At 34.9% G+C, this 72,089-nt stretch overlaps 1 protein-coding gene across 2 annotated transcripts; it reads right to left on the bottom strand.

The window, feature by feature from the left end:
* Positions 1–22,182: 22,182 nt before the first annotated feature.
* LOC127117715 (septum-promoting GTP-binding protein 1) lies at positions 22,183–34,692 on the bottom strand. Of its 2 annotated transcripts, XR_007802026.1 has the most exons (7): positions 34,044–34,692; positions 33,591–33,711; positions 33,389–33,485; positions 33,245–33,284; positions 32,845–32,928; positions 31,962–32,267; positions 22,183–22,244 (listed from the first exon to the last, which is right to left on the bottom strand). XR_007802026.1 is itself a non-coding variant. In XM_051047810.1 (6 exons), the coding sequence occupies exons 1-6, from the start codon at positions 34,389–34,391 to the stop codon at positions 32,103–32,105; spliced, it is 855 nt and encodes a 284-aa protein (XP_050903767.1). In that variant the 5' UTR covers positions 34,392–34,692; the 3' UTR covers positions 31,835–32,102. The 2 variants fall into 2 exon arrangements, 1 of the variants encoding a protein (XP_050903767.1); XM_051047810.1 differs by lacking the exon at positions 22,183–22,244 and having other exon boundaries at positions 31,835–32,267.
* Positions 34,693–72,089: the final 37,397 nt, after the last annotated feature.

The following is a 72,089-nucleotide window of genomic DNA, read 5'->3' as shown; positions in this document are numbered from 1 at the left end:
TAGAGAATGTCAGATAGGAAAATAGACCACGATATCACACAAGAAGGTCCAATATCTTACCACCTCTAGATTTCTTGAGTTACTTCACGTGGATCTCATGGGACCCGTGCAAGTTGAAATCCTAGGAGGAATGGTGATATGTCTTTGTGTATGTAGATGACTTCTTAAGGTACACATTAGTTAATTTTCTTCGAGAAAAATAAGATATATTTAATTTATTTGAAATTTTATGTCAATGTTTACAACGGGAGAAGATAGAAGAGAATGGTAAGATTGTTAAAATTCAGAGTGATCATGGAAGAGAATTAAGAACTCAAGAATCTTAGAATTATGTACATTTGAAGGTATAACTCATAAGTTTTTAGACTCCATGACCCCTGAACAAAATGGGGTCGTTGAACGTAAGAATCAAACTCTTTAATAAATGGCTAGGGTTATGCTTCATGCTAAGAATATACCCTTTCACTTTTGGGAAGAAGCAATGAACACTGCTTTCAATATTCATAATCGTGTAACCATTCAACCAGACAAAAGCTACTCATTATGAGATGTTGAGAGGAAGAAAGCCAAGTGTGAAATATTTGCACGTCTTTAGTAGAAAATTGTATATCCTTAATTATAGAGAGAAAATATACAAGTTGGATCCCAAAATTGGTGAAGAAATTTTATTGGGATACTCTACAAATAATAAGGCATATGAAATTTTCAATAATTGTACAAGACACATGATGAAGTCTATAAATGTTATTATTGACGACATACAACACGAAGTTGTCACTAAAGAAGAGGATGAGTCTAGTGTTCCTAACTAGCATGTAAGACAAGATGTTTTAAACAAAGGTACCAACATCACTCTTCCACGTGAAGATGAGAACTGAGAAGTTGAAAAAGATAGTGTTCCTGTAAGCAAATGGACATCCATAGGATTTTATAAAAACCATCCCATTGAAAATTTACTTGGGGATCTAAATTAAGGTGTTGTCACCATATCCAAAGTAGTGATAACTAATATGTGCTTCATCTCTAAAAACGAGCCCAACAATGTTAAGGAAACCCTCAAGGATGAATACTCGATAAATTCCATGCAAAAAGAACTTGATCAATTTAAAAGAAATAAATTTTGGGAGTTGGTCCCTAGACCCAACTCTACCAACATTGTTGTTACACAGTGGATCTATAAAAACAAGTCAGACGAGAATGGAAATAAAAAAAGAAACAAGGATCGCCTAGTGGATCAAGGGTATACCCAAATAAAGGGAGTAGGTTTTGATGAAAAGTTTGCCCATGTCGCTCTCTTAGAAGCTATAAGATTATTACTCTGAATATTATGTATTTTAAAATTCAAATTGTATCAAATAGATGTGAAAAGTGTCTTCTTGAATGGATATCTGAATGAAAAATTTTATGTTGAACAACCAAAAGGGTTCATTTACCCTTGTTCACCATATCATGTTTACAAGCTTTAGAAGGCACTATATGGCTTGAAACAATCTCCTAGAGTTTGGTTTGAAAGCTCACTGAGTTTCTCATTATTAATAGTTATGTTATATGAGGAATTGAAAAAGCTCAGTTTGTTAAGAAAGAAGAGGTAAATGTCATAATAACCTAACCCTATATGGATGACATTGTGTTTGGAGTAATTCCAGGCAAGATGGTAGAATATTGTGTTCAACAAATGTAATATGAGTTTGAAATGAGTTTGGTAGGGGAACATACCTACTTTCTTGGTTTTCAAGTTAAACAAATGAAAGATGCTATCTTTGTCTCACAAAGCAAGTATGCTAATAATATTTTAAAGAAGTCTGGCCTTGAAAATGCTAGGCATAAATGCACTCTTATTGTCACTCATGTCAAGCTTACTAAAGATGATCAAGGAGTGATTGTTGATCAAAGTCTCTATATAAGTATGATTAAAAGTCTATTATATCTAAATGTTATTCGTCCTAATATCACCTTCTTTGTAGGTGTGTGTGCTCGTTATCAAGCCAATCCTAAAATTAGCCATCTCACACAAGTCAAAAGAATTATTAAGTGTATAAGTGAGACTTGTGACTATGGGATTTTATACTCCTTTGATACCAACTATATTCTTGTTGGGTATTGTGATGTTGATTGAGCAAGAAATGTTAAGGATAGGAAGAATACCTCGGATGGGTGTTTCTTCTTAAGAAACAAATTCATGGTTCAGTAAAAAGAAAATAGTGTTTCCCTTTCCACTGTAGAAGCTGAGTACATTATTGTAGGAAGCAGTTGCACTTAAATAATATGGATGAAGCATATGTTAAAAGAGTATAATGGCATACAAGATGTTATGACATTATATTGTGACAACATGAGTGCTATAAACATCTCCAAGAATCTAGTTAAGCATAGTCATACCAAGGACATTGATATAAGATATCATTTCATTAGGGAACTTGTGGAAAACAAAGTCATTTCTCTTGATCATGTGCCTACTAAAAAAGCAACTTACGGATATATTTACTAAAGTATTGGATGCAACTCAATTGGAAAAGACAATAAGTGGATTAGAGTTATGTGTGATGTATAAAGTTGAAAAGCCGAAAACTAAATAATATGTCTATCTTTTGGCCTCAGGACTAAATCCCAAAATTTATTTCTTTCAAATTGATTGAGTTCCTCTTGCATGGGTAAAATCCATTGTTCATCATTTAAGGAGTCTTTAACTCTAATAGGTTTTATTTGTGAAACAAAATTCATGTTTAGATAAGCATCTTTAAGATTGAGTCTAGTAGATACTCCCCTATTTATATCCCTAATGATGTTATAAATTGGATGATCTTGATGATCCTTCCATTCTTAAGTTAAATCATTATAAATTTGCTCTTGTTATGCTACTTCACTTTCTAGTTGCACCTTATCTTATTCATTTTGCATATCATTGTTGTTGATATCATTTGGTGCATCATCTACATCATATTCATCAATATAAACAACTTTACCATCTTTGGAGAGGTTAGTTTCATCAAAAGATACATGAATATATTCTTCAATAGAAAGGTTCCTTTTATTGAAAATTCTATAAGTCTTACTAGAGAGAGAATAACTGAGGAAAATGCCTTCATCTGATTTAACATCAAAATTTTCAAGATTGTATTTACCATTATTTTAAAACAAAACATTTGCATCCAAAGATGTGAAGATTAACAAAATTAGGCTTTCTAGCTTTATATAATTCATAAGGATTTTTCTTAAGAATAGGTTCTACCAAGACCCGATTACTTACATAGCAAGTCGTACTTACCACATTCATCCAATAGTACTTTGGCAAGTTGGTTTTGTTTTGCATTATTCTTGCTAGTTCTTCCAAAGATATATTCTTTCTTTAAACAACATCATCTTGTTGTTGTGTTCAAGGTGCTGAAAAGTTGTGTGATATTCCATATTCATTGCAAAAGCCTTCAAAATATGTATTTTGGAAATCTCCATAAAGATCACTTCGAATTGAAGTAATCTTAAGAGATTTTTCATTTTGTACTATTTTTGCATACTTTTAAAGGAGTTAAAAGCATCATATTTATGTGTTAAAAACAAAGTCCAAGTGAATATAGAACAATCATCAATAATTATAAATACATAAATATTTCAATCAAAACTTCTAGTTATTGATGGACAAAATAAGTCCATATGCAATAATTGAATTGGCCTAGAAGTTGAAACAATATTTTTGAGTTTGAAAGAAACTTTTGTTTTCTTATATTTTTTACATGCATCACATAACTTATCTTTAACATACTTAATTTTAGGCAAGCCAACAACAAGATCGCGTTTCACTAATTTATTCAAATGGTATATATGAATATGCACAATTCCTTATATGCCAAAGCCATGTATCATTATTATTAACCATAATAAATTTAAGTTTTAAAGACAAGTTATCAAGAGATATCATAAAAATATTGTTAATAATTTTTCCAACAAATTTAATTTCATGAGTTATCTCATCTTCTATGATGCATGAATCCTTACTTAAGTTTATTTTTAGACCTTTATCACAAATTTGACCAATACTAAGTAGATTATGCTTCAAACCTTCAACATATAACACATCATCAATAGTGATAAAGGGTGGCATACTTACTTTTCAAATTCCAATTATTTTCTCTTTATTGTTATCTCTATAGGTGATAAATCATTTAGATTTTAGGATCAATGATTAAAATTTTGATTTGTCTCCCGTAATATGTTTGGAAAATTCACTATCGGGATATTACATGTTAGTTGTGGCTTTGTAGCATTCCTAAAAAACCAAATTAATATTCGTGGTTAATATCTTGCTCTACCCAAACATACTTAACACTTTGTACACTGTATTTTCTTATGTAGCATGTATTAGGTGTAGGTCCTTTATAATTACAATACGAACAAGCAAAAATATTATATGATGTTTTCTTTTTAGGTGTAGTTAGAATTTCTAACATATTTCCTTTGAAAATTATTTTAAACCATTCTAGTTTGAACATTTTATGCATATTGCAAGATTTCACATAAATAGTTTTCTTGATTAAACTAGGTTTATCAAATTTAGAGTATCCTAGTCCAATTCTATCATTTGAATATCTTTGACAACTTAAAACACTATCCAAACCTTGTTTTCCTTTTTCATATTTATTTATTATTTTATTTAGTTCAACTACTTTAATTTCAAGATAGACACATTTCTTGCATGTTGACGAGCTAGCATGAATGTTTATTTTTGTTTTGTCTTTATTTAAATCATTTTGCAAGACACTTTTTTAATTTCTAGAGAAGAAATAATTTCCTTTTGTTTAGTGCATACTCTAGAAAGACTTAAGCATTTTTCATGTAATTAGTTAGATGCATTTTGTACTTCATCATAAGAAGGATTGTCATTACTAACCTCCTTTTCATCCTCGAAGTGGTGTGATATCATCAATGAGATAAGTTATTATTCTTCACTATCGGAATCCGAAGATGGAATTATTTTATTATATTCCCCTGTAATGTAGGTTTTCTTTTATATTGTATCCTTTTTTCCCTTAAAGTTGTTCTTTATTTTGGAGAGATGGATAATCCGTCTTTATGTGCACTTGTTTTCCACATTCAAAACAAATTAAGTTTTGATTTGATGATGGTGTTTCTTTCCTTTTCACAAATTTCTTAACTTGGCAAAATTTATCATCTTGTCTTTCTTTAGAAATTTACCAAATTTCTTTACCATAAGAGTTATGTTATCATTTTCTTCTGAACTATCTTCTTGTTCAATTATATTTGAGTGGACTTTCAAAGATATACCTTTATGTCTCTTTTCCCGTTTCTTCATGTTTTTCTAAACGACCAAGTTCTAATTCATGTTCTTGCAACTTTTCAAAAATTGTCGTCGGTGTCATCTTTGATGAGCTTTTCTTTTTTGAGATGGCAACCACCTTTGATTGTCATGCTCTTGTCAAAGACATTAGAATTTTCAAGTTCAATTCATCATTTGAAAAAAAAAATTCAAGAATGGAAAGATAGTTTGTCAAAAGGGTGAACCTTTTTTACATGCCTAAAATCTTTTCTCCTAGTAACATTCTAAACATTTCATATTCTTGGGATAGAGTGTTCAATGTAGATCTTTTCACTTCTTTTGTACCTTCATGTGTTTTTATAATGCATCCCATATTTCTTTAGCGGTTTTTCAATTAGAAACTCTAAAGAATTCATCCATTCTTGTTGATGCTAGAATGTTTTTGAAATTTTTATCATATAAATTTTTTCTTTTTAGCATCTTCGCTCTAATCTTTTTTAGGCTTAGGTTGTTCTACACCGCCAACACTGTGAGTGGGTATAAAGGGTCCTTCTTCAATGGTATTCCATACTTGTACACCATGAGATTCAAGAAATATTTATATTTTAATTTTCCAAAAATCTTAACATTCACCGGTAAAGCAAGGTGGTCTATTTATACTAGAGCTTTCTCTTAAGAACGGTTTAGTGGAACCCATATTTTCCTAACTAGGGGAAATTTACCCAAATTTTTCTCTAATGTCAAATGTAACTATGAGATGCAACCTAGGGGGAGGGGGATTAGGTTTGTTGAATTTTTGACGTTTTTGCACATGGTTACGTTACGTATTAAGAAGATAAATGCATAATTTTAAATTGGAAAAAATAAATGACACAAGGATTTATAGTAGTTCCCCTTATCAACTTAAGGGTATGTCTAGTACCTGTATTCCCTTAGAGGATTTTCCACTAATGTTTAGATTTTTTTATAAGTCTTACACCAAGATCCGCTTTCAACCTTATAATACAATCACAAAGAAATAATACTAATTTATTAACAGTATACTTTTCATCACACTTTAATGAATAAGTACAAACCACTACGCCAAATAAGGGAAAAGAGGACGCTTTTTTTGGCCTATAACAGCGCTTTAAAGCGCCCTCTAATCTGGCGCTGGCATAGGTAAAGACAGCGCTTTTTTTCCTGGTGAAAGCGCTCTCTAAAGTGGCTCTTTAAGCCCTTTAAGGACCACTTTAGAGGGCGCTTTTTAAAGAAAGCACCCTCTAAAGTGGAAACTTTTAAGGGTTTAGAGGGCGCTTTTACTGGAAAGCGCCCTCTAAAGTGGAAACCTTTAAGGGTTTAGAGGGCGCTTTTACTGGAAAGCGCCCTCTAAAGTGGAAATTTAAAGGGTTTAGAGGGCGCTTATTTTGGAAAGCGCCCTCTAAAGTGGGTGGTTATTTAATATTTACATGCATCACATGTCTCTGTGACCATATTCTCATTTCAGGTTATGTTGCAGCCACAAGAGGTAACCAGAAGAAAATGGCATACAACTGCTTGTTATAATTCACAAGAGCAACTAAAGGTTCTTTTTATGCTTTTATAATATTAAAATACAAATACTGATATATACTTATTGTTTATATGATCCTCTTGCTATTTGAAATGTCATGAACCGAAACCACTGCTACTCTAATTGAAATGTATAATAACCACTCTCTTTCATTTATTTGTTTATAATCAATCAATTACAACAAAAATGCAAGTATGCTGCTAGATTAGAAAATCACACTGTTTTGGTATTTTTCATATTTAACAAGACCAAAGAGCACAAAAATGAATTGAGTTGATTCAGAAAAAAAAATATGAATGTGAATACATGAGTGAACACTAGCTGAAGTGCTACTCGAAAGGAAACTTCATCTGAAAAACTGTTGTATTTCTTCAAGAGTTTTTCCCTTTGTCTCGGGGACCCAAATGGCAACAAATCCTGCTGTGAAAACACACACTGCAGTATATATTGTGAAGGTTCCTGATAAAAACATAGGAAGCTTCTAGTTAGAAACAATAGATATTTATAGAAAATTAACATAGGCAATGCACACAAACCTCCCGAACTCCAATCCAAGAGCAAATTTGCTGTTAATGTAACCAACCAGGAAAAGAACCAATTGGCAAGTGTTGCAAAACTTCCAGCTAGGCCTTTGATGTTAATCGGAAGAATCTATTATGTAAAATATATTCAACACATCAACTATCACATTATATTACAACAAAGGTTTGTTCATATAGGGTTGTCATGCATATTATTATTGAAGAAAATTGTACCTCAGACATTATAATCCATGACATTGCTCCTAATCCCAGAGAGAATGCAATAACCATGACCTGAAAGAAATTGAAAGTTTATAATAATGAAGTTAGGGAAACAAACAATAGAAACCATCATTTGTGTAATAAAGTTGTATTTACACACCACAACTCCAGCCACCGATACGAGGCTCAATGTCGCATATAAATCAGAATCTGGTGATATATATTCCTGAGAGCAAATTCAACATAAAATATATTATCCATATAAAAAACCAAAAATATAAAGAAGATTTTACTGATATATAATCCTGTGAATCTGTGTTACAAATTTCTGAACATTTATGCATGAATGCATGTGTAATATCTAGTTAATGTATTATGTATATATAAAAATAAACAAAAAAAATGTTCAAAAAATATAACAAACAAAAAAATTATTATTACCTTCAAGTAGAATGATATTGAAACAACCAAAAGACTCAAAGCCATTGCAGATGAAGAAACCTGCAATAGGAGATTTTGATTAATCTCTTATTACCCTCCAAACAAATAGTAATGTGAATGCAAAAATTATCGAAAAAGCTCAGACTCACAATAAGTAAAAGCCGGCGACCAGATTTGTCTGCTAACCACAAAGTTAAAATCGTAGCAAGGACCTAAATGACATGTAAATATTGTTCAGATTATGGTCTGATAAATTTGGAACGTTACAAATTTAGTTTCCTTTCGGTCGAACCTGAACAGCACCGACTCCAAATGTTGCTACATCACTCGAAACATGCGTCTAAATCTCGGAATAACAGGAAAATACCACAAGACTTTTGCTGGAGACAACTTGTTCTTATATCGCGAGACACCGCATTTAGGACACTCATTTAACGATGCATACTCATTTCGAAACAAAACGCAATCGTTTGGACATGCATGTATCTTATCATAGCTCATGCCAATAGAGCACAACATCTTTTTGGTCTCATATGTTCGATTGGGAAGAACATTATCCTCAGGAAGCATATCTTTCAAAAGGGCTAATAACTCTGTGAAACTTTTAACCCATAATGCCTAGTCTCCATTGCTAGCATTGCAACACAATAATTATTGTTGAGAATACTCAATAAATGTATGAACCAAGAAAAATGAAACCAAAAATGAACAATAGCGAACTTCAGAAGAGAAACCAAGTAATATGAAGATTAGAAAAATACCTATGGTGTCAAAATCGAACAGCTAACAACGAATTAATAGAAGGAGGAAACGTCGTAGATCTAACAGAGGTGGAAGGAGAACGCCTTAGAAGTAGCGAAAATCGTAGCAGTGAGAACCCTAACGTGAAAAAGAACGAAAATAACAGAGAGTGAAATAACAAAACGCGCAGTATGTTATAATTTTAATGTTTACTAAAGGGGACCTTAGAGGGCGCTTGTGGAAAAAAAGCGCCCTCTAAAAGGGGCCTAAGAGGGCGCTTATAAAAGCGCTCTCTAAGGCTTTCCAAAAGCGCTTTATAAACTGGAAATGCACATGGACTTATAGAGCGCTTTTTTAAAAGCGCCCTCTAAGGGTAACCTTAGAGGGCGCTTTCAAAAAAGCGCCCTGTATTGTTGTCCCTCTATCTCCTCCTTATTTTTTCGCTTCACCTTAGAGGGCGCTTTATTACAAAAGCGCCCTCTAAAGTGCGCTGTCTATTCCAGTTGTTCGCTCCTTATTTTTTCGCTTCACTTTAGAGTGCGCTTTTGTAATAAAGCGCCCTCTAAGGTGCGTTGTCTATTCCAGTTTTTGGCGTAGTGAACACACATTGAAGAATATTTGTTGTTTCTTTGAATTTCTAAATTAACACATGTAATATTGGACTTCTCTTTCTCGAATTACAAATCATACTATATGTACCTTGAGTGCTCAAGATTATACTAAAATTTTTAAGATATGTGAAAGATGCAAAGTTCCAAAAATTTAAAATATGTAATGAATATTTTTGAAATAAAGTTTGAATTGTATGAAAATTGAAATTTAAATAGGTAAATTTGTTTTCTGGTATATGATGTCTTCTATACACTATTAGAAACCTCTATGAATGGATGCATAAGTTTGAGAATGTTCCATGAAGTATTGTCATTCAAAACAATGTCTTTGTTTGATGAAAAATGTCTTTTTTTCACATGGTAATGGATTACCATAGAGAGTTAATCGAATACCACAAGCCCAACGTTTAAAATTTTGAATTTTCAAAAATTGATAATCGATAACCATAACTCAATAATCGATTTCCAGTGCTTTTTTTTTTTACAGAAAATCATCAGATTTGCAGCTTAGCTTCAATAATTTTCATACATTTTGTTTTAAGAAGTTTGTAGATGAAGTTTGAGAGATGTTTCTGAGCATTTAAGGTGATATAAAGAGATTTGTAATTGGTACATTAAGAACTTTCTAATCATTCTAAGTTTTTTTTCTTGATTTCCACTTATCATCTTCATGACAACTTCATTTTTGATATTCACTTGTTATCAAATCTCTTTTTCTTCTTTGATTGTGTTCATCAAAACTAAGTCACGTAGAAGATAAATTATTCATATTGTTTGGATATACCATATAATCCATTGTCAAACACGAAGCTAACACATATAATTTATGATCCATATGTTAATTATGCAATAAAGATGTTTATTTTAAGAGAATATAAGTAAATTATATTGAGTTTTATATTTAACGCAATGATATCTCTCATAAATCTCAATACAAAAAATCCGCAATCGACCGAATTGTTTTGCTGAGGACACTACACAGAAAAACAAACAATATATATATAGTTAATTTCTTACCAACACTATTATAAGCAAAAAAAACAAACACTATTATAAGCAAAAATAAGATACTTAATATATACCTGAACTCTGACCCAGGTAATGTCCTTCCTATTACGATAATTCTTTTTCGATCTAAATTTTAGTATTGCCCTAACAAAATAAAAACGTATATTGAGATCAATCTGACAGACATAATTAAATATACAAATACACACGAATATTTAGGGGAATTTCACTTACGCGTCAACCGTCTTCTTCATACTCGGATATTTACTCCAATCACCCGATAACGAATCGAGATAATACACCATTAGTCTCGAAAGATCCATAGCAACCAACACCCAGTGACCACTGTAAAATAAAACAAAAATTTAGATGCATGAAAATTTTCTATGTAAAAGATATACATAGATTAGAATGAAATTATTAGAAAGAAAATCTAACCCGTTGCCAGAATTAAACGGTAAAAAATACAAACTGGGTGTAGTATTATCGCCGGCCGCCATGAATCTATCGACTAGTTCATTCTTTACGGATGTTGGATTTTTCGTTATAAACGTTGTGTTGATACGGGAAGCAGTAATAAAATTGAATCGGTTACACAATTCAGTTCCCCGCATCAATGTTACATACATATACCTTAACTAGAAACATAATAAACATTAGACTACTCATTGAAATGTGTAAATAAATTGTTCAACTAAGTAAATAATAGATTGATCGGAGTACCATATGTATGTATGAATGACATCGATGCCCAATTCTTCGTGTTCAAAAAGTTGTTGCATGTCCTCCTTTGCAATTATTTCGGAATGAGCAATTCCGAAAACACCTTCATCAAAATCTACACTACGGATGGCGCCGTGCATAATATCGGACTCTTCCACCATTTTCTCAAGACGCATCATAATTTGAGATTTTGTCCCGGACGTCATTGAAATATCCTTACCAGCTTTTTTCAACTTTCGACCGGGAACCTAAAAATTCATATAAATTAAATCATGACTTTTTGTGATGCAACAGAATCGTTGCGTATATAATTCAATGGGTATATATATTTGTACCTCTTTTTGAGATGCAACTGACTCGATGCGTCTTGAAATCCCTTTACCAGCTTTATGTGTGGGTCTACAAGGTCAACCGAAACTTTCATATATCCCACCGGGAGGGGATTATGGTGAAGTAATTCACCCGAAGTGTTGTGCACTTTTTCCTTGCCAACTATGCGATAAGTTGGTGACGATAGATACAGCTGACAAGGTGTAATGCCCTAAACCAATAATAAATTTTATTGTTAACGTGTATATGTGTCAAGTAAAAAAGTGCTATTTTAATTTCATAATAACATATATAATTACCTCGGGAAATTTCGGTTGACAATTGATACTAGCTCGGTCACTAGTATCTTTTGCCTCGGAACCGCACATTTCCTCTCTATACCTTGCATTCTCCTTTTGCAGTTCGAGTACTTGTGCCCTTAACTCCGCCAAGGTCTTCATCACCTCTTTGTTGGTAGGATTTTTTGTTTTTGGTTTTTTATAAAATGACGACGGAGTCACACCAAAACCCTTACCCCTCACACGACCGGAATACTCAGGAACATTTAGTACTCGACTAAGTACGCTCCTGCAATCCTGGACCTCGGTTGAAGGTAAGGTTTGGGATAAAGTCTCCTGAAATATTATTAGAGGAGATTAAAAATGAATTATATGTCTAACAAAATTTTCGATATAATTAAAGAAATAATGTTACATATACTTACACATTCGTCATAAACATTTTGAACCGCTTCAACGACAGCCCCATCCTTCCCAACCCGAGCAGCCTTCCACAATACGTGCTCCGGAAGAGATGTTGCGTCACTTTTCTCCTCGGCTAGCTACAAATTGAATCAGATTATAAGATCATCAATTATAACATATTGTGACAATGTATAAGCTCATAGCATTTGAATATACTCACAATTCTTTGTTGTAACCGTGCATATCCCGTACGCCCTTTTTTGTACGGATACGCGGGTTTTGATGCCCTTTTCCGATTTTTGTCGCTTACTTCCTGGATAAAAAAGTTTAAGGCATATTAGAACCAAGTAACTTAACAATTGTATAATACCATAATTAATAGACATTACATGGAATTTTTCGTTTCTTCGTTTGGCGACAAAGTTATCCCATTCTTCGGCTGAAATAATCTCCGCATACTTCATTGGCCGTTCTGCTTCAACAAAGTTTCCTTCCTCATCCTTGAGAAATTTGTTGGACAAAAAGGATCGAAATCCTCGGAGTCTTTTTCCGGCCAATTGAATACAATATTTTTGCCGGCTTTCATCGATGTGAAAGGATCTCTAAAAAACATACAAATGGAGTGTGTTATTATAAGTAATATTATAACAATGTATGGTCAACAAATAGTCAACAAAAAAAACATATAATAATATATGGTAAGTACCTGTATCTCGGACCATATTTTTTCTTTGCCAACCTTCAATTCCGGACTTCTCCAATTATCACAGGTAATCGGAATATGTTGTCGAACAAGGGAACCAATGTAACTTGCCAACATTGAACCGTTAGGCTCAATTAGTTGGTCTTCAGCACTCCAATGTACTTCAAATTTTTCACCCTTGTCTCTTGCACGAATGATTGACTTCATAACAATCAATCCTCGTTTGATTTCTTTTTCAACATTGTTACGTGATCCACTCGCGTCATGGGTATCATCTTGGTTAGCCATTTTATCTGTAATATAGAAATGATTCAATAAGACCCAAGTAAGACAATGACCATATTCGTGAAGCTACACAAAAAACACATTCATATACCATCCATTTCTCTCATGTTACAACAATCTAAACTCTCTCTTTTTTTCATCATTATTGAATACAAACTCACACACACCTACTGCATACAAAAGACCAATGCAAACTTATGGTGTTTGGAACATGAACAAACTTGCATCCATAATCATCAAACTTCCAAGCACAAGCTCAAACACACTCCAAATGACATCAGTTTTCAATCAGAAATAAAAAACCTTACAACAAGGTGCTCATGAACACCATATAGTGCTCGTTTGCCCTAAACAACATTAATCAACATAATGCACAAAATGTAAAACTCAGTTTAGAAAATGCCCTAATCAAACACCTGAAGAAAGTGAACGGTAACGATGGAGAAGAGAAATACCTTCAAGGTGACGGTAACGATGGAGAAGAAAGTGAACAGCGACGGTGGACGCAGATAACTCAGTGAACGTGAACGCAGCAGCAGAAAAAGGCGACGGCGACGGCGACGGTGAGGGAGGGAGAACGAACGGAGGACGAGAGTAATCGCAGTAGAGAGTAATCGCAGTAGAGAGAAAACCCAATTACGTAAACGAAATAGCATATAGAGAGGGAAAATAAAGAGACATGCAGTATATATGTTATAATTTTAATGTTTAATAAAGGGGACCTTAGAGGGCGCTTGTGTAAAAAAAGCGCCCTCTAAAGGGGGCCTAAGAGGGCGCTTCTAAAAGCGCTCTCTAAGGCTTTCCAAAAGCACTTTATAAACTGGAAATGTACATGGACTTAGAGAGCGCTTTTTTAAAAGCGCCCTCTAAGGGTACCCTTAGAGGGCGCTTTCATAAACGCGCCCTCTATTGGTGTCCCTCCATTTCCTCATTATTTTTTCGCTTCACTTTAGAGGGCGCTTTGTTACAAAAGCGCCCTCTAAAGTGCGCTGTCTATTCCTCCTTATTTTTCTCTTCACTTTAGAGTGCGCTTCTTTAAGAAAGCGCCCTCTAAGATGCGCTGTCTATTCCAGTTTTTGGCGTAGTGTTGAATTACTTTACAATATATACATCCGAAGGGATAAAAGTACTTGTTCCATAGTAATAAACATGGTAGTACGAGGTTTTCCTCTTAATAGACATATAACATATGTTTGCCCGAATTCATAATTATGAGTGCATTTCTAATATGGTATGCCTATATGAGAATGAAGTAGTGTCACTTCATAGAATTTAAGAGTTTGACTCTTAAATTCTCATGAAAGGGATATGAGATACAAGACCTTATTTATTGTGTCATATTGATAATTTGATCAATAATACCGAGATTTCATATGTATGTTATGCACACTATTTTAGTGAACAGTAGGTTCAAAATTTGTCTATCAATCTATCCAGAAATGAGTGGAAACATAGCTTACAAAGTAATGGTTCAAATCGTACAATATCTTTACTTGAAATCATAAAATTTATGAAATAGTGAATTTATATATTTTTTGAAAATGGTGGGGGATTGTTGGAGAAATTTCTAAAATGTTTATTTGACAAATGATAATAATTAAATTCATTTAATAAAACAAGTGGGCAAGTGGTTATGTTGATAGATTTTGTATGAATGTGGTTATGCTTAAATAATAACAAGGTGCAAAAGAAGAATATTTTAATTAGTAGTAATTTTGTTTACAAGTTTACAGTTTTATATAAGATGTTTGAATGTATACAAACTCAATTTTGACTCAATGTTATTATAGCTACATTTTTAAATGTTATAGTTTACACGTGCACACATAATTCTTAATATTGTAATAAAAGTTTCAAACATTTTATCGTCACATATATTATATTCGGGATTCATTTATTTCCAATTATTTTAAAAATGACCCTTTTAATCCCTCAACTTTTAAAAATTAGTCACATTTATCCTTTCTGCCCAATTGCTTATAACGATACTAATTTTCTCCACATGATGTAGGAGTCAACTTTCCCTGTCATCCATGTCAACGTCAATTCATTTTATTTTATTTTATATTTTTCAATCAATATATTTTATTAAAATAATTAAATACCAAAATCAAACTCAAATTCACTAATATCATTCCAGATTTTAATATTTATTCCTCGCCGAAATAAATATGATTACATCTATGAAATAATCAGCATCAATCAAAAAACTTATGAAAGAAAAAAAAATACATAAACTTCTACTGAATTCAAACACTACAAATAACGTAGGTCATGGCAATTTGGTAGCAATAAAATGGAAAAATAAAAAAGAAATTCAAAAAAGAAAGAAGAAAATAGAAAGAATCCACTAAAAAAGAACATAAATAGTCTTGAAATAAGCTTCCAAATGTTTAGTAAAATACTACACCTAAGATGAGCCTTGAAAGCAACTTCCATATTCTTCGGTTCATACGACTTACTCTTACCTCGAATTTTTGACACCAACCTTGATTGTAAGGATTTGGAAGTTTTTGAAGAATTTGATGATTTGGGATCTTCTTAGGTCGAAATGGTCATTCGACCATGAGATCAAGCATGCGTTTTTCGACAAACTAATTTCCGTTTGATGATGTTTCTAACCTTGATCGAATTTCTAACCAGTTAGAGACCACAGATTTATTAGTTTTTTAGACTTAGTGAAATTCTAAGTTTTTATATTTGATGTCTCCACGCAGTTGAACGATGCGAGTGGATAAGATTAGACAGTTATTCCAGGACACATGGAAGCTTGTCGAGAGCGAAGATTGCATGGAGTCGAAAACGTGACGTGATTTGTTGTGTCGACCATTGTAGACGATTATGTTAGGACTAATATATAAGTAATGTTCACTTGTAGTTTTAGGGGTCCACAATTGTACATAAATTCTAAAAACTAGAAGTATCTAAGTGTTAGTGAGAAAAGAGTGTTATGAGAATATATGCATATGCGTCCCATTTTATGAATTAATATCTTTACTTTCAAGTCGTTTATTGCTTTTCTGAAGTTTATTTTTAAATCTTTTACTTTCAACCTTAAATGTCAACACGTTTCAGACTCATAATTTTTGCAGAATATGTTCTGAGATCTTTTCGAGTTTAATCTCTTAAGTAAAATCAAACTTATTCTGTTTAACCAAATTTCACGGTAAACACTTACTCAAACGCATCCGTCAACCCCTGTCTTCGATTTCATAAATCACTACACCTTGAATCAGAACCCTAATCAAGTCACTAATAATTATACATATTGTTAATTTACAATATTTTTATTTTATTTTAAAATAATGATCTCGATCCTGAAAGTTAGCGGCGTCGTACAAGAATTTCTTACTAATATAAAATTCTTTAAACAATCTTAAATCTTAATCTTTTTCGCATATTTATAAAAAAAAAAATTGGTTTGATGGTTTGTTGCAAATAGAAGGAGATCAAAAACTCATAAAACAAGTGAAGTTTGTTGAAAATTTTGTTGAGTTCACTAATCAAGAACTCAGTTAGGTGAACTTGAAATTAAATTTGAATAGAACAAATCAACTAATAAATAAGTAGATATGAAACAAAACTTCAAACAAGAAGGAATTTCCTATTAAACAAGAAAAAACATATATGAAGTTAAACTCCAAACAAGAAATCATAAAAAAAATCAACTAGATTGAAGATTCAAATAATCAATTACTTTAGATACTATAGAAACATAATGGTTGCGACAAAAAAAATGTTTTGAACACTTATAGAGTTTTTTCCAGCCAAGAATATTGTTTCTATGTGGAATTTTAAGAGCCGTGAATAGATGAAGTGAAAATAAATTTTAAGTGAAAAATAACATTTGCTCATGAATTTGATAAATTTTATCTAAATGTGGTTATGCTTAAAGAACATCAAGGTGCAAAAGACTAATATTGTTAATGAATAGTAATTTTGTTAACAATTTTTTCAGTTTTATATGTACATGTTTGAATGTATATAAATTCAATTTTGATTCAGTGTTATTATTGTTACATTTTCAAATATTGTAGTTTACATATGTATCCATAATTCTTAAAATTATAATAACAAATTTATATTTTTTAGCTATTAAAAATCTATTTTAATCCCTCGATATGTTAAAACTAATCATATTTATCCGTCCATTTTCTTGTAACAATATCAAATTTTTTCATGTATGTTTTTAAATATTTTTTGTCAACATGTTTTATTGAAATAATTAAATACCAAAATCAATCTCAAATTCAATTGATGTCATTCCAAATTCTAATATTGGTTCTTCATCGAAATCAATATGATCTCATCTATGAGGCACTTATTCTCAATAATATACATAGTTAGTGGATTGTCTTGAGAGTGAGGTGAAATAATTTTTTTTAAAACAAAACATGTGGCGCAAAGTGGTTGGATGATAAGTGGTCACATAGATTGTGCTTTTAATAGATGGTTGAGATTTATTATGGTGAGAAAAATATTGGTCAATTTTGTTAAGGAAATAAATATTGGAGAAAAAAAGGATTAGGAAATTTTTATAATGTGGTTTTGACGAAATGGATAAAAAAAAATTATAAGTGGTTTTGATGGAATGGTTAGAAAAGATCCATACCGAGGTTTCAGTGGCGGTGACGGATATGAGATTATATCGGGAGGATTCGATGATGGTTCCAGCAACGGCGGCTGATACGAGAATATTTTTAGAGGTTTCAATGATGGTTCCGATGACAAATTTGCTTTTCCCGACTACAGTGTTTTTAATGTGTTTTTTTCAAAGGCAATGATGTTGTCTTTACCAATGGAATTGTTGTTGTCTTTTCCGACGCTAATGAAAAACACATATTTTTGTTCGGGAAATCTTTCTTCTTCAATTTCTTCGTCATTGAATCGTCTATCTTTAACATTTTTTTTGCAAAGATTTGAACGAATCGAAGATTTCTTAAAAAAAATCTTTGTAAGCAAGTTGTGTTCCTTTAACTTGCTCACCAATAACTCTTCTATCATTGGTACATTTTTCATAAATTTGTGACCGTTGTTTGTAAAAAAAATTATTGATTTTGAGATTGATAAGTTTGAGGATGTTGTTGGTAGTTGGTGTAATAGTTTGGTGACCATGAATGTTTATGATAGAAGAATATGCATAAGGAATGATGATGGAGGTGGTGTGGTTGTGAGTATAGGGTAATAAGGTTTAGTGAAAGGGTAAAATAGGAGTGTGAATTTGGAATACTACATTGTCGGAATGACAATTGTACCAATACCTAATGGATATCCATAAAAATTATCTATACTGTGTAAGTTAAAAAACTGTAAAATGGATACGGGAACATCCACAAATAATTATCCACTAAAATAAGCAGATATGAATGCGGATATGAGTATCTTAGTACTCAACTCACCTTATACCCGCATAATATATATTTATATATTTATATTTTCTTTATTATGTACACATCTTAATCTAACAATTTTATTAAATAAATTACTATTAAATTTCTATGCATTTTAATTTAAATGTTTGTTTATTTTTTAATTCAACAATAACATCCTCAAAAAAATTTAAATAGTGTTATAAAAATTAAAATTAAATAATATATTATAATTGATCGATTATTTTTTATTAGAAATACGGATAAACGGGTATAGATATGGGTACTTAGGTACCCATAGGATACAAATACATGTATAAACATTGATATTCACACAGGTATGTACTTGGGTATAGCCTTACCCCAAAAATTCAATGACAACTCAGTGGTCAAATGTCTCTTTATCATTGTCTTTTGCAAAACTCATTAAATGCTCTGAAATAACCTTCAGACATTCACCATGTCTTAATCTCAAATCTTATAGTTTATTTTTTGTCATGAATGTCTTCACTAGTTGATGATGAATGAACAACAACATTAGAACCTTCTAAAATGTATAAATAATATATTTTATATTCCTTATCCTAGATCATTAAACATGCTTATGGATAATAAATTTTGCTTAAGTTCTGCAACATACCTTAAGTTTGAAGAATAAACTAACGATAATCAAACATTTTAAGTATGGCCATACCAATACCACGAATCTTGCAAGCCTTATTGTCACAAAGGAGAACATTTTTACCTTGCGCAAGCTTCAAAGTCACCAATGAGTCCATGTCTCAACCCTCTCTGGTCTCTAAACTTGACACTACTAACGCACAAACACTGTCATAATTATCATCATTCAAGGCAACTATAATTTGAACATAATCATCAATCCCTCATGAAGTGATTGGTTTTCTGACAACTAGAACATTATACATTGACTTGTGAAACCTCTTTGATTTGGACATTCATATACTCTCACTTCCTCCTCTTGAGATAATCAAGACATCACCATTATCATTTATCTTTAAGTCTTTCACGTTTGAAAATTGTTTGGACCACACACCCGTATGAAATTCATCTAAAGTAACAGTACATTCCCTGCCATAAAGAAGGGAAACTTTAAAGGACTTAAAGGATCTAGGTAATGAGCTCAACAAGAGTATAGTCTTGTCCTCATTTTCAATATTCTCAAGATCATTAATAATCTTGTGAAATTATATCAACTGCTGCATAATAAATTTTATCTTCACCATTTAAGGAGTAGAGTTGTTATTTCAGACACAACATGTGATGCAAATACCGGATCATATACAATGATTCAAGTTTTACCAACATCTAAGCTTCAACTTTCTCCCTAATGACTTTCTATAGAAATTTATGCTAAAGGCATAAGATAATTACACTCCCGACCTTATCCACCATCTTGGTCTTTCTAGTTATGTTAGATGTGTATGTAACGATGTCTCACCCTTCAATGCTTAAATACAATTATCTTGAGTTAAGATTGTTTGTATATTCAATTTTCACAATCTAAAATCGTTGTCAACGAAAAACTTCTCGATCTACCATTTATCAATTGTGTTAACTTGTAAACAATACCCCCTCCACGGTGGATGCCACTTGTTGTGTAAAAATGGTAGAATAACTCAAAACAATTAAGAAGAATTATTTAGAGTTCAAACATAACAGAAAATGTATGGGGACAAAGAATAATGACAAAATAAATAAATGACTTAAAGCAATAAAATAACCTGTCAAAAGTGAAAGCAAAACCACCATAAGCCAGAAGAAGATAACAGACAAGAACATATTAATTTGTTTATCCAGTTTAATCAAACGATCTACTCTAAGAGAGATGGTCGCTCTCTGATTCACTATACTTCTAAAGTTTTTACAAGAGATTACAATTGAGTTATAAGAAAAAGTCTTGAGAGTTTCCACAAACCAAACTCGATTTCTATTCAAGTGTTTCTCAATCTCTCTAACTCTCAATATATGAATCACACAAGCTCAAGGTGTTTAGAAGTGTTTTCTAATCCTCTTAGATACTTCCAAATGTTTCCCAAATTCAAGGAACTCCAAGAATTTTCAACCATTTACCAAGGATTTCTAACTCCTCTTTGTGTCTTCGAGTATAAAGTTCTAAAGATTGTGAAGACAAGAATGATACAAATACATATTTATAATTGCTGAAACTCAACAGATCCTTAATTGACTCAAACATAATCTATTAATTATTAAAATAAAATACTATAAATATCTTATAATATTTTTTATATTAATTTAAAATATTCTAACATTAATGAACGAATTCACGATCCAAATCGACGAAATCTGATACCCATAAACGGTCTAGATCGAACGGCTTTTCATCTTTCTATTTTCTGCTAATCTCGAGACATTTTTTCTTTATCTTTATCATTCAAAGGTTTTAAGGCATACTTCTACAATATCCATTAATAGTTTGAATTTTTTGTATAAATAATGTATCCTCTGTGCATAATTGTAGTGATTAATCTCTAGAGTCGCAGATGACCATAATATGTGGCAAAATCATCTCCGAAGAGATTTAACACTGATGTGTGTTCAAAGTTGGGACGGACTCAAGACCAGGTTAAGTTGGAAGAGACTCGTATCATCTAATCCAAGTGTTCTGGATCTCTGATAATTTTGTTGGGTGCAAGTGTGAGTGGTTAAGTCTCATGTCGCATATGAAGAATGAGTATAATGATTTATAAGAGAGAGAGAGAGAGAGAGAGAGAGAGAGAGAGAGAGAGAGAGTACCTAATGTCTTAAGGTTTTGGGTGAAGATGTGGCGTTTCATTCTCTCTTGTGGCCTTGGAGCATTGGTCATGTTGGTGCTCCCGACTTCCTCTGACTCCCCAATAAATGGTATTAGAGTCATTGTTAGACTTAGTGGGGGAGCGTAACTGGGATCCTAATATGGATCAATGATGTGGGTGACTCGCACTCGTAAAAATGATTATTGGGTAAAAGTGTGAATGATTAAGTCCTACATCGCTTACGAATGAGTAAATAAAATATTGAATTTATAAAAGAAAAAACTTATAAACTTATTTAGTGAAATGTGATGTCTCTCTTATACTCCTAGAATATCAGTTTTGTTGGTCCTCCGAACTTCTACGTAGTCCTCCAACAAGCTTGAATTAAGAAAGATATTAGTTTGTAATTCAAACCGTACAAATTAGTTTTTAGTTTAGTCGAGTCGGCTTCAAATTTAGTTATGTTTAATTTGTTAGCCGCAAACACACATATGACATATGCTTCTAATGATCTTACCCTCTTCTGCTCATTATTTTTTTTATACTACATTCTCTCAATTTCTTCTTATTTAACTAGCTCAAATTAACTCAATTATTTTCTAAAAACTAAAGAATTAAGATAAATAAGAAATACCTAATTAGCTCCTACAAATATAATTTTCTATTTTAAGTCTATATTCAATTTTTTTCCCTTTTAATCTTATTAATATCCCTTGTATATTCAAAATAACCAAAGTCCTTTTGTAAAAAAAAAAATATTATATCTAACAATGAGATTGACATTGGATTTGGAATATCTTTTTTTACAATGTCATTGCAATATGTAGAACTAGATTTTACTATATTGATGGAAAAACAAGACAAAGAATATACTACTAGTAAAATGGACTTGAAAATATACCCTTTTTCTCTTCCTCGTAGAATAATGTTACGTTATAAACACATCTATGTAGTAGCTTAGAGGAGTCAAATTTGTCCTACAAAAAATACACGTAAATTAGGTAGTGCCTACCTTCCTAGCTAGATGCAAAATGTTGATTGATTAATACGAAAAGGAAGACTAGTTTTCTTTCTTTCTCTTTTTCCAATTTTGTTTCTTCTCTTATTTTTTATATTTATATTCAAAGAATACATTAGAAGAATAGTGAATCCCATAAATAACAATAGAGAATAACTATCCAATAATACGGGAAAGGTACGGTCGTCGCTGACCGAAGCAATTCCCTCCACATCCAACATGATGGCCATGTCTTCGACTGCACAAAAGGGATGGTATTCTCCCCATCAATAACTCAGAGTCACACTGTAACTCCTAGGTCGCCAATGGCAAGTGACTTCGGGTCTTTTATCACAAGTTTCACAATGTCCATCCTTGAACGGAAATAACCTTGTGGCATATCAACATTAATGATGACAGACTTCAATACAAATGCTTCGACATTTGTTGACAACACGGTGACTGCATATTAGCCGTTATTGGCGTCATGATCAGCTATAGGTAATCATGGTCGAACCATGCAACCCCGATTAGGGATGGGATTCAGTTCCCAAGCAATGTCGACTTTCACCATAAATTCTATGATGACGATGAGACAACAAATGGACAAAAGTAACCATGATATGATTAATTTGCTTACCTGATAAATGGGTACTATATTCAACCATTTGATTCAAAATATGAACTAGCGAATCAAATGACTCGAATTGATGATTTCTTTGGCGCCCCTCAGGCGCAAGTTCGATCAATTGTACAACCCCAGGTGGTTATGCCGATTCAAAACGAGAGAATAACCTTTAAAGAAAACACAGTTAATCAGGGCCAACAATTTGTGCCCCGAGTAGTCGAACAAGAAAGGTCTAGAGAAGTTAATCGCCTGCCAGTCTTAGTGGTTAGTCGAAACCAGGACGCTTACCAAGTGGTCCAAGGAGTCCGATAAGAAAACTTGTTAGGAAAGAATTATCTTACAGCCACAGTCGAAAGAATAATAGCAGAAAACGATATGAACTTAAGCCTACAAAGGCAAAATTATACATCAGCATTGTCGGAGTACATATTACAGACGAAACTCCCAAGGGGTTGGAAAGTCCCTAAATTCACCAAATTTACTGGTGATACTTGTAATTCCCCATACTGCTTTTAGAAGATTTGTCATCACTCACACGCTTTTCGAGAAACTTCTCAAAAAGTCACTCATCCAAATATTACTCCAAGTCAAACCTCCTTAACTATGAAATTTTTATTTGTTAGGCTACCAAAAATAAGATGCATCTTGTTGGTGTAGATAGTACTAATCAATCCTTATCAGCCTTATTTTAACCATGCAGTCTCATACGTGCACAACCCCGGGATCCCTCCCATTTCGATGTGAATTTGACGACCATTCTCCGCCTTCTTCGGCCTCGAGTCTTACAACCACTCTCTACCCTCTTCGGTCTCGGGTGTTACATACCCACCAACTTCTACTTGGTTTGTCCTCAAACCCCATCGTATAAGGATATGTCTAGCTTTTATACCATTTTTAACGCTCCAGATTGCTTTCAAGATTACCGACTGGCCCATAAACCAACACGGGTGTTTTCATCATGGTTTATCCTCACTCACACGCTTTACGAGAAACTTCCCAGAAGGTCACCCATCCAAATATTAATCCAAGTCAAACCTCTTTAACTATGAAGTTATTATTTGTTAGGCTAGCGAAAAGAAGATGCATCTTGTTGGTATATGTATTACTAATCAATCCTTATAAGCCTTCTTTCAACCATGCAGTCTCATCTATGCACAACCTCGGGATCCCTCTCATTCCGATGTGAATTCGATGACCACTATCCGCTCTTTTCGGCCTCAGGTGTTACATCCATGATCTACCCTATTCGGTCTCGGGTGTTACAATACTAACAAATCTATAGTCGAACACATTGCTCGATATTTAATTGAAGTGGGGGATATAGCGAATAACGACAATTTGAGGATGATATATTTTTCATATTTCTCTTACAAAAAATGTTTTTACATGGTTTACAATGCTCCCTACTCATTCATTAATGATTGAACTCATTTATAAAGATTGTTCCATGAACAATTTTACATGGGGTAGTCTAAAATCAACCTGAAGGAATTGTTAACCGTGAAGCGAAAGTTCGTTGAATTGATTGATGATTACCTGAATAGGTTCCGACTTTTGAAGGCAAGGTGCTTTACCAAAGTGCATGAGCACGAACCAGTCAAGATGGAGGTTGGGGTTTAGATTATTCTATCAGAAAGAAATTGGATACACAATATTTGAGGGATATTGGCCGACTGGCAGATAGAGTTCAACAAGTTGAACGGTTGAAGACTGAGAATGCCAGAGCAAATAGAAACAAAAAATAAATAGTGGCTTATGCTGACGTGGATGATAATGGCCATGGGTCAGATGTCAAATATAATTATGTCGAAGAGAAAGAGGTTTACTTGTCCGAGTTGAAGTCAGGAAACTTCTTACACCATCGAATGGGAAGAACCCTGTTGAGCCTGAAAAGAGTGACAAATTCCCCAAGAAAACTTTTACTTTTGATGTGACCAAATGTGATGAGATCTTCGATCTGTTGGTTGCAGATGTGCATATATTAGTGCCACAGGGTGCAAAAGTGTCACCTTTAGAACAAAGAAAGAAAAGAGCTTTTTGCAAATATCACAATTTTTTGGGGCATAAAACTTCGTATTGTTTTTTTAGGGATCTTGTTCAAATTTCTTTGAATGATGAAAGGCTAAAGTTTGCTAAGAGTAAGACGCATATGAAGATTGATTCTAATCCACTGCATGTCGAGGAACCAGTAAAGATTAACATGGTTGAGATTATTGAAGATTTCGACATGGAGGTTGAAGAAGAGGTTGTCGAGAGCAGCTAGAATCAGATGAAGTATGTCTACCCCAAACTAAGGAAGGTCTGGTCGACTTTCTTCACCGTTGTAAGGCTAAAGAGTCGAAGGTGATGCTTTGTCCAAGATGTAGTGCAATATTCAACATAAAGGCTTCTAAGGAGACATAGATACCCAACATGCGCAATAAAAAGGAAATTGGAAGAACAACATATCCCAGTTCTGCTTTGACAAAAGGGGAGTTCCCAGAAGAGACAGCAATCCCTAACTCATCGGAGGAACAAACCTGACACCTATGTTCCAACGGCCAACGCTCCCTAGGGGAAGTGGGTTCGACCTACATGCAAAGAGGGATTTGGCCACCACAAATGGAAGAATTTTGAGATGGACGGAGGCTTCTCAGTGACTTATCGAGACAAATTTTAGGTGTCGAAGAAATATTCCTATGGGTCTAGCAATTACAAATGAAAATATCCAATGTCAATGAGCCAATGAGTGAGGTTTCAAACAAAGAAGAAAGGAGAAAGGGAGACTGCTAAGTCGAGTAGCAAGAAATCATATCATAACCAAGTTAGTGATCATATTAAGAAGCCAGTAGGAAGGTCGTTGTTTTCTCCAAAGGCGATCAAGGCGAAACGGAAAGCAAAGGAGGAAGCGTCACCCAATGGTGACGAGTGATTTTGATTCAGGGTTAGAGGATGACTTCGACGTTATCTGTAATATGGTTTCATTGCTTCCATGGGAGTAAGAATGTATCCTCTATGCATAATTATATAGAGTAATCTCTTTAGTCGGAGAGGACCATAATATGTGACAAAATCATCTCCGAAGAGATTTAACACTAATGTGTGTTCAGAGCTGGAACAAACTCAAGACATCAAGTTAAGTTGGAAGAGACTCTTATCATCTAATCCAAGTGCTTTGGGTCTTTGATGGTTTGTTGGGTGCAAGTGTGAGTGGTTAAGCCTCACGCCGCCTATGAAGAATGGGTATAATGATTTATAAGAGATGGGGAGAGAGAAAACACTCATATACCTAATGTCTTAAGGTTTTGGGTGAAGATGTAGCGTATCATTCTCTCTTGTGGTCCTAGAGCATTGGTCATGTTGGAGCTCTCGACTTTCCCAGACTCTACAACAAGTGGTATTAGAGTCATGGTTAGACTCGGTGAAGGAGTGTAACTGGAATCTTAATATGGATCAAGGCTAGTGATGTGGATGACTCACACTTATTGTGGAAAAGATTGTTGGGTGAAAATGTGAAAGATTAAATCTCACATCGCTTATGAATGAGTAGAGTGTTGAATTTATAAAAGAGAAGACTCATACCTAATGACTTAAGGATTTTTTGCGAAGATGTGACGTCTCTCTCTCTTATAATCCTAAAATATTGATTTTATTGATACTCTCGACTTCTCCATACTTTTCCAACAAGTTTGAATTAAGAGACTTCTCCGTACTCTTCCAACAAATTTGGATTAAGAAAGATATTAATTATAATTTAAACCGTGCAGAATTAGTTATTTAGTGTAGTTGAGTCAATTCCAAATTTAGTTATGTTTAATTTATGACATATACTTCTAATGATCTGACACTCTTCTGCTCATTATTTTTTTTCACTTTCAATACTACATTATCTCAATTTCTTCTTATACTTTAGTTATTTAACTAACTCAAATTAAGTCAATTATTTTCTAAAAAAACTAAAGAATTAAGATAAATAAATAAAATACATAATTAGCTCCTACAAATATAATTTTCTATTTTAAGTCTATATTCAATTTTTTTTCCTCTTAGTCTTATTAATATCCCTTATATTTTCAAAACAACCAAAGCCCTTTTGTAAAAATAAAATAAATTATATCTAACAATGAGATTGACATTGGATTTGGAATATCATTGCAATATGTAGAACTAGATTTTATTGATATTAGAAGTAATTCATATTTATTAATTATATTATTTTCTTAGCCCCTAAGTTTGTTAGAGGGTATTTTAGTATTTTATCCTATTCTAGTAACCCTAGTTTTAGCTTATAAATAGGGTGACAATCATTGTAACTTTTATCATGTTTTGTAGCCGTCATTCTCTTAATAGAATATTCATCTTTCATTCTACCTTTGCACCAACAATTGGTATCTAGAGCTCCGGTTCAGATTCATTGGGAAACACGGGAAACACGAGTGAACGTGAGGTCTTGTGTGTTTGATTTTGATTCTTAGATTCGTGTTGAATCTTGAACAAAATCTGATCAGAATTTTAATTCTGTGGGTTGGGAAACACTGTGTGAGAAATCTGAGTGTACTGTGCAAGGTAGAAAGATGAACGGAAACGGCAACATGAACACCAAACTTCCAGTATTTGACGGTAAAAACTGGAATCGTTGGATGATCCAAATGCGTGTATTGTTCGGTGCTCAAGATGTTCTAGATCTTGTCACTGATGGTTATGTTCCGGTAGCAGCAGATGCGACGGATGAACAGAAAAACGCGCAGAAGGAAGTAAGGAAGAAGGATTAGAAAGCATTGTTCTTCATTCATCAATGTGTTGATGTAAATGTGTTTGAGAAGATTGCAGATTCAACGACAGCAAAGGCTGCGTGGGACACACTGGTTAGATGTTATGGTGGTGACGCATCAGTGAAGAAGGTGAAGCTTCAGTCCTTGAGAAAGCAATATGAGAATCTCAACATGAAGAATAATGAGAAAGTTTCTGAATACATCTCCAGAGTGATTCTGATCACTAATGAGATGAAAGCGTGTGGAGAAACTCTTTCTGAAGAAACAATCATGGAGAAGGTATTGAGATCCCTTACTTGTCAATTTGATTACATTGTGGTAGCAATAGAACATTCCAAAGATCTGAGCACCATGAGAATTGAAGAGCTGCAGAGCAGTCTAGAAGCGCAAGAGTTGCGTTTAACTGAGAGAACTTCTGAAAGGGAAGTAGAGCAGCAGGCTCTGAAAGCAACTTCTGATAGGAGGTATCAGAAGCAGTCAGAAGCCAGGAGAAGATCTGATGGTGGTCAGAAGTCAGAAAGCTCAACCTCTGATAGACAAAAGAATGCTCAGAAGGGAAAAGAGAAGTATGACAAGAAGAAAATCCAATGTTACTGCTGTAAGAAGTTTGGTCATTTTGCTAGAGACTGTTGGTCAAACAAGGAGAGAAAATCAGAAGAAGCAAATATAGCCAGAAGTTCTGATGACGAATCTGTGCTATTGATGGCCTCTGAATCTGATGATATGGATCTGATAGACTGGTGGTATATGGACACTGGCTGTTCAAATCATCTTACTGGAAACAAGAAATGGCTGGTTGACTTTGACTCTGAAAAGAGGACAAAGATCAGATGTGCTGATGACAAATATCTTAATGCAGAAGGTATGGGAAATGTCAGAGTGATTCTGAACAATGGGAAAACAACATTGATTCAGAATGTGTGGTATGTACCTGGCATCAGAAGCAATCTGATGAGTGTGGGACAATTAATTGAGAAAGGTTTTTCAGTTACCATGAAGGACAATCTTCTGAAGTTGTATGACTGCAATCAGAAGTTGATTATGGAGTCAGAACAGGGAAGGAATAGAACATTCAAGGTGAATGTCAGAACTGCAGACTCAGAATGTCTTAGTGCAACAAGTGCTGAGAAGGAGAGTGAGCTGTGGCACAGAAGATTTGGTCATTTGAATTTCAGAAGCTTAAAACATCTGAATTCAAAGAAGTTGGTACATGGAATTCCTGCAATTAAGAAGCCTGAAAAGTCATGCAAAGTTTGCATGGAAGGAAAACAACCACGATTGCCATTTGCGTCAGAAACTGCTCCAAGAGCAAAACATGCCTTGGGAGTTGTACATTCTGATGTGTGTGGTCCATTTCCAGTAGCATCGATTGGAGGGAATAAATACTTTGTGTTATTTGTTGATGAATTCACAAGAATGACATGGGTATCCCTTATTAAGTTTAAACACGAGGTGTTTGATGAATTCAAGAAGTTCAGAATGAAGGCTGAGAATCAGAGTGGTCAGAAGTTGAAGATTCTTAGAACTGACGGTGGAGGTGAGTATAACTCCAAAGAGTTCCAGAAGTTCTGTGAGGAGAATGGAATTGAGCATGAGGTTACTGCTCCTTATACCCCTCAACACAATGGTCTTGCTGAAAGAAGAAACCGCACTTTGCTTGATATGGTGAGAAGCATGCTAAAGGAGAAGAAACTTCCTCAGAAGCTCTGGGGAGAAGCTGTTGCCACTGCAACGTATGTACTCAACCGATGTCCTACGAAGAAGTTGAAGGAAATAGTTCCAATACAAAAGTGGACTGGAGATAAGCAAAGTGTTAGTCATCTGAAGGTATGTGGTTCTGTTTGCTATAAACATGTTCCAGAAGCCAGAAGACAGAAGCTGGATGATAGAAGCAAAGTGATGATTCTGATAGGGTACCACAGTACAGGTGCATACAAGCTCTATTGTCCAGAAACCAATAAAATTGAATTCAACAGAGATGTGATTGTGAAGGAATCAGAAGTTTGGAATTGGGATAAGTCTCAATCTGATTATGATGTTAGAACTTCTGAAGAAAGGTCAGAGTTAAGAATTTCTGAAGTTGGAGTAAACTCTGACATTGATTCTGATTCTGATAGTGATTCTGACTCTGGAGAAGACTCAGAAGATGAAGGTGACTCTGATGATCCAGACTCTGATGACCCAGACTCTGATGGTAATCCAGATTCTGGTGGCAATTCAGACTCTGGAAATATGCCAGCCCCTGAAGATGGTCAAAGCTCTGGAGGAAGTCAACCATCTGAAGCTAGAAACTCTGAAGCTCAAGACTCTGAACAAGTTCAGAGACCACAAAGAATCAGAAACATCCCCAGAAGATATGCAGAATTTGACATGCTGCAAGACACTGAAGTAGACTCTGAAGGAGAAGTTATTCAGTGTGCCATGTTAGTAGACTCTGAACCCATAAGTACAGAAGAGGCTCTTAAGCAGAAGCTCTGGCTGAAGGCCATGAAAGAAGAACTTGATGCTATAGAGAGAAACAAGACTTGGAAGCTGACAGAACTTCCAAAAGACAAGAAAGCCATCAGCGTCAGATGGGTTTTCAAGCAGAAGTTAAAGCCAGATGGTTCAATTGGCAAACATAAAGCAAGGTTGGTAGCCAGAGGATTTCTACAGAAACCTGGGTTGGATTACTCTGAAGTGTTTGCACCTGTAGCAAGACATGAAACAATCAGAATGGTGATTGCAATAGCTGCTAACAGGAATTGGCCTATGATGCATTTAGATGTAAAATCTGCATTTCTGAACGGTCCATTAGAAGAAGAAGTTTACGTGTCACAACCTCCTGGATTTGTGAAAAAAAATCAAGAAGGGATGGTGTACAGATTATACAAAGCTCTATATGGATTGAAACAAGCGCCCAGAGCTTGGAATCAGAAGATTGATTCATTTTTCAAGAAGCAAGGCTTTCAGAAATGTGAGATGGAGTACGGTGTCTATGTTCAGCATACTTCTGAAGGAAATATGACTTTGGTATGTTTATATGTTGATGATATACTGCTGACTGGAAGTTCTGAACAGGAGATAGCCAAGTTCAAGAAAGTTCTGATGAATGAATTCGAAATGACTGATCTAGGCAAAATGACATACTTTCTAGGGATGGAATTCAGATACTCTGAGAAAGGTATTATTTTGCATCAGCTCAAGTATGAATTAGAACTTCTGAAGAGATTTGATCTGAAGAATTGTAAGATTGCTGTCACACCTTCTGATACAAATCAGAAACTGGATTTTGACTCTGATGGAAAGGATGTGGACGCTACAACCTTCAAACAGTTGGTTGGTTCTCTGAGGTATTTGTGCAATACCAGACCTGATATTTGCTATTCAGTTGGGATGGTTAGTAGGTTCATGAGTAAACCTAAGTGATCCCATTACCAAGTTGCTGTCAGGATTCTGAGGTATATCAAGGGAACTCTGAGGTATGGAGTATTATTTCCTTCTAGAAGAAAGGATGAGTCAGAACTTCTGAGTTATTCAGATTCTGATTGGTGTGGAGACAGAGTTGACAGAAGAAGTACGTCTGGGTACTTATTCAAATTTCTGGGAGGTCCCATTTCTTGGTGTTCCAAGAAGCAACCTGTTGTGGCATTGTCAACTTGTGAAGCTGAATACATTGCAGGTGCTGTTACTGCATGCCAAGCTGTGTGGATTCTGAATCTATTGCAGGATCTGAAGATTAAAGTAAACAAACCTCTGAAGCTGATGATTGACAACAAGTCTGCAATCAATCTTGCCAGAAACCCAGTGTTGCATGGGAGAAGCAAGCACATTGAGACCAAGTATCATTTTCTGAGACATCAAGTTCAGAGGGGAGTGTTAAAAGTTGTTCACTGCAGCACTCAGAAACAGTTGGCAGATGTTCTGACGAAAGCTATCAAGACTGATCAATTCCTCAGATTAAGGGATGAAATTGGTGTTACAAGCTTTGATGGAATATGAATTAAGGGATAGTATTAGAAGTAATTCATATTTATTAATTATATTATTTTCTTAGCCCCTAAGTTTGTTAGAGGGTATTTTAGTATTTTATCCTATTCTAGTAACCCTAGTTTTAGCTTATAAATAGGGTGACAATCATTGTAACTTTTATCATGTTTTGTAGCCGTCATTCTCTTAATAGAATATTCATCTTTCATTCTACCTTTGCACCAACAATTGATAGAAAAACAAGAGTACTAGTAAAATGGAGTAAAAATATAGCCTTTTTCTCTTCCTCATAGAATAATGTTACATTATAAACACATTTATGTAGTAGCTTAGAGGAGTCAAATTTGTCCTAAAAAAAATACACGTAAATTAGGTAGTGCCTACCTTCCTAGCTAGGTGCTAAATGTTGATTGATCCAAGTTAATACGAAAAGGAAGACTAGTTTTGTTTCTTTCTCTTTTTCCAATTTTGTTTCTTCTCTTATTTTCTATATACACATAAAAAGGAAGGAACGTAAAGAAGAATTTAGAAGTCAATAATGGGTTCTCCAACTTTCAAATTTCTTTCTATCGTCCAAGGCAAGTTAAAGAGCTTTGCCATGATAAACTTGAAAATTTTGTTGACGTTTATATTGTGTGTTGCACTTGAGAAAAATAGGGTTGCATTCATTGCCCTTGCATATGCCCTTGCCTGTGTCAATGTGCCCAATATAAATTTAGAAATAAAGCCAAAGAATATGGTATAGTAGTAAAAAGTAAACACTTTATTCAAAGCATCATTATTGAACTTGGAATTTGTACCCCAAATGGAAAAGTGATCATGAAATGTGAACATCACTAGTCTTTACTTTATTCAACATCAATGGAAACAAGATCGATGATAAGATATAGGACATATTCAAAAATTTAGAGTTTCAATACACATTTATTAAAACCATATACATTTTGTCATTTGTTAAATATCATAACGAGACTATGTGGGGCGAACATGTCTGTTTTTGTCGTTTGTTAAATAAATTGAATATCAGAACGAGACTATGCGGGACGGACATGTCTGTTTGTCATGCCTAATTTATTACGACTGTCGCTAAATAAAACCCTAAATTTTTCACTTATTAAATTGTGCCTAAATTGAAAATCTTGTAAGACTTCCAAAAACTTAAACCCACTTTTAAAATCTTCAAATTCTTAAAACCACATTCAAAATTTAGCTATATAAAAATTTTAAAAAATTAAACCAACTTAAAATGTAACAATAATTCAATTACCTGTGTCACAATTGTCCATTGTAAATCTGGGGGAAGTCTTACAAAATCATCAAACTTAGTTCCTATTAAAATAGGTATTGCACTCTGCAATTGAATGTAATGCAACATGGTCACCACAAATTCCACCAAAAATAAATCACATTAATTATCATGACATCTAACAAATTAAATCAGCACATCAACTTAAAAAACAATCACTTCCTATCTCTTCCACATGCTACTAAAAAAGTAAAAAATTAATGTCATTACCACCTTAAAAGGCTATTAAAATTAAAGTCTATAATAGTATATTTTAACTAAACTTTTTTTTCTTAGTTCAAATTTTTTTTGTGTGAAATCTCAAAAGCATTATAAATTTGAAACTACACTTTAACTTTAAGTACTAGTAGTACTATTGTACCTGATTCCATTTTCTTGCTTCACTGTACCAACCAACAACACTGTAAAAAGTAAAAAAAAATACAACATTTTAAAACTCAAATACTAATTAATTCCCATAAAACTTAGCATAAAAAAATATATTATTAATATTTCAGAACCAAACCTGTTTAATGTACAACGACTAGTGAGATCAAACATAATCAAAACAGCAACTGCATCTTTACATGCCATAGGAATTTGATCCAAGGACTTTTTATCACCTACATAATATTTTTTCATTAAATTAACAACTAACTCAAAATTAACAATAAAACCAGAAAATTAAAATATAAAACAAAAAGTGAAATAAAATAAAATAAAACTACCTGCAACATCCCATATACAAAATGAAATTCTAGCTCCTTGAACAGATAAAGTTTTATCCATTAAATTCAATCCTTCCATTTGTAAACTTCTCTTTTCTACTTCATTTCCTACATATTTGATCTGGAAAAAAAATTTAAAAATAGTTTTAAAAAATTAAAAATTTATATTATATGATTGTCACAAAACAATTTGGAGTCTCTATTCTAATATTAAAAATGCATCCTTAATATCTAATCTTAGAGGACTATTAGTAATTGACGCTGAATTTGATAGGAAGAATACGCAATTGCGATTGAAAGACGGCTGAGACCACTTGATGTTAGAACTGACTCAATCAGATTAATCGGTTCAGTGAGCCGGAGCCGGAATTATGGTAAAAAAAAATGCACCTATAATAAAAATCTATGCATGACCCATTTCAACATTGAAGATAAAGATAAAAACTTGCTTACCAAAAAAGTGGTTTTTCCAATATGACAATCACCCAACAAACTAATCTTGAGGTTAACCAAATCAGAATCCGACTCATACCCATTTGAGATATGTTGTTGTTCATGAGAGAAACCGTCGTCAACGGTGGCCGGAGACGGCAGCGAAGAGGATGAACCACGTAGGGGTAACCTTGTGTATTGAGGTGGTGAGCCTCCAAGAGAGCAAACCATGAGTTTATTCCAAAGGAATCGAAAGAATTGACCAACAAAAGAAACCCTTTGAAGAACGCCGTAACGAACGTCGACCTGAACGATTTTCCGGCAGAGTTGTGTCATCTTTTTGGTGGTTTGTTTAATCAGTTTTGCCATTGAGATTTGGTTTCTTCTTAGACATTGACATGTATTGTGGTGCTTTCTCTTGTTTCTTGTTTGAGTAAATGTTTTTTTAATTGATTTTTCTGTGTTTTTTTATTCTTTCTTTTGTTGTTTTTGGTGTTGGGTTTGATGAAGGTGTGTTTGGTTTTTTGGACCCACTTAGTATATAGAGGCAGAGGACCAAACTAAAGTGGAGAGGTGGCGGTTTAATATGGAGGACAGTTGACCGGTTTTTTCCTTTCCCTTTAAGCTCCCTATAGAAGCTTTCTTCAATACTAGAAAGATAAGGGTACTTTGGTAGTTCTATATTACACCACTTGACTAATTTATAGTTTTTCTACATAGAAGAAAAAAAAGTTTATAATTATTCAGAAAATTAATTAAAAGTTCTAATTGATACTTGAATCAACATTAATTGAATAGTTTATATAATTGATTTCAATATGGAGTAGTTTCATAGATGATTTAATTAGTCTAAGATTTTTTTTCTATGTCATCTAAACACTGTTGCGTGTGCTTTTTTTCTGATAGATTGATTGTTAAATTTATTGATTTTTTTGTTTCTTTTTATCTCTTTTGACGATAATTTTTCTTAATAGTTGATATATATGGTTAGGTCTTAGTGAAAAGATCATTCATGCTTCTAGCACCTTTCAATTTTAAGTTTTCAAGGAACATGGAGTTTGATCTCAATTCTTTTTCAAAGAATCAATATTACAACGGGTCATTCGATTCACCCAGTATTTTAGCTAGTCATTCAATTCACATACCTCTATTTTCATTTTTGTTAATCGGTATATATATTCATGCAAGATCTCCTTCATTTTCTGATGGATCCCACTTAGAACGACTAAAGTAGCAGTCGACTATCGTTTTCAGGCTGTGAAGTGAGTAGTAAATTCACCACACAACTTCTTCCAAGATTGGTGGAGCGTTTACGTAGGGTTTTAAAAACACGTCATGACAGATTCTTTAAGGGTTAGGATGGACAATTTGCATTTCACCATACTCCTAGTATGGTGATAGTCAAACATAGTATATATGTGTTCAATATCTTTGCTTGGATCTCTGTTCCCGTCACAATTATCTAGCTTTGGAGGCTTTTCAAGAGACTTGAGAATCCTATTGTCCATATTGTGTTTTGAGAAAGGTTCTTCAGGCGGTGATAAGAGGTATGATCTATGATGACTTATATCTCTCTTTTCTAAGAATGATGCGATAGAGATCTCCTGGGATGGCGATCTTAGAAAGGTGTGTGACTATCGTTTACGCCTTTAAAACCATGTAGGGAGGTTGGTGAGCCCGGGAATGGCAACATTTTGGTGATCTAAGAAACCCTTTGGTGATGCGGGTGAAAGTTGCTTAGGTCATGGGTTCGAGGTTATCATGTTGTATTACCTCGCAAAGGAGTTATTTACTGATTTTTCTACTCGTATGAACCTTCTGGCCAAAGGTGCACATTTTGATGTTACACCAAATTATAATTGCCAATAAAGAGATTCACACCTTGCATTCCAAGTGTGGTTTGAAGTTGTTGAAGGTTTTCCACCATTTTTAGTTCGTGAGCTCGCACTTGCAATCCAGGTTGCTTAGATGTTTGGCCTTAAAGCAGCTGCTTAAATGGTAGAAATGATGATAGAAACTAGAAAGTGTCTCTGCCGAAAGGTGGAGGAACTGGAGAAAGATCGAGGAGATGAAATAGTCGAAGAAGTTAGGCTAAATACCATTTTTCGTCCCTTAAAGTTGACTCGGGGTCCAGCTTGAACCTTAACTTTTAAAAAGAATATGTTTGATCCTTTAACTCTGCAAACTGCATCATGTTAGTCCTTTCCGTTCATTTTATTAATCAAAGTTGATTTCTTAGTCTATGTGACACTAGCATTGAATGTCACATGACTTATACCATGTAACCCAAGGGGTTATATATTTGGATCATCAAATCAGTATCATTTTCCAATACAAGGTTGCTTTGTCTACTATAGCATATGCGGTGTTTGTCCCTCGTAAAATAGCAAGAGCTTTGCTACACAAGATGCCATTTAAAATGTTGTAATCATACTTATACAGTTGAAACTATGAATAAAAACTAAAAAAAATTGTTCATACTCCACTTATTGATCAACATGAAAGACAATTAAAAATATTTGTAGTTACAAATTTGGAATTTAATCAAAGGACTAACTAATGAAATTTTGAAATTTCATGAACTGGTATGGAGAACCCAATAAACACAGTGAATGACTCAATAATATAAAAGTACAAATTAAAACAATTTAGAAAAGAAAGTAATAGAATCAAATCTCATAAATTAGAATCATATTTCATTCCTCATACAATGTGATTTTATTGAGTTTTATGGATTTGAAAATTTTAGATTTTGCGAGTTTTATGGACTTGAAGAAGGTAGTCAAAATCCATAAAACATTTTTTAGTGACCGATTTTTTCATCGCTAAATCAATCACAAAAAGTTGTATGTTACACATAATCAAATATTAACGACGTTACTGTCATTTGGACGGAAAAGACTAAGGTGATATGTTTTGAAAAGTTGAGGGATCAAAATGATCTTTTTAAAAGTTAAGGGATCAAACTGAATCCCAAATAAAATATAAGGGATGAAAAAAAGTATTTAACCAAGAAGTTACTATGACTGAATCGACTCCCCTCGCGAGAAGATATGAAACTTTTTGCGCAGGGGAAGAGATCCACACAAAGGATTCAACTATTAGACTAACATTGCGATGAGCGACTATTCGACTGACTTGGATGATACCATTATCACTTGAGGGAGTTATCAGAAATTAGATAGATAAAGCAATTGTGATGGCACAACAAAAGGATATGATAAGTCCGACGTGAAAAATCATGAGAATCAGAAGACAATTCTCACAAATGGAATTGCTATTTTGATGCAGAACAAAAGATTATGGTGTAGGTCTCTAATACGATAGAGCGTGGTGTGTAGCAATCCAACGCCTAAGTCGGTGAGGTTAGAGATATGTTACTTATATGAATAAATAAAAGCATATCTTCTATGGCGCGTAAAAAAACGCATATGCGACGGGTGAGTTAAAATACTCCTAATTGAGACAATGAAAAATTCAAAATACAGTTAGATTAAATCAAATAATTAAGGATGGACAAGTAATTTGAATTTGTGTACAATTCTCTAACAAAGGTCTATTTATTCATTGCTCTCCTACAAAGATATTCTAGATTTAACTTTAAATCAGTATTATTAGACGATTTATCCTTTAAATCCAAAAGAATTATGACATACAAAGACCTAACAATTTAATTAAATTTGACAATTTTTTAAAGTTTATTAAATTCAATATTTATAGGTAAAACTTATTTTAAAATATTATTTATGATGAATTAATATAAAAGTGAAATGATGTAAATAATTATATGATACTAGATTGTCCAACAAAAAGGACAAAGTTAGATTGATTGAGGGGTCCAATGGAACCCTTAAACTTAAAAGAGCATATATATTTATTTTTGCACCATTAATCCAAGAAAGGATGATTATTTTTAACCATTAATTTAGTAAGTTGCAAATTAATTAGTTCTATGTAAACGAATTAATTAACTTTGTAAAGAGTATTGGAGATGGACTGAGCATCTTATGAGATGTATAGAATTTTTTAATACAAAGAAAGGAAATTGATGTAATGGATTGCTCGTGGGTGTGACCGTACGTGTGACATAATTTCTTGCCTAATCCTTGTGTCAATTAATAATATAGAATGTTACTTGGAATATTATGAATTATTTTATATCTAAAAATCAATTGAGATATATTATGTGTTGTTGATTAGTCTTATCATTTGATTACAAGTTTATGGTTAAAAAAGAACGACAAAAATTATTATAATTAAGATTGGAGTGTTGTTCGTGATTGTCAATTAAAAAGTAGACGGATATACTTGGTCGTTTACTTGTTTTGATCGATGGCATATTTTAATGGTTTTATTATTTTTATTTTATGAGAAAAGTTAGGTGGAGTTGTTTAGAACTTAATGGTTATGTAAACAAAAAATCAAAATATCCTAAACTATTGAAAAAATACACTCATAAAATAGTTTCTTATTTACTAATTGGATTTTAGGGTCCAAACCCTAATGAGCTTCGAGATGACCGAACTCAAAAATAAAGATTTTGTATGAACATGACTTATTAGCGGTTCACTTGTCGATTGGAACTTACGGATCTAATATATTGACTAATTTATTTATCATTTTAAAATTTTAAAAACTGCAACCGGTTTAAATATTTTGAATGAATGAAGACATAGAAGCTTCTAAGTGACAAATGTATAAAAAAATGATTTTAACTTGTAAATGACTTTCCTTTTATAGTAAGTAGAATTCAAAAGTTATTAAAAAGTTTCTATTTTAGGAAAATTGTCATTTTCAAATTTGTTGAGTTTGTTACAAACTTTTATATATATATATATATATATATATATATATATATATATATATATATATATATATATATATATATATATATATATATATATATATATATATATATATTATTGATCATTTTAGTTTAAGCATAATAACAAAATTTGATGTTTCAATTTCTCTTTCATTTTAATATTTCTCACATTCAATATTCAATGTTCTTGATTTTTCGTTCATGGAGTTTCCAACATTCTAACATGGTATCATATGCTTATCTGATTTATCTATGATCTACACATTATTCTTCAATTCTTTCTCCATAAATACCTCTTTGTACATCATATGTTGATCCACAATTGGATCAAAATAGTTCCTATTATGTCCATCCAAGTGATGGACCTTCTTTTATCAAAGTCGAATTCTTCACCTTTAAGTGTTAGAGTTTTGTTTTTCTTTTCTCCTTCTTAATGTATGACAGGTCCTTTGAGTTTCATTTCTTGTTCCTGCAATTTTCCAAAAAGAGTGTGTCTATCCATAGTCATTAAATCCTTATATTCACAAATCATAATGACTTTGGGTTGCCAGCTAAAGTTCAAGCATCTAAGAATTTTCATGACTAGTTGCTCATTTGAGAATGTTTTCCCCATAGTTCTCATATGACTCACGATATGAGTAGACCGTGTTTGCATTTGATTTATGTTCTCTTCAGGTTTCATTCTAAAGAGTTCATACTCATGGATTAATGTGCTCAACCTTGCCATTTTTACCTCAGTGGTACCTTCATGGATAATTTGGAGGATGTCCTAGTAGTTTCATAGTCAGAAACTCGCAAGAACCCATTAAGATTGAATGGGTTGGTGATGATATTCTTAGCTTTCAAACCGCACTGCACATTCTATTTATCTTATTTGGACCAGTCATGTTCAGGTTTATCTACCACAACACCATTAACATCGTGTGTAGGTACAAATGGTCATTCTCTCACAGTCTTCCAAATACCATGACTCATCCTTTCTATGCAAAATTTCATCTTTTCTTTCCATAAAATGTACCATTCTCCATTGAAGGATGAAGGTTGTTTTTGTGAATAACTTGAAGATATTTTTCCTCCTGAGGCGACTAGTCCTATTAAGGAGTTAGGCTTTGATGCCACTTGTTGGACAAGTGACTTCAAGCACAATATGGGGTGAATTATGGTATTCAAAGTTCGCGATTAATTTAAACCTTTCTCGATTAAGATTGTATTAGTAAATTTAGGTTGAGTAATCGTAGCGAAAATAAAATGTTTAAAGTAAATTGCATAAAATAAAAGAGATAGGGTTATAAGAATTGCCCCAGAGATTTATACTGGTTTGGCCGAATGTTGAACTAGTCTTGTCCCTAAGAGATCTTCTGAGAGTTTCACTATAGACTATGAGTTTTTAAAGATTATGTCCACGAACCTTAATACAATATAATCTCAAGATTTTAACACGTTATCCTCAACCAGATGACAACTTTTATCATAGGCTAAACTATCAAACCGTTTAAAGATTTATGGCCGATCTCAATAACCAAAACAAAACTTTTTCTGACAAAGCTTAATAAACCATAAACAAATATTTTATGACAGACTAGTCTCAAGAACCAAACTCAATCTCTCAAAGGTATAAAACCCTTAAGATCATAGACGACCACGTACAAAAATTATTTTCCTCACAATTAAAGTTTTACTTAGTAGCACTAAGGCAATTAGAAGTGAATAGAAATACTTTTCAAAAGAGAGAAGGAAAGAAATTCCAAATAGATATAAAAACGTTGAAAAGTGGTGTGGTTTGAAGTGAGGAAGACTATCTCATATATAGTAGTTGGAGTCACCCAAAAAGAAAATGATCCATGGGGAAAAATGAATTTCCAATCGATTAGCAAAACGCTCTAATCGATTGGACAACTCAAATACAATCGATTGTAATATCTAAAAAGGAAAAGTTTGGATATAGATCCACTACAAGACTTTAATGTTGTCTTTATTGATTTTAAAATTGATTATCATCTTTCTAATTGATTGTATTAGTGTCACAATCGATTGGTTGGTTCCAAATTTTTTGCAATCGATTGAAACATCATTGTTTAAACTCAAACTGAGCCACAATAATCTCTAGTCAAATGATACTGGTGTTCATGGCGTTCAGATCAAATACAACATACTTCATGATGTTTCTTTCCCTATATTTGGCAATGTCAAGGACGTCATTGTCTTCCATGACTCTTTCTTCTTCAATTGGTTACTCCTTTAAGTCAAAAACAAGAAATAGAGAAGGACTCCCTGGTAAGTGTCTAGTAGTTTAAAATCTTCTCAACAATCTTAATGTCCTTTCAGGTTCACGACCGCCTCTGTATAGTGGATTTAACAACCTGCACAAGCAACAACTAATACGTCGTGTCACTAGATTACATAAAATGTTAAAAGCTCAAATGCTAGTTTAACGAAAAGAAATAATGTTTTTATGCAAAATAAAAAATGTTATTTTTGATATATTCAACGACAATGACACCAAAATCTTGTTGCTTGAAAATCAATAATGTCACATGCAATTATACATGTATGTTTAAAATAGCAAGTGATAGATTAATAAGGATGATGAACATGCAAAGAGTTGAAAATAACTTATATTGATTTGTAAAACTTTGTTTTTGCAAATGAGCTTGAGCACAAATAAAAATAATTGATTGTTGTCACAAGTTCAACTCGATAGCAAATAATGTCAAAAACATTTTAGAGGGGGTAAATGAGTTCAATAATGGAAGCATGTTGCGAAATAATCTGTTAATATAACTTATCAATTGTGTGTACATGACGTGTTGCGTCGTGCCATAAGAAGTCAGAAAGTATTCTTATGGTGTATCTCTACATCATCATAAACATATACAATAAAGCAAGGGGACAAATTTCTAAGTCTCACTTATAACTTTAATGCATATCTAGTTTTATTCTGAATATCCTATATGATTGTAGATATTTATCTATAAAGTATCTAATATAATGAATATCTCTATCCTACTATTTTCAATCACTTTTAGCATGAAATTCACTTGTTGCTGGATCTCTTACAACAACATGCTTGCACTTTTTCTAAGTTTATCATTCAAAGAATCAGATTTATAAAAATTTAACACATGAGAAAACAAGGCACTAATAACACATCATTTAACACAAATAAATCATTCATATTAACTTCATATTGCTCAATATAAAAAGGTTTAACTTATGATGAGCTTAATACATACATAAGTACTAGATCATAAGCTAAACATTCTTAAATATATAATAAAAAAGAAATGACAGCCTAAAAGTAACTTCTTCGTACTCTTCGATCCTAGCAAATGACTAAATAAAAATGATAAATTCAAGTGCTAAGGTTTATTATAACTCACAAAATGTGAATTGTCATTCATTTAATTGTTCATATAGTAAGAGAAACCAGATTTTGTTGTTCATTTTATATAAGGTGAATGTATCTAATAGAGTGATGCATGAAGATCTTTAAAAGGTGTATGAAGAATCATCATCGAATGAAAGGTTCGATCTTTAAAAGGTACATCACAAAAGAAGCCGTTGAGTTATGTTCAAACTATTTTTCAGAAATAGAGTCTTTAGGAATTCCAAAATTTCATCATGATGACAAATATAAAGGTAGATATACTCAAGGTTTAAATGTTAAGTAAATGACTTGAGATATAGTTCTTCAAGGATATTTACATATTGAATAATGTTGATGAATGTCAACCTTACTTATCTACTCACAAAAGACTGACTAATGAAAAATAGTCTATAATGAGTGACAAATGGTTGATGAAAGAGCATAACTAGAATTTCATAAGTTATTTTAATGAAATGATTTTTAATGATGGTAGTGCATCAGACACATTTAAATGGATGTCATACATGCCTAAATTTAATGTAGTAACTTGGAGTGCAAACGACATTAGTAAGTTTTCGTTTTATACAAAATCAAAAGATGGTCGTAGTACAATGCAAAATAGTGGGGTTACGGTTGAGGCCGAATCCATGTACTTCTCCAATTCCAAAGATAAGAATTCTATAATGACATCTAGAATGTACTTTGGGGTCATTTAGGAGATTTGAGGGATTGATTATGTTCTATTCAAATTGTCTTTATTTAAATACAAGTGGATTAATAGTAACATTGATGTACAAATTGATGAGTTAGTATTCACACGGATTAACCTTGGCAACACAACTTATATGACCGAACTATTCATCATGGCATCCCAAACAAAACAAGTATTTTATGTCACTGACCCTTTTGACAAAAGATGAACAATTATTCTCAAAGGAAAACACATTCCTCATAGTGATGAAAACTAAGATTTAATTTTGATATTCTTGAGACTCATTCTTTCGCAACACACGTGCCTACTTCATATGAAGAACTTGATACATATAGATGATGTGCATGATATTCATTATGATCATGAAAAAGGCATATGAGAAAACTAACAAGTAAATACTTTTGTTGTTTATTCATAATGTATTGTTTGTTATAATTTCTAAGTGTTATATACTAACAAGTATTATTATTTGAAATCATAGGTGTTTAGAGACAAGACACCAAAAGATGGATCGTGTTGTGCATCTTGCTTCCTTCAAAATAATGAATCTAATGCACGATAATTTTGTATGTTGGTTTTTTTCTTGTTTAATGTAATGATGTGTAAAATATATGTCGTTTTGGTGCCATTTCAGTTTTGATGTAATACATATTTTTGATTCATAATAGTTGTAAATTTGGTTTTGATTCATAAATATATTGTTGTGGTGTTTCTAATATATTCTTATTCATAAAAATACAGGTTATAATAATGAGATTTTTGTAAAAAAAAAATTTTTAAATAAACAAAATATTTCACCATGGTTGGTTCTTTCAACTGTGGTGAAACGTATATCGCTATCATTGTTTAAAAAATGCCAAAATTGGAGTTGTTGGATATCAAAATCCATGACCTTTCCACTTTTCACTACAGTTGGATAGTCCAATCGTAATGGAAAGTAACATGCAATCTAGTTTGTAGCTCGTGGTGGTTAATAACTCTCTTACTATCACACAATTTTTTACCACATACCATCACACGTGGTTAAATCTCTATTCCAACCGTTGTGAAAGATGTTTGTTTGTAGTAGTGTCCTAAGGCTTCCTTTTGGATCTTATTAACTTTCGTCTTTGGAATCGATAGCTGAATTGGGGAAGCTGAAGGAAATAGATTTTGCCGTAAGGTTGAGAATGAACTGAGTTTCAGATGCATTCTCTTTGCGAAACTTTGGATCAAACAAAATTTGATCGAGGAATTTTGCGGGAATTTGTGTTGATTCACACAAATGGTATCATTGTTCTGTGCTAGAACCAGAATGGATGTTGATCGTTGATGCTGAACTCTAGAAACGAGGATGTTGATCTTCAATATAGTGGTGTAAGATAAATCTGCAAGATTAACACTTTAACTTTCAAAACAATTATAAAGTCTAAAATGAGTACAATAAAAAATAGAGATAAAAAGAACGTATTTTAAATCTCACGCTATACGTTAGATAATTTTAATTAAACTATGTATATGATTAGTTGCATTAAAATCCAGAACAATATTTTAATAAATAAAATTTATTTTGAAATAAATATTATTTTCACATATTTTACTTTTTCAACTGTCTTATTTATTTATTATTATTTACCCCTTCCATCTCAATTTTGAGTAAAAGATTTTTTTTTAATATTATTATAAGAAAAAAATTAGTTTTTATTTAATTTAATTATATATATTTAAAATAAAATTAAATACAAATTATTTTTAATTTATTCTCTCTAGTTATTTTCACAACTACAATGAATTGAAATATTTTTCATCTTTCTATAAAACTTATTTTAAAAAAATACAAAATAAAAATCAATTTAAATTTAATATTATTTTTTTTAAAAGTTTAAATTTTTATTTTTAATTTATTTATATATTGAAATGGAGAGTATTATCCTGTTTATAATACATTAATAATGTTAATTATATAAAGTGTAGCATTTTTTACAATTTTATTATAATTTTCAATATATATATATATATATATATATATATATATATATATATATATATATATATATATATATATATATATATATATATATATTTTAAACAATATTCATTTTAAAAGGGTGGTAGTATATTATAAACTCTACTCCAATTGGTGGATCTGAATCAAGTTAATCAATATAATAATCTCTATTAGGTAAAGGAAAAAGCTGCAAGGCAGCATGCAACCCCACCCTCTTTCTATCTCGTCTCTTGCACCATATTAAAATACACACAACACAACATTCAATAAAATAAAGTTTTGAATCACCATATTAAATACCAGCTTATAATATCTAGATCTACATTATTTATTTCCATATAAATACTCTATATATTTAATTTTGTTCTTAAAAAATTGATATACAGTCTAATCATTTATAAATTTAAGAGATCAACTTTATTGTCTCTACTAACAAATAGTTTATTTAAAAACTTATATTAACTAATTTAATACAAATTATATTATTTTTGTTTTTTAATTTTTTAAATATTATTCTGATCTTTTATTTTTTACAATTATGTCGAGTATGTCTTTACCGTTTTTTTTCTGCAAACAGAGTCAATTTCGATCCTTCATTTCAATAACTTTCTTCTCATGTATCAACCGTAAATGGGATTAAGACATAAATTTTCATGGTTTTCAATGACTTTCTTAATTTATCAATATTATTCAAAGATTTTAAACACTTGAGATTAAGATTTTTTAAATACGTCTTATATATAAATTGAGTTACGGGGTTATGAAATTTTGAATTCTAATAAAAATAGTTGAAGATATATGGATAAAGTTATTTGATATGATACAATTTTTAATACAGGCAAATGTATAATTTTAAATCATATCGTGATTACGATCTGATACATCGGTAGAGAGTAACGCATATACAATATTATGATTATTATTTCAAATGTGAAATAAATTTTAAAATTGATTGTATTATTGTAATGTATGATGAAAATAACGCATGTTGTTAAGATAATTAAGGGATCAAAGAGACTCTGGATGGTTTTGTACGATGAAAATAATGCATGTCGGATACTCATGCAATACAATTTTTTCCAGTAACTTTTTTCTTTTCTTTCCAAAATTATCATTTACTATTTCAATATCTAATAGGTAAATCGCTTAAAATTAAATAATTTACTTTTATAAAAATTGAAAATAAAAAGTTACCGCAACTTATCCTGCACAAAATGACAATGCTTCACTTTTATGAATTTTATTTGAAGATTAGTCGTATCATAACCCTTTCTATTTCTTTTGCATACGAAAATTTCATTGATTCTTCATTATAGTGAGAGAAAAAAGACTGCTTAACAGTTTTTCATATGAAAATTAAAAAAAAATTAAGTTAAGATTGATTAATGTTGAATTGTAATTTCTCGTATCGAAGTAAATTGTTCGATAGAAGTAAGAAAGTGTCAAATCATTTGTGTCGAAATATATAGTATGTTGAAGTGTATCTCAAGAGAGTTGTTAGATTTAGCTTTATTTGTGTTTTAACTGAGTTACTTAATTTGTTAAGAGATTGTTTGAATTGCAAGTAATCTCAATTTATAACTTGTATGTTGACTTGTATATATAACTTGTTCCTTAAGTAAATGACATTTCCCTTTATTTTACAAAATTTGAATTTTTGAATCTTTGGCTCTTGAATTTGAATCCAAAATCACTTCCTCCATGCTTTAATTCATCCAATAATAATGAATCACTTAGTCATGACTTGGTCAACAAAAATTTAACCTACCATGGTTGAGTTTGTTGATCAAAAGTGAGCCTTGTGTAAATGACTTCCAAATCTTCTTATTCATATTGTATACCAATACCACCAATATATCTTGACTATAATTAGGGATTCCAATATTTAGGCCAAGAAAAGTTAACATTCAAAGTTCATGTTGATCAAAATGTCAACTGTAGCACAATGGTCCCCCAAGCTTGCACACAACAAAAAAATCCTAATTCATGAAGATTGACAACATTCTTTGCATAATTCAATATCTTGTATTATAAGTAATCGGAAACTTTAAATCAATGATATTACATGTAGATGTCAGTGTTGCTACCGGGATTTCACGATAACGAAACCGGGACTAAAGAGATGCCAAAGAGAGGCAAAGTCAGAAGAGTCGCCACCGAATTTTATTCAGTTTACCTCTATCGGAGAGGAGAGGGGAAATAGTCGATAAAACCCTCGGAAAGGAGACGCGCACGGGAAGTGCTAAAAGAGAATAAGGAATTGGTCTCGCAACCGAGATTTAAGTTCGGAAGTCGGTTACGTAAGAGAAAGGTATTAGCACCCCTTACGTCCATGGTACTCCATGGGAACCATTTGAGATGTTTTACATACATGGGATTTATCTATCATTGTTTTATTTTCAAAAGAATGTGTGAAAAGGGGGGGGGGATGTTTTTGTTATTATAGTGCTCGCCAAGGATTAAGGCCCTTGTGCCTACGTATCACTCATTCGGAGATGACGAATCAGAGCTCCGTAGTTCGTAATAGAAAATGTTTGTGTGTTGGTTGATTTTACCTTTGAAAAAAAGGTTTTCGGGATGATGCCCTAAGACACAAAAATGAGCTTGATGAGTTGTATTATTTTTACCTTGAATAAGGATTTTATGAAATGAGTGTTTGTGACTGTATTGTACTAAAGTCTATCGGCGAAGGTGATTATTCTAGACAACAAGTCAATCGTCCTACGTCCAAAATAATCAGAGTAAGGGTAGGAATACTCCATTCTTATTCATTCTCCACCACTTAAGGCTCGTGGCGCACAATAATAATCGTAATTATTAAGTATTTTTGAATTTGGTTATGAAAATGCCGCTTGATGTTGAATCAAGAGTTTGTTTTATTTGATTATGAAATTTGGCTTATGTGACATGAATGCAAAGTAACCAACAAGAAATTAAAGGGGTCTCATTGTAAGGTAGCCCAAGAGAAAGCTTTTTGTGTGAAAAAGTGACCTAAGCTAAACAAAGGATAATGGTCTTACAAATATGTCCCCCTAAGGTGGTGCCATGATGCCATTCTTACAACATGAATGTAAGTTACAAATAAAATCCAACATTTACAAAGTATCACAAAGATAAGGAAAAGGCCTCCAAGCAAGGGTTCTAAAATGAAATCCTCTAAGTCCAAGTTGATTAAGAGTTGAATGAATATTTTTGTCTTATCATTTTATCGTGTTTTTGTTGTTTTTAATGTTTGATTGACAATGAAATAAATAACAAGTAAATAAACATGCATGATGAATTTATACAATGATGATGATGATGAGTACTTTAATGTAAATTACAAGGTAATGACATAAAAATAAATTACAAGATAAAGAAACAATATCACAATAATAATAGTTAGTGAATATAAATGATATAAAACAAATATAAGTCAATAATACCAAAATCACAATGACAAAGGTTAATGATAAACAAAATTAATAAAGTATAATTAGTCGTTAGTAACATGTACAAAAATGAATATTTTTTAAGACTGTTTTTCTAGGCCAAAAAGACTTAAAATATGACACATTAAGGGATAACTTATCATTGATGCAAAGTATTGAACATGATTAAAAAATCAACTAACAATAGATTTCTAACAAAGAAAGTTATGCAACATCTATTAACATTTAAAAAAAAGTGATTTGTTTTCTTTCTTTTGTTTTTATTCCTCTTTTATTTAACAAGATAATAAGATAGTAAATAAATTAGCATAATGTAAATGATATAGTTAGATAACAATAAACATAAACATAAAATACTTGAAATAAAGTGAACAATAAAATAAATTGCAAAAAAATAAAGTGCAATAATATAAATGTTAGAAGTTAGTAGTTAGTGAACATAAACATAAAGTAAATGAAATAAAATGAACAATAAAATAAATTACAAGAAATTAAAGTGCAATAATATAAATGTTAGGAGTTAGCAATTAGTAGTTAGTAACAATAAACAAATGGATTAGCAAATTAATGTAAAGACATGGTTTCATCTATGCATCAAATGACTCAAATATGGTTAAAATAGAGGCAATCTATCAATGCCTCAAAGTATCATGAATGATCTATTGATCAACCATTAATAGGTTTGAAACATTGAAGATTTAATCAACTCTAAACAACCATGGTCATGATCTAATAGACCTCATCAACCAAACAAATACAACAACAAGTCCACAATAAAAGAAAATGATAACACACAAAAAGTAACCACAAAAAGGTGAACAAAAAGATAGTAAGAGTAAAAAATCTCAACAAAAAAAAATGAGTAAACCAAAGTCAATCATTTTTGCAAGCTTGAATCTAAATCATCTCAAAAGACCAACCAAGAACAAGCAACCATTTTTACTAATAAAAAAAACCAAAAAATTAAAAAGTTTAAGTTAAAATCATTACCCACAAAATGTGAAAAAGAGCTAGGTAGAAATGACGTTGAGTTTGAATGTGAAGCAATGGGTTTGGGATGAAAATATTTATGGTGAAAGCTTAGTAAAGGGGTTGAGTTATGAGTGTTAGAGAGTGAGAAATTTTGAGGAAAAAATATGAAAATGGAAAAAAAGTTGGTGGTGGTGACTTTTGGGAGAGAAAGGTTTTTTTTTGTTTTTTTTATTTAGGTTTGGAGAAGAGGGGTTGGATGATACTTTTTCAGAATTTTTGGGGGCTAGAAAGCATGAAAAATTAGGGGGAATAGTGAATCTATTTATAGGGAAAGCAAGTGGGAAAGTGGGGGGGAACCAAATACCCTTTGTGCAAAAGAAAAAGGCTTATTTTTGGTGTCAGCGCAGGGGAAATCGATTTACCTAATTGGGTAAATCGATTTCCCTATTTTGTTTTTTTATTTTTATTTTTATTTTTAAAAAAAATTCGTGCCTTGAGCCCATGCAATATGCCTTTGGTTATGAATGCTAATATAATTATGGTGACAGAGCAATGAATAAATATATGTGTAATAGGATCATAGATCTGATGAAAGTTGTTTCGGGGTAAGGTGAATTTTGGGGTATGACAGTTGCCCCTATTTAATTTTCTCGAACCTGAATATATGGATAGCGACGGCTTCCAATGTGTTTAAGATAAGAGAGAATTAAATATTAATGGGAGTAGCCAGAAATTTGCCTGCCAGAGAATGCTAGAATTTGTTGGGGATTATGTGTGGTTGTGATGATTATGCATGCAATGTGATGTATGCATCCTAAGTATCTTCTTAATGAGAGAACTCTGGTGTGAAAATCCCAAGAAAAAAATTAAGGGAATAAAACTTCACTAGGGAATGAGAACAATGGTGACCGTTCCTAGCAATGGCCGGGGAAAAACAACATGGTGTTTCTTAGCAACGGCTGGAACACCTAACATGTATTGGGGGTCAAACAAACGAATTCAGTGATGATTCTTAGCAATGGCTAGGATACCCGACTTAGTGGGGATGATAAATGATTTCAAATGATGATGACTGGCGACGGCTGTACTATTTAAACCGGTTGGGGAGAAAAGACAAGGTACGGTGACGATTCCTAGCAACAACTGGAATACCCGACTCTTGAGGGAAAAAGGGGCTGTTCAATGGAGATTCTTAGCAACGACTAGAATACTCGACTCTACTAGAGATACAACTTCGTGACGGTACAATGATGATTCTTAGCGACGGCTAGAATACCTGAAATCCACCGGAAAGATCAAACAGTTTAGTGATGATTCTTAGCAACGGTTAGAATACCCGACTCTGCTTAGGAGAATACAGATCTCAAGTGACGATTCCTAGCAATGGCTGGAATACCTGACATCTATTGGAGAAGATGAATTCAAGGATGATTCTCGGCTATGAATGTCTGACTCGGCTTGGGGAATGAGCCCAAAAGGCCTCTAGTCTAAAAAATGAGAATTCAGTGACGATTCTTAACAACGGCTAAGAATACCTCACTCTGCGAGGAAAATATGTTAATGACTTTCTAGGGATAGAAGAAGTACAATGATGTTTCTCAAAAATGGCTAGAATGCCTGACTCCTCTGGGGAAACTTGACAATGAAATGAAACAGCTTAGCGACGATTCCCAGCAACAGCTGGAACGTGTGGCTGTGCTTGGGAAATGTTTTCAGAGTGAACATTGATTTTATTGGGGAAAAATCTTAACGACAGTTGGAAAATTCCGAACTCTGACGAGTTAATTTGAGTAAGTTAAGGAGATACTTATGATGTGATGTTATATATGCCAATGCATGTTTGGGCTTTCCTGAGGAATATATGAAATGCAGGGTTTGCAAATTGTGCCAAGTATGTTTGGGCTTTGCGGAGGAGTGTATTTGGGGAATGCCAATGGTGATTGGGCTTAAAAAAGGTGATTGAGGGAAGTGTACTGACTTTTCGATATTTGAGAACTTGGAGCTCGACGCCCGAGCAAGCGCTGAATATAATGTTTGAGAATTCCTACTATGTGGAGAATGATTGGCCAAGTCCAAGGGACTATGTGGCACCCCGGGTTGGAAATTCCAAATGCGTTTTGGTTACCTTTAGCAAATTTAGGAAAGAAATGTAATTCAATGTTGTCTCCCTTATAGTTTTTTTCTTCTGAAAAGGGTCTTTTAATCGAAAATTTCCAATGTAATATTATTTAGGCAAAAACTCATATTTCACAGACAAAGCAAGAAAAGTAAAAAATATGGAACACGTGTGAGGGAACTGATTTTATTGATAAGTGGTCCCAAAAAAAATGGAGATTTTGTACAAAGGAGGCAATTCCTAAAAGAGGTGATTGCGAAAAGAAAACGATAATTATAATGGCAATGAAACATCTCGGGTTTCCACCAAATTCCAACTCTGCTATAGCCTTTATGCATTTGGTCGCCCTTTGATCTTGCTTTTTTGAAGGAGGGTGATAGGATTGACTTGTTGGGGACCCACATAATTGACTCGCCAAGTAATGAAGAAGGATTCCTTACGGGATGCAGCCTCTTGCTCTTATTAAATCCCTAATTTTTGCCTAGACCGCCCTTTCGGGTTTTCAGTCTACCGGGATACCCATTTTTGCATAAGTTGCCCTTTCGGGTTTTCAACATATCGGGCTATATATTTTTTTAAGCATAGTATTTTTTGACTATATCCGCTTTCACCGGGGATGGAAGATCTTCACCATCCATAGTTGCAAGGATCAAGGTTCCTCCGGAGAAGACCTTTCTTACAACATACAGACCTTCGTAGTTTAGCGTCCATTTTTCCCTTGGGTCAGTATGGATTGGAAGAATCTTCTTCAATACGAGGTCTCCGACCTTTAGGCTTCGGGGGAAAACCTTTTTGTCATGTGCCCTCTTGATGCACTTTTGATAAAGTTGGCCATGGCAGATGGCTGCTAAGCGCTTCTCATCAATGAGGTTTAGTATGTCAAATCGAGCTTGTACCCACTCAGACTCATCAAGGTTAACATCTGTTAAAATCCTTAAGGAATGAATCTCTACTTCGACCGGTAAGACTGCATCCATGCCATATGCAAAGGAGAAGGGAGTTGCCCAAGTGGAAGTGCATACGGAAGTACGATAACCGTGTAATGCGAATGGGAGAATTTCGTGCCAATCTTTTTAGGTTTCCACCATCTTTTGCACGATCTTCTTGATGTTTTTGTTAGCTGACTCAACAACACCATTCATCTTAGGCCTATAAGGCGATGAGTTGTGGTGGTCGATCTTGAAATTTTGGCATAGCTCTTTCATCATTTTATTATTGAGGTTAGATCCATTATCAGTAATGATCTTGTTGGGGACCCCATAACGGAAGATAATTTCTTTCCTGAGGAATTGAGTCACCACTTGTGTGGTAATGTTGGCGTACGAGGATGCTTCTACCCATTTTGTGAAATAGTCAATGGCTACAAGGATGAAGCGGTGTCCGTTCGAGGTAGTTGGCTCTATGCGTCCGATCACATCAATGCCCCACATGGTGAAAGGCCAAGGTGATGTTAGGACATTGAGAGGCGTTGGCGACACATGGATCTTATCGGCGTAGATCTGGCACTTATGGCAGGTTTGGACGTGGCGATGACAGTCAATCTCCATAGTCATCGAGTAGTATCCAACCTTTAAAATTTTCTTCACCATAGTGCTCCCACTGGCATGCGTCCCAAAGGATCCTTCATGAACTTCCATTATAATTTGGTTTGCTTCTTGCTTGTTCACACATCTAAGAAAAACCGAATCATAATTTCTCTTGTATAATACCCCTCCACTTAAGAAGAATTTGGATGACAGTTTTCGAAGATACTTCTTGTCGGTGATGGACACGTCCACAGGATACTCTTGGTTCTCTAAGAATTTCGTGATGTCATAGAACCAAGGATGACCGTCAGTTTCGTCTTCTGTTGCTAGACAATAAGCAGGTTCGTCTAAGTAGTTTAGGTGAAAGGACGACGCTTCATTCTTCCACTTAACTTTAAACATGGACGCCAAAGTTGCCAAAGCATCAGCTAGCTGATTCTCTTCTCGAGGGATGTGGTGGAATGTAATTTCATCGAAGTAGGGGACTAGTTTCAAGACATGCTCTTTGTAAGGAATGAGCTTATGATCTCTAGTATCCCAATCTCATTTGACTTGGCTGATTACCAAGGCTGAGTCCCCATAGACTTCCAGGATTTTGATTCTAAGATCGATAGCAGCTTCAATACCAAAGATACAAGCCTCGTATTCGGCCATATTATTTGTACATTCAAAACATAATCGGGCGGTGAAGGGGAGGTGGAAATTAGTTGGAGAAGTGATTATTTCCCCAACGCCATTGCCATGAGCATTAGAAGCTCCATCAAAAACCATGGTCCATCGAGATCCAGGCTCGAGTCCTTCCTCGGGACCGAGGATGTTGCAATCCCTAATCAACATGATATCCTCGTCGGGGAATTAAAAACGCATAGACTGATAGTCCTCCAGCGGTTGTTGTGCAAGATAATCAGACAATACACTCCCTTTGATGGCCTTTTGAGTGACATGTTGGATATCGTACTCGATTAACGCTATTTGCCATCGGGCTACTCTACCGGTTAGAGCCGGCTTCGCAAAGATGTATTTCGCAGGATCCATCTTAGAGATCAATAATATCGTATGAGTGAGCATGTATTATCCTAAACGTTTAGCAGCCCATGCTAGTGCGCAACAAGTCTTTTCAAGCATCGAATACCTACTCTCGCAATCAGTGAACTTCTTGCTCAAGTAGTATATTGCATGCTCTTTTCTACCAGTCTCGTCATGTTGTCCGAGGACACAACCCATTGATCCTTCGAGAACGGTGAGATACATGATTAATGGTCTACCAGGTACAAGAGGCATCAACACAGGAGGTTCTTGCAAATATTCCTTTATTTTCTCAAATGCGTCTTGGCAGTCATTGTTCCAAATGTGGCTTGATCCTTTCTAATAAGTTTGAATATTGGATCACAAGTGGCAGTGAGGTGAAATATGAACCTAGCAATGTTCAATCTACCTAGGAATCCTCGGACTTCCTTCTCGGTTTTGGGTGCAGGCATAGCTTGTATGGCCTTTACTTTCTCGGGATCTACTTCGATGCCACGTTGAATGACGATAAAACCTAACAATTTACCGGATCTTACCCCAAATGTGCATTTGTTGGGATTAAGCCTCAATTTGAACTTCCTCAGCCTCTCAAACAACTTTTCTAGATTGACAAGGTATTCTTCTTCGGTTTGAGACTTGGTTATCATGTCATCGACGTAGACCTCAATCTCTGTATGGATCATATCATGAAAGAGAGTGACCATGGCTTGTTGGTATGTGGCGCCGGCGTTCTTCAATCCAAAAGGCATTACCTTGTAGCAGAAGGTGCCCCATGGTGTTATGAAAGTGATTTTCTCCATATCTTCTTGAGCCATGCGGATCTGGTTATAACCGGAGAAACCATCCATAAAAGAGAAAACAGAGAACTGAGCGGTATTATCTACTAGTACGTCAATGTGTGGCAGTGGAAAGTCATTTTTCGGACTTGCTCTATTTAGATCTCTATAATCTATGCACATTCTTACTTTGCCATCCTTCTTAGGTACAAGCACAATGTTAGCTATCCATTGAGTATAATTGGAGACCGCTAGGAAGCCGGTGTTGAGCTGCTTTTGTACCTCCTCCTTGATTTTCATAGCCATGTAAGGACGGGTCCTTCGTAGCTTTTGCTTTACTGGAGGGCATTCTTCTTTAAGGGGTAGATGGTGGACCACAATGTCAGTATCGAGGTCGGGCATATCTTAGTATGACCATGCAAACACATCTTTGTATTCCTTCAAGAGCTCAATCAATTTTGTCTTCACCTCGTCTTGTAGAGCGGAGCCGACTCAGACTTATTTCGCTTCCTCATCTGTCCCAAGGTTAATCACTTCCACTGATTCTTCGTGCAACTGGATGACTTTTTCCTCCTGCTTGAGCAACCTTGCCAATTCTTCTAGGAGTTCGGCCTCTTCCTCACACTCTACATCAGCTTGATTAATCCGGTTGTCAAAGTCGTATGAGACCGTAGAAGAATTGTCATTGGTGGTTGTCGAGGATGATCTGCATGATTTAAGGTCCACACTTTTATTGGTATGAAAGAAGGGATGATTTGTAATTTTTTTTTAAAAGAAAAATGCCATTTAAAAAAGGTGAAATAAATAAATGAAAGGCAAGGATCTCAAAATTGATTGCGAACATGAATCTTTTTCATTAATGATTAATAAGGAAATTTGATGAGGCCCTACAAATGATTCCCCCATGCCTTGGGCTTGACATGAGTTATTTTGATAAAAGAGGAAGGAAAACAACATTGGGAATTACATTTTAATCAAGGTCACTTTAGGTATTTCAATCTCAGTCAATTTGGTAGCACCCTTTCCATCAGTCTTTGTGAAGATCATACCAACATTTTCTTCTTCTTCTTCCATGGCACATATATGGTTATCATCAAGGTAACCAGCGCTTGAGAAGTTTTCGGATAGCGGGAGCACTGATCCCCTTGTAACTATTGGCGCATGCTTCTTCAAATTCTGGTAGTTGTATCCTAAACTGGTGCGGTCCTTGTTGGCAGGAAGTTCAAGCAATCTTTCCCATCCTTGGGGGTGTCCATCCTTTATGATTGTCAGGGTGTCTTTAAGAGATGCCATTGGAGATTCGGCATCTTTTGATTCATCCCTTGCTGGGCAAACCATTTCAACATTGATAACTTCAAATGATTGGAATGGGATTTCCCTCATCTCCCCCTCTCCTTTAACGTATCGGAAAGATGCGAGGTGACTTACCACAATGTCCTCCTCACCCTAGACAACAACTAGTTTATCATCAGCTAAGAATTTCAATTTTTGGTGGAGCGTTGAAGTGAATCTACCAGCTGAATGGATCCAAGGCCTCCCAAGCAGACAACTGTAGACTGGATAGATATCCATTACGAAGAAAGTGATAAGGAAAGTATGGGGACCAATCTTCATAGGAAAATTCACCTTACCGATTGCAGTCCTTCTAGTCCCATCAAATGCTCTTACTATAAGCTCACTCGGCTTCATTACGAGTCCTTCAACAATTAGTTTAGCAAAGGAGCTCTTAGGCATCACATTGAGGTAAGACCTAGTGTCTACCAAAACTCTTGATAGGACTGTGTCCACACACTCAATAGAAATGTGGAGAGCCTTGTTATGATTTCTCCCCTCGGCGAGAAGCTCTACATCACTGAACCCAAGCTTAAGCTAGTAGCGATATTGTTAACTACTCCTTCAAACTGACAAACAAATATCTCTTGCGGTACGTGAGCTGTCCTCAGAAATTTTACCAAAGCATCCCTATGGACCTCCGAGCACATTAATAAAGACAACATTGAGATCTTCGAAGGTGTCTGGTTAAGCTGATCAACTACTCGATAATTGCTCTTCTTGATAATGCGTAAGAACTCGTCTACTTCATTCGAAGGTGCGGGGTCTTGTCTTTGTTGAGCGCCATCAATTTGTTTGCCTTTGTCTGAAGTTGAAGGATTGATAGTTCCAATTGGAGTGGGTGTCGGCGTGTTCGCTGCTGATTTTGGCGAACAACCTCTGGTTTTCCAAAACTTGTCGAATTTGGGTTACTTGCAGGGTCAACCATGCAAATCCTAGGACATGTGCAAATTTAAATAACTTTGTAACTCTTTAGAACAATCTTTGCATCCTTTATTATGTGTTTTACTAAGTTCTTCATGTACGAAAGATATTGACTAAAAGTGTATAAGTAAAAGCAAACTTAACAAGACTAAGGTAAATGGCGAAAAATAAATGGCGAAGAATAAACTGTATAAAGTAAATGCAAAGGATAATGACTGGTAAATGTAAAGGAAAATTGGTAAAGAACTTTGAAATTTATAAGATAAAACTTTAAAGGAATGGTGTTTGTTCACATGTACATTTTCCAGATAAGACTATTTTCTCTCACACGGGAACTTTGAGTATTTTGCAGGAATTTTTGTACAAGTTTTCACACACCCATTCTGATAACAACTATCCTATTTATACACAAACAGAATAACTGTCACTAACGAATAAATCCTAAAACTATGACACTTGGCTCTCTGCATAACTTCCTTTCGCCAGGTGCTTCCACGCGTTTTCTGCTAAACGTCATCACTCTCTTTGGAATTTGAATTTCCGCTTTACGTCGAAACGACGTGTCTCCTCAGACTTGTCGAACTGTCGAAATATCATAACGTCATCCATACATGTCAAAGACGTCTTTTCATCTGCAGACATCTCCTTTTGTCGAAATGTCGAAATACCACCAATCTGTCGAAGTGTCGAACAAACATCTCCATTTGTCGAAAACACTATTCTGCTGTTGATTTCATGGCGTCAAAATTACATGTATACAAATTTCCCCCCAACAAAGATGTTTCGACTACTCTGAAGAAACAATCATTTGTTGTCAACCAATATTTCGATGCCATGTCATTTAATTCCACTATTTCCCAACTTTTATAATCTCAAGTTCCCAGACAGATCCATCATTACACTTTTCAGAAACGTCATGCCTAGCCCACGTTTAGACCTTACCCCCATCATTTCCTAAACCTAACATCATGGCCTTTTTCAACTTCCAACATCTTCATCATCACCGTTGTGATTCAGCCACGTGTCCCACGACTATCCTCAAAAACTCAAACGCTTTCATCATCTTCCCTTATAAATACTCACAACCTATTTTCTCTGAAACTTTTTCACGCTTCAAACTTTCTTCTTCATACCCATTTTCATACTTTCAACTTTCCTGAGAAAATTTATTTGTTCTTCTCAACAACGGCTCCTCCAAAATCTTCCAGTAGCAAACATTCTAAGAAGACTCAAGGTTCAACTCTTCATCCTGCGCATGATTTGAAGGGACCAATGACTATTGGAAACTAACAATATGTTCCTGAACCTCCCAATGAGAGAGAGAAGGAATGTATCTATAAATCCCATGTATTAATTCCTGTTCTTGTTTCTGGAATTTGTCACGCTATGTTAGGTCCACTCCCCAATCCAGATATTAAGCCAGATCGTCTAAAAGAATTTTTTTCCACCTATTTCCATACCAAACCCATAGGTGCTGGAGTGAAACCTCAACCTCAAGAGAAAACTGTAGAACAAAATGACCCACAAAGTTGGATTGATGATGGAGAGTTGAATTTAACTTATTTGAATTAATCTAGGATCTTTAGAACTTGTCCATGGTCGAAAGACCGTTCAGACTATTTATCCTGGCTAGATAAGGTTGAAAAGATTAAAGGAGATTTCTGGAAGGAAATAGGTATTTTCGACCTCATTCAATTGTCGAGAGCAGGACCCAACATTTGCCCCAATATGCTTTTAGCTCCCTCTATTTTTGGGACAATACCTATAACACTTTTCACCTTCCTTGTGGGATGGTCACACCCACTCTCTTCGACGCAGCAACCATCGTTGGCCTTCGTCCCAATGGGATAGATTTCGACACCACCAACCTAAATGAAGATTCTATAGCTTTCGACACTAGCTTTGCTCCATACTCTTTATTCATGTCTCATTATCATGACAAGGATACCACATAAGTCTCGGATGTCGAACATATAACCTTTTTGACGTTATGGCTATCAAAATATGTGTTTTTCTCCCGTTCCCTCCAAGTTGCCGAAAGATTCATCACTATGGCCAATCAGCTTCACACAGGAACCAAACTATGCTTAAGTGAAATGATTTTGGCGAATCTTTACGAATCCTTGAGTGAGACTGTAAAATCAATTTGTCAGGACCTTTCTGGATTTTACAATTATGGCTCAATGCCACCTTTGAAGCTTCTCTTCCTGTAAAACACGAAGTGAACGAAGAAGAAGTGAAGAACATGACTGTCGAATGGCCTATGTTGGTGCAACTAACGCCAACTGATGAAGGAATTAGCCTTCGACAAGCTTTCAACGGTTATGTTATGATGTTTTCCAAAAGGTATCATTTTACTTCGACCATGGCACCCTTTGCTAGTAGAAAAATTAGACCTGAATGGTTTACCCAATAACTGCCCTTGGAAATGCAGAAGGATGAAAATATATTTTTGGATGTTTGGGAATCATTTTTAACCCCCAGGCTCCTTTTTTCCCATCGTAACGCAACCAAAACCCAAATAGCTTTGATAATCTACCAACCCAATCTCGTTGCTAGACAGTTTGGCTTGATCCAAATAAAACCTCGACCCATCTTCCCAAAGAAAGGATCTATCATTTTTTAATACTCCCTTCATAATGAAGATAAGAGCAAAGAGCTGTCGAAGAAGCTAGCTGATGACTCTCTTGATATTCGACCAGTGATCTTTCAACCATCTTTTCTCTGTACTCCTGAGTTTGTTGAGCGGTGGAAGGATTATTATTCTACCAGATTTTTGGACGTAGTAGCCTTCACCACACATTTAACAAATGCTTTTGCTTTCGTGCAGGATCAGACTAAAAAAGGTATTCAAAGACACATTAAAGAAATACAAAAATTTCAAAAATATTTCGAAACTGCGTATAGACCTGATGATCTTAGTCGAACCATACGCGAAGCAGCAGCAGAATTAAAACGTAAATTGACGGAGAAGTTTGAAAAATTGTCATTGCCTTCACATGTTCGACCAGAGGCGCGCTATGACCTGGCTTTCAGTTGTCATCCACCAAAATTTCCTCCTCTGCCAACTGCTGAGTTTGGCGTGGCATTAAGCCCTCCATTTCCAGATTGGTTTGTTTGTGGGGACTATATGAAAATTCTTCGTCAACATTACAAAAAATCTGCTGAGCGTGTGGTTTCGACTAAGTATCATCTGGACGATTACCAAGGACACCTTCATATTGGAATAGAACACGTTCGCGTGGAAAGTCCCATTCTTGAAGGTGTTAACAGGAAACACGATTTTTTCTTTTGTTATTCTAACAGTATTATCATGTATTTCTTATATTTGTTTCTAATTTTCCTTTCTTTCCTTAGCCGTAAAGATCCCTACCAAGAAAGCTTCCGTCGAAGCGTCACCAAGTGCTTCAAAGAAACCTTCGACAAAGGTACAAACCTCACTCTTTTCATTTATTCTTTTTCCTTTTAAGAAATTAACTGGCTTTGGTCTGCATGACTAGGTAAGTCGAAAACCCCCACCAGTCCAAAAAAGAAAGAAAGAAGAGGAGAAAGAAGAGGAGAGAGTTCCCAATGAGGAATCTGGTGATGAATCTCCAGAGCCAAACCCCCCTCCTCAAAAGAAGAAGAAAATCAAGAGGATCTCTTCCCAAAGATCCATTGTTAAGTCAGCTAAAAAAGATTCTTCAAGTACTCCTACTGCCAAACTTCAGTCGAAGGATACAGAGAGTGGGAAATCTAGTTTTAATACTGAGATTCCTGAGGTAAATCCTTATTTCAACTATCTATGTTCATCTTCATTGCATTTCTTTCTTCTAACTTAGAATTATTTTCAGAAACAAATGGTTGTCGAAGGAAAACCTACAGATAAAAACAAACCAAAACCTGATAGTGGTTCTGCTCTCAAAGCTGTCAGCTCGACATCCATTTCTCCGAAGGATTTGACAAAAGGACCAACAATAGAGATGGCGCAGACAAAAAATAATCCTGAACTTGAGACAACTCTGGAAGAGATAGTCCAAGAAGAAGATATCCCCAAAAATGATCATGACAGGCAGACTGTAGCAGAATTCGACACTACAGTGAGTGAAGCTTCTGAAGATGATTCGTCTCCTCATCCAGGATTAAATGTTGCAAATAAGGGCGATGACACTGATATGGAAACTGAGGTCGAAGAGGACCATGAAGAAGAAACTGCTAAAGATGAGGATGACCAGTCGAAACAACCAGATGTTGGGCAAACTTTAGGGCGAAGCCCTCAACCCGCTCCTGACCAGACCAAAAGAAGTTCCATATCAACTGGTTCGACTGGTTTCTCTCGCGAAGAGCTTGAAAGTCTCAAGGTGCAGAAACCCTTAGAATATCTTAAGGCCATGCTCAACGCTCGTTACAATTTTCAAGATTCTTTGCAAAGCAGTTCGACTACCTCTGGGGCCATTTCTGAAACGCAATCCCTTGACAACCTCTTGACCAAGATTAAGACGAAAATCCTTGATGTTGATTTGTTCAAAGTTTTAGAAGAAAACTCCCTTGCTCATATTGAACTCAAGAAGATTTTGAAACAAATAAACGTCTTGGAAACTTCTGCTGAGGTTGGCAATTTTATGATGGAGCTGATGACCCTCATTGACCTAGCGACTGCAGACCTTCATCGTCAAAGAGATCTCTCCCAGCAAATCTCCACAAAATCCGAGGCTCAAGTTGCTGACTGGGATGTTGTTGCTACTTTGACTAATGAAGTTTCAAAACTACAGCAGCTTTCTGAAACTTATATCAAAGAAGTTGCTGCTTGTGATGATAATATCCAGAAATGGGAGAAACACATAGCTGCTCTTCAAGAAAAAAATCTCCCAGGAGAAGAAGCGCAGAGCATCCATACAACAACCTAAACAAAATGAGATTGATGACGAACTGAAGGTGGGTATTCGACATGCAGAAAGGGCTCAGTAACTTAGTCAAGAGATTGAGACTCTCTCTACCCACAGAAGTCTTTGTGATCATCGACTCCAATTTCAGAAAAAGAAATTTGCCATGTTGAAGGAAGCTTTTGCTAGTATCAAATTGTAGTCGAATTAGTTTAACAATTCTCAGCCCTTTGAGGCTTTCTTTGTAATAACTTTGGTGCCATTTTTGTTTGGCAAAGCTATCACACTTATTTTCACAATTATTCTACTGCTATTTTTACTTCTTGCAATATTGGCTTATATTTTTTCAAATACTTGCCATTTATCTTTAAGATTCTCTCGTCTTTTCCTATCTCTTCAATCTCATACGCAGCATTTGAAAAACTTTTCAAAATCTGGAAAGGTCCTTCCCACTTAGGAGACCATTTTTCCATTAATATATCTTTTTGATCCATAGGAAGGATTACATTCCAAACAAGATCACCAATTAAAAAGGTCTTGAATTTTACTTTCTTATTGTAAAACTTTTCGACTCTTTCTTTTTGTCTCTTTATTAAATCCTGCGCACACAACCTTTCTTCGTCTAAATCAACTAATTCGTCCATCATCATACTCCAATATATATCTGATGGGATTTCATGATGCCTTTGAACTCTAATTGATTGCAAATATATTTCGACTGGTAAAACTGCATCATGTCCATAGGTCAACTTAAATGGAGTCGAATTCGTTTCTTCTTTTGGAGATGTTCGACAAGCCCACAAAATTTGATCTAAAGTTTTATGCCAGTTTTTAGGTTTTCTCCCCACGTGCTTTTTGATCAAATTTATCACTACCTTGTTGGCTGCTTCGACTTGTCCATTGGCTTGAGCATAGTACGGTGTCGAAGTAAGGAGTTTAAATCCTGTTTCTTGTGCAAATTTCTGCATATTTTTACCAGTGAACACAGATCCTTGATCTGTTGTTATTGTTTCTGGTATCCCAAATCTATAAATTATGTACTTTTGGATAAAATCTATAACTGCTTCTTGATCAACATTTCCCAATGGTATGGCTTCAATCCACTTAGTAAAATAGTCTATTCCAACCAAAATGTACTTTTGCCCTTTTGAAGAGGCTGGTCGAATTTCACCAATCAAGTCTAAAGCCCAACCTCTAAATGGCCAAGGCTTTATAATTGAATGCAACTCACTTGCAGGAACATGTGGTATGCCTGCATGTACTTGACATTCCTGGCAACCTTTTACAAATTCGACACAGTCCTTCAGCATTGATGGCCAATACATTCCTTGTCGAAATAATAACCATTTCGTTTTATGACATGCTTGGTGTGCGCCGCACGCTCCACTGTGCACATTCAACAAAGCTATGTAAGTTTCATCTTCACCTAAGCATTTCAACAAGACTCCTTCTACAGTCTTTTTGAACAATTCGTTTCCAAAAAGTACATAACTTAAAGCTCTGTATTTTACCTTTCTCTCACCTTTCTGATTTGGGTCTTGTAGATAATCCTTGATGGGCTTTCTCCAGTCTTCAATTCCTGAATCATCTATATTGAATATCTCAAAATTTTCTTCGTCACCATATCCTAATCTTATTGACTCCAAATCTGATGGGGACAACTTGGTAGATATGACTCTTCCTCTGACTTCAATGGCCTCTTCTAACTTTTCCTTCGACACTTTGTATCCAGACGCAAGTTGAGCAAGATCATTTGCCTCTTGATTCTCCACCCTGGGAATGTGCCTAAAGGCCACATTGTCGAATTCCTTGAGAAGTCTATTGGCTATTACAAAGTACATGATTAAATTTTCTTTCACATATTTATATTCTTTAGTCAACTGCTTTATCACCAGTTCAGAGTCACCAATTATTTCGACTCTTGTTGCCCCCAATTTCAACAATATTTCAAGTCCAGCAATCAAAGCTTCATATTCTGCTTCGTTATTTGAACACAGACTTTCCACTTTATACTTGAATTTTGTTGGAATTCTGTCAGGAGAAATAATCAACATCCCAACACCAGTTCCATTCTTATGACTTGAACCGTCGAAATACAGTTTCCATGGTTCTAATTCGACATACTCTACATTTTCATCTAAAGAGTGGTCAGCTATAAAATCAGTAACCACTTGTCCTTTCACAACCTTTAAAGGCAAATATTTCAAGGAATATTCTGTCAATGCTAAAGCCCATTTTCCGATTCGACTATGTAAAATAGGTTTAGATAACATATATTTTATTACGTCGAAATGAGAAGAAATGTACACATCAACAAGCTTTATATAATGCTTTAGTTTCATACAAGCAAAATATACACATAAACATAGTTTTTCTATAATACTATATCTAGTTTCAGCATCATTTAGGACTCTACTGAGATAATAGATGGCTCTTTCGACGCCATTCTCATCCTCTTGGCACAACATACTTCCTAATGTTTTGTCTGATGCCGAAATGTATAATCTCATACTTCTTTTTCTACAAGGAGACATCAGAATTGGGGGACTGGCCAGGTATTCCTTGATCTTGTCAAAGGCAACTTGTTGTTCTTGCCCCCATGCAAAGTTTTCCTTCTTTAGCCGAAGTAGAGAAGAGAAAGCTTGCGTTTTTCCACTAAGGTTGGAGATAAACCTTTTAAGAAAGTTGATTTTCCCCAGCAAAGACTGCAACCCCTTTTTCGTTGATGGCGCTTTCGCCTCCATTATGGCTTTGGCTTTGTTTTCGTTTATTTCGATCCCCTTCTTGTGGACCACAAAACCTAAGAAATCACCCGCCTGCACAGCAAAAGCACATTTAAGGGGGTTCATTTTTAAACCAAACTTCCTCATCCTTTCAAAGGATTGTCGAAGATGGTCTATATGACTTTTTCCTGAAACAGACTTGATCACAATATCGTTAATGTATATTTGCATGAAAGATTCAATAAAGTCATGAAAGATGGAATTCATAGCCCGTTGGTAAGTTGCTCCAGCATTTTTTAAACCAAAGGGCATTACTACCCATTCATACGTTCCTATTGCTCCAGGACAACGGAAAGCTGTTTTAGGAACATCTTCTTCAGCAATAAATATTTGATTATAGCCAGAGTATCCGTCTAGCATACTTAAATACTCGTGGCCTGCTGTAGAATCTATACGCATTTCTACTACTGGCATAGGATATTCATCCTTTAGGGTAGCTGAATTTAAGTCTCGAAAATCAATGCATACCCTAAGTTTGCCATTTTTCTTAATTACAAGAACTATATTTGCAATCTATTCGACATACCTAGTTGTGCGGATGAACTTGCATTTTAGAAGTCTTTCGACCTCTTCTTTTATTTTCGACAGAATCTCTGGTGCGAAGCGTCTTGGAGTCTGCTTTACTGGCTTCTTTCCTTCCATTATTGGCAGCTGCAATTCGACCAAACTTCTATCTAAACCAGGAATCTCGTCGTAATCCCATGCGAAGCAGTCTTTGAACTCTTTCAGCAACTGGACTATTTCGAATTTGAACTGGGGATCCATCTTTGCGCTTATGTAGGTTGGTCTACTTTCTGCCCCCAGTCCTAGATTTATTTCTTCTAATGGATCCTGCGCCACCATCTTCACGTTAGTTGATACTGGATCCTTTTCGAACCCCAAAGGTTCGTCGTCATAAATGGCGTCAAGCTTTTGGTGTTGACATTCGCCCATCTGGTTGTTATCATAATCTTCTGCAACGTCTCTTTGGAGACATTGTTCGTTGGAATTTTCTTTGTTGGCTTCGACAACCATATATTTTACTTCGGCCTCAAGGGCCTCTTTGAGTTTGTTTTCGGCTATGTAAGCCGTAATTCTTTCGAGCGCTGATTCTTTACTCGTCATCATCAAATTCACTTCCCCATCCTGTTGGCGCTATATGAGTAGTTCCCCACATGTAAGATTCGCCAATTACTTCTTTGTCCCACTGAAAACCATGTGTAGGATGAGGGTACATGGAGCATTAGGCGTTGTCTGTTGCTTTTAGGTCGAACTCGGCTGGGCTGCACGGAGGTATGTGAGCCAGGTTCTTGTCGAAACTTCCACTATAGACATTGTTCACTTCTGTCATGAAATAACTTTGATCAGCTTCAATGTTTTCGACAATCCCGTCTGGTCTCCAGATGGCTATTCGCTGATGCATTGAAGAAGGTACGACTCCTACACCATGAATCCACTCCCTTCCAAGTAGTAAGTTGTAATTCACCCTTGAAGCAATGACCATGAACATTGTTGGCCTTGTTATGGTTCCAACAGTCAAATCCACCTGGATAACGCCCATAGTGGTTCCTACTTTTCCTTCATAGTTCGACAACACCATGTTGTGAGGTTTTGCGTCTGAATCATCCTTCCCAATCTTCTTTTGCATGAAATGAGGCATCAAATTTACTGCTGCTCCGCCATCTACCAGTATCTTGTTTACACCAACATTCTCAACCTTTCCTTTTATGAACAAAGGCTTTAGATGTGCCTTCATGGAATCATCTGGCCTTTCGAAGAAAGCATTCTATTCTTCGACGCAACCATTGTTCATGACGTAGTAGCAAACGGGTCTATGTACCATTGTTTCCTCTTCCATCTCATCTTCCTCGTCTTCGACCTCCATGATTCTATCATAATCTTTAGGGAGGACAGAAACCACATTGCAGATCACATTAAATGACGCTTCTGAGTCAGATTCGAAGTTGTCAGTTATTTCGTCGTCTTCTTACACCTTTTCTTTGGACACCACTGGTTCGATCATGCTTCCAGGATTGATCTGGTGGGAGGTCTCCTCCTTGTTTACTATCTAGGCATTGTTACTGGATTCTGCTTTATCCTTGCTGTCAGCATCTTTTCCAATCGCGCCTTTTTCTGCAGCTTCTTTTTCTGCCCTCTTTTTCCTCTAGAATCTTCTCCATTGGGATCTCGACATAGGATTTTTCCCTTTGTAATTTTCTGAAGGATATGGTCTTGGCTTGTGCTTCTCCATCTCTTTCTTACATTCCACCGAAGTGCCTCTCTGAACTTCAAAATTTTGCCATTTTTTCTGCCCTTGAGCATCTCTAATGGGTTGAACCCATTTGTCACCCGCTGCTTTGTTGGATGGTTTGTAAGTGCTATGGTGTCTTTCTCCATGCCTCCGTTGGTGATGATCACTTTTTCTTGGGTCATATCCTGTTGTCCCCCAATTTTCTTTTCTCTTGGCTTTATCCACCGCTTCCACATTGGTTGTGTAGCACCTCAAATTTGCACCTATCATTATACATACATTGTCATTATTAGGTCATAACATAACATGGTCCACTGCATAACATTGCATTGTCCCCTTTGCCCCAAGTGCAAGTCATCAGAAGAATTAGGTCAAACTGGTCAGGAGATCAGTCAGTCAAGCAAGCAAGTGCAACTTTCATTGAAACAAGGCCCTAGGGTTGGTCCAACATGTCCACATGACTTGGGGATCCATTTGAAGTGTTTTGGTCAAGGATTGGATGTTCAGAAGTCATCAGTCAATGCACAGTCAGTCAGAAACCCTAAAAAGTCAAACTTGGTCAACTGGGCTTGATTTTATGGTTTGGACGGATGGATTTGGTTTGAGAGAGCTTATTCATGTCCCAATAGGCCTCATATATCATGGCAAACACCATCATGGAAGAATTTGAAGCCAGATCAGAAATTTCCAAAAATAGAAACTGGACCTGTAATTGAAACCTGCCAAAAATGGAAAGTCTTGATCCTCAAACTTACATCATGATACAAGCTTCAAATGAATTTTTTCCCAACATGAAAGTTGGAGATCTTGTTCTCCCATTTCCAAAAAGTCCAAGAACACTCAATTCCCATGTATGGTTGGCAAGTTATGATCAAATCATTTTCAGAAATTCTTGAACTTCAAAAGGCCATATCTCTCAAACCATTTGGCCAATTTGGGTGGGGTTTTTTCCTACAAGTCACATTTGATCCCCTCTTTCCAAATATGTAACCCTCATGCACCAAAACCTCATGGATCAAAATGGCATTTTTTGACTTACTTGAATTAATTTCAAGTGAAGTGAAATTTTGACCTTTTAAAATAACCATTTGTAATCACTTTGGCCATTGGAATATGTTCAGAAATGACATTTGAGACTTGTTGGAAGCCCATTTTCGTGCAGTACACACACCCATCACCTACTTGCTTGAAAATTGGCCAAAAGTACACTTTTTACCAACTCCATTCCACATTTTCATGAACCTTGCTCAGTACCATTAAACATAGTATATATTCATCATTTTTTCTGCTGAATAAAACCCTAGCAGCAGCCACACAAAGTCAGAATTCACTCACTCTCTCAAAACTTCATCTTTGGCCATTTTCAAAATCTGTCAAAGAAACTCAAAGAGCTTGACATTGCCTTGCCTAAAACAACATCCATACACCATTTTAAGCTTGTTTTCACCATCGTTCCACAACTGGAAAGCCTCCTGCCCGACTGTTTTTTCCAAGGCATCATCAATGGCAAAGTGTGGTTGAAGTTGTTTCAAGTTGTTTCGAGCCAAGCCAACTTCATCATTCAACTTTAGGGAGCTTAAGGAGTATCTGTTTCGAGCTTACATGGCCTAACTCTCACTGAATCACGACTGCTCTCCAACTTTGGTCAGTTTTCGAGTCTCTCATTTCTCTAAATCATGATGTGCTTTAGATAGACCTTGTTATGCTGGTTACAATGAGCTTTGATTCATTAAAAATGGTTGCATATTGAGAGAAATACATGGATTTAAAGTTTCACACTCAAATATGTTTTTGTTTGGTTCTTGGTTGTTAGCTTGATTTAGTGAATATGAAGGTTGGATTATGGATGTGCGTGCTTAGATGAACATGTTGGTATGTTGTTTGTCGATTTTGGTCATGAAATGCTCTTGCTGTTTTTTTAAAATGATGAACAAGATGATGTTGCTACAGTGAGCCCTAAAACGCGCTGCCCAGAATTCATGTTGTTCTTGGATTTCACTGTAGACGTAGGATGCATGAAGAAGGAGACCGGCGATTGGTTGTTGGTGTGGGCCATGCACGCACGCGATTGGCCCATGCTTTGGTTGACCGGGGCGTTGACCCCCCCTTTAATGAAACGCTGAGTTTCATACTCAGCAAAGGGGCACGTTGGTCATTTTGTTTCCACATCCTTTAATTAACCATTAATTCATTTTATTTCTTCAATAATCATTTCATTTTGTATATTAATCTTACAAAAATCATTGCGCCTCCAATTTTAATCCAAAATTCATGGGGTTTTTTGTGGAATGTTCATCTCCATCTCTAGTTTCTTATCATATTTTTTCCAGATTTTTTTGATGAGTGGATTTTAAATGGTACTAGGGTTTTGTTCATGTGACCATATTTTGTACACTTTGCCAAAACATTTGTGAAATGGTGATACTTTATCCAATGGCTCCCAAATTTTTTGTGCTTAAACTAGACACACTCATGGTGATTTTGGTGTAGAGTTTGTAAATTTATCATTGCTGGTTTGTGAGTTATGATTTTTTGAATTAGGGTGTGACAATTTGTGTCGCACCATTGATGTGCAACTTGTTGATTTTTGATACCATGCTTCTTGACCTCCAAATGAATTGATTTTTTGCATGAACCTACTCTTGTATGTCTAGTTTGTATGTGAATTTTTGTGGATTTATTTGGGGCATTTTCCATTTGTTTGAGATTTTCTCCCCTGTTTGACCAAAATGTTGACCTTATGTGATGCATGTTGCCATTTCATTTGTGAAATGCTCATACTTTACTAGATGGACATGAAATTTTACATGAGATAACTAGACATCCTAAGCTTTGCCATGGTTTTAGTCCCATTCATTTATCATACACCATCTCGGACTTATGTTTTTTCTAAGTTGATGCATGTTTGGTTGACTTCTTTGAGCATGTTCAAAATTGCTTTGACTTTCTGATTTTCATTGACTGCCTTCCACTTGTCCAAATGAGATGAAATTTGACATGCTTACCTTGCTGTGGGTTTTGATTGATCATGATTTATTTGATGATTTTTGGGATTGTTTATGATTGGTTTTGAGTTGAGTCTTGCTGTTGACTTTTGTGGGCTTCTAAATGCCATGCTTTGACCTAATCTGTTCATGAAATGATGATGATGATTGATATGAACATGAAACCGATTGAGTTTGCTTCTTGATTGCTTGAACTTGATTTTGATGGAAATTCATTTGCTGTTTTGACTTTCTTATCTCTTTTTGACCCTAGGCTTGTCCTAGTGGTCATGTTGCTCATGTTTAAGTTTGTTGTTTCAGGTTAAGCAACAAATACCCAAAGAGATCACTACAATTTGATTGAGTTCATTTGATTATCATGAGCTAACCTCTTTGTTTTGTAGGTTGCTTGGCTCATATGCCTTGAGCTTCGTGCTTTGCACATTTGTCTGTTTGTTTTGACTGTTGATTCCTACTTCCTGTTGCTTTAACTTTTGAATTGTGTACTGATTTGTTTGACTATTTCAGGTACCATTAGTTGCTTAGTTCTTTGAACTTGCTTTGCTTTGCTTTAATAGCAACTTGCTTTGAGGTATAATCCCTTTTTCTTCATGTAGTCTGGAAGACCTGGCCTGTTACTTGGCCAGGCAACTGTCTGAAGTCCTCCTTAAGAGGCAATGTTTGTGATTGTTTAAAGTTGTCCCTGTACATATTCAAAGACCTCCTAAGTGAAGAGGCATTGGCAGACACAAGGGATGTGCAATCCATCCCCTGCTATTCTGTGTGTCATCTGCTTTGCTCACACCACTGTGTTGATGCATTGCAGATACAAACCCAAGATCTTGTACAATTGTACAGTTGAGTCAGTTCTAAATGTGTAGAAGGGTTCCCACTTTCTGAACCCACACATTCTTGTCTTAAGCTCTCCCAGGCCAGGGATAAGAGCTGTGAAGTCTTATCTTCACTCACCTTTCATCTGCTTCACCTTAGCCCCTCAATGGCAAGGTTAAGAGCACATTCACCCAGTTCCAGAGGTTTGTTTGTTGAGGTTGATATGACCCCTCGACTAAAACCTAGCCTTGTTTGAGCCCCTTGCTTGTGTATAGTGTGTGCTACCTGTGCTTGTATGTTTGTTTGACTTGCTTCCTGTGCAAGTTAGGGTTAGTTTAGACTTGCTTCCTGTGCAAGCTAGGTTGTGCTTGACTTGCTTCCTGTGCAAATTAAGTGTGTGTGTGGCTTGCTTCCTGTGCAAGTCACGATTAGGATAGGCTGGCTCCCTGTGCCAGTTACCTAGAAACCTTAACTTAGGGTCGATTTTGCATGACAACATCTAGGCTCGAGTCGTAGTCTCCCTAGTGTTGTGTCTCCCTCTGTTATCTGGTTAGGCTAGTCCTTTTTCCCTGCGTAGGGGAACTACGTCGCCCTGATCCTCATACCAGATGAGGTACGTAGGCAGGAGATGAGCAGATCTCTCCGGGCGCCTGTGTCTTTGTTTTGTCTTGTTGTGTGCTTGGAAGCTGATGTAAGTCCATCGAGTGGCATTTGGGTTCCAGTGTGGGTTTGTTGGTTCGGATGCTGATGTAAGTCCAGTGATTGGCGTTCAGGCTCCACGTTTGCCTCTTTGTGTGTGTTTTGGTTCGGATGCTGATGTAAGTCCAGTGATTGGCATTCAGGCTCCACGTTTGCCTTTGCCAGTGTTTGTTTGTGCGTGTGTCAGCCGAGCTACGAATGCTCTGATTCTTCTCTCGTCCGAGGAGATACGTATGCATAAGGTGCGATACCTTTGCGAGCATGTGTCGCTTCCCCAGTCCGAACTACTTCGACTCTGATGTCTATGCCTGATAGACTAAGTAGGCCCAGGATGCGATATCCTGCCGAGTCAGTTTCAGTCTTGTTTTCTTGTGTCTCTTTCAGCCAGTGTGTGTGTGTGTTTGAGCAGTGTTTTCAGCAACCATTTTCCTTCCTATTGTGCGTGGATCCCGTCGAGTACGACGGATGCGTAGGGGTGCTAATACCTTCCCTTCGCATAACCGACTCCTGATCCCATTCTCTTTGGTCGCGAGACCATGTCTTTTCCTAGGTTTACTCTGAGCGTTCCCTTTCCCTCTTTTGGGATAAATAACGCACGGTGGCGGCTCTGTTGTTTCTTGTTTTCCCGCCGGTTTTTCGCGTGATGCGACAGGTTGCTGCCTTCCTGTCGAAGATTGCACTGCA

The sequence above is a fragment of the Lathyrus oleraceus genome, chromosome 2, assembly GCF_024323335.1.
Source record: "Lathyrus oleraceus cultivar Zhongwan6 chromosome 2, CAAS_Psat_ZW6_1.0, whole genome shotgun sequence".
Classification (NCBI taxonomy): domain Eukaryota; kingdom Viridiplantae; phylum Streptophyta; class Magnoliopsida; order Fabales; family Fabaceae; genus Lathyrus; species Lathyrus oleraceus.
The sequence above is the reverse complement of the archived record's forward strand: the minus strand, read 5'-3'. Positions and strand labels throughout refer to the sequence as shown.

Bases quoted from the DNA above. Each gene is read 5' to 3' on its own strand.
- LOC127117715 (XM_051047810.1), bottom strand. From the start codon at position 34,391: ATGGCAAAACTGATTAAACAAACCACCAAAAAGATGACACAACTCTGC. The intron at 33,285-33,388 runs GTTTGGTTCTGA...TACTTTTTACAG, and splicing joins AGTCGTTGTACATTAAACAG to TGTTGTTGGTTGGTACAGTG. The intron at 32,929-33,244 runs GTACAATAGTAC...ATTCAATTGCAG, and splicing joins AAGCAAGAAAATGGAATCAG to AGTGCAATACCTATTTTAAT.